Genomic DNA, 72,089 nt, shown 5'->3' on the forward strand with positions numbered 1-72,089 from the left:
ATAAAGATCCTCTTTCCCTCTCTCCACTCCACAATCCACCCTCTTCTATTTTTCCAATATTAAGTATTCAGCATTTCAATTTCAAATCTATTCCAGTAAGCTTGCTTCTCCCTTAGGATTTTTTTCCTCCCCCTGAGCAACTCTCTAAGTGTTTGCTGATAACATCTTAGGGCCAGATTATTTTTCACTGGGCCCATTGTAAGAAGTAACCAGCTTATTCCAATACTGCAGAACACATTTCAGACTATACAATTGTAACAAATGAACAACTTGTCTTCCACAGATTCACCACAGGATCCAATTAGTTACTAAACCTTTTACTAGGGTTTTCTAATTATATTCTGCAATTATAGCGATTGGGCTGCCTGAAACAACTCAAAAAATGTTTTCATTTTGTCTCACATATATACACATATACAGTATATGCATACATATGCATATGGAAAGTTAAAACAAAATTATGATTGTAAGCAAAAGGAACAAATCTCTAGATTGAATTACACAGACATTTAAAAGGGAATCAAATAAATACCTCTACACTGTAAAAATTAAAAAAAGGAAAGAGGCATTTTACTTCTGAATATCTAGAATTCTAAATTGTTATAATTTTAAAATAAAATATAAACATTGATCTGCAAATCATTACAACAGGTGATCACTTCAGCAAAATCTATATTGCAACTTCAGCACATCTTTATTAGAACTCTTTCATTGTGGGTAAACAGCCACAAAAATAAATGCTGACTTAGAAAGTATAAATACAAATATTTAAACAAAAATTTTGCAGCATTCATAGCGCAAATTGTACCTGAACTGAAGGGCTCTGTGTGTCTATATATATTACATATGTGTGCATTATATTCACTTCTATCTAACCATATACATATATTTATTTATAATTTGCCAAGCTCTATTAACAATATACCTGAAACAAAATATATAAAAGGCATTCTATTAACGGATTTGGAAATAAACAGAGGGTAAAAAGCTATGCACAGAAAATTAAATTATATCTCTTTTTGTTGTATATCCACAGAAACTTACAGGTATCAGCTGAAAAGCCTATACTTTGTTTAAAGCTAGGGTTTATTAAATAGGCTGCTCCTTGTAAAATTTGTTCACAAAGGGAAAAATACTATTTTCATTTTTAGAGTCAGTTCAAATTAAAGGAGCAGTTTAAATTTTAGTTTGGCTGAAAAAGCCTTTGAGTTCCCTATGACTTGATTGGTCTTTAAAAAATTAGCTCTACTTAATAAAAGAGACAAAAGTATCAAGATATATATGAATTTAGCCTATTTTTTATTTCTGTGTGTTCATAGTAAACATTTTTGTAAGTGACAAACACGGGCATATGACCACAGTATCACAATCAAGAAATTTTAAGACAACATTAACAATCACTCAAATTTATGCGGCATTTGCGCAACACAGGTTACATATTTGCAAGGTTTACCTATAAGTACAATAGGTATTAACATTTCACTACATTTAGAAAAAATAAAAGTGACCTGTTAGTGACCACATACATCAAAATATACACAACACAAACTGAAGGCAATCGTTAATTTTGTCCCCTTCTGATTCAATTGAATGGGCAGTGTTGCCAACTGAAACAACTTTCTTTTTTGTTTGTTTTAATACTTAGTATACCAAGTGCATTTTCTAGAACCCAATCTTTGGTCTAAAAGTAAACAAAAGAAAAAAAAACAGTTCTTTAAAGAAAAGGACAAAACAATAAATGGCCAAAATAATTTCTTGGGCACCTTTACTACGAATGCTTTTTAAATACAAATTACAGTTTAACATTTTAAAACTCTCCCCATAATTTAGGTTGTTCTCAAGGTCTGCGTCCACCATATAGTTCCATGATAACTTATAATACTGCACACATGGAAATCTGGCGGCTCTTAGAGATAGACTTGTCAGGTTTGAATGAAATGGCAAAGCAGTCACTATTTAGATACACATTCTACTATAATTTTGACTTCCAAACCTTATATTCTACAATGTATTCTCCCCACATTGCACCTCGCTGACACTCCACACCTTGTTAGAATAATAAACAACCCTAGAGACTGAACAAACGTACAGAAATGGGAGGGGGGGGCTTAATAAAAAATACCTGGACTTATTTTTTTAATTATCATTTACAATGCAAATGTGTGTAAAACGTTCACTTACAGTCTGGTCCCAGGGATGTTAATGTATTAAAGGGTTGGAAGAAGACCCCTGATTTTGATGTGTGAAATAATCAGACAGTCCCCCGGACAGTCCCGTCGTAAAACTTGGCAAAGAGGGTCTTAAAGACTCACAGGGCAGGGTCGAGGGGGCCTGCGGAGACGTGGAGGAGGACGCGGCCCTGGCGCTCATGGACGTGCTGCTCTGCGAAGTCATTGACGGGTGCGGGACGTGGGGGAAAAAGTAACTGGTCTGGCCCGCGAGCAGGTTGACGGAGCAGGGGTTGAGGGAGTAGGTCCCGGAGCAGGGCACCGACAGGCCGCAGGGCACCGAGGCGGCGAGTGCGGCGGCCGTGAGGTGGTGCGTGGCGTACGGGATCTCCCCGTTGACCAGCCGGTCCACGCTCAGGCCGTTGGCCGTGGAGAAGGAGTGGTTGTTGCCCAGCGAGTTCTGAGTCAACACGGAGCTGTAGGGCATGGGGTGGCTGGGGTAGGCCGACGTGGTGCCGTTGTAACTCAAAGTGCTGCTGGCGCGGGGGTGGTGCAGGGACAGGAAGGGCGACATGGGCCAGTAGAGGGAGCCGGCGCGGTCCATGAAGGTGAGGCCGGTGGAGGTGAGGCGCGCCCCGCGCTTGAAGGCCAGCTTGGCCCGCGAGGTGGTGGAGCGGCGCCGCAGCTTGCCCGTGGTGCCACCGATGAACACGTCGTCGCTCGACGGGTCCAGCATCCAGTAGTTGCCCTTGCCCGGGTCGTCGTAGTGGCGCGGCACCTTCACGAAGCACTTGTTGAGGGACAGATTGTGGCGGATGGAGTTCTGCCAGCCCTGTTTGTTCTCGCGGTAGTAGGGGAAGTTCTTCATGATGAACTCGTAGATGCCATTGAGCGTGAGCCGCTTCTCGGGGCTCTGCCGGATGGCCATCATGATGAGAGCGTTGTAGCTGAACGGCGGCTTCTCGTACTTGCCGTTCTTCTTCTCGCCCTCCTTGCCCCCCTCCCCGTCCTTGCCGCCCTCGCCCGCCCCCTTCTTCTCCTCCCCCCCAGCGCCGGCGCCCTTCTCCTTCTCGTCCGGCCCGACGGGCGCCAGCTCCCCGGGCCCGCCGCCTGGCTCGCCCTTGCCGCCCAGCCCGTCCGCTTTGGCCCCGTCCAGGGCGGCGGCCGGTGGTGGCGGTGGCGGCGGCGGGAGCAGCAGCTGCTGGGGGCCCTTGTCGTCGTCGGCGGCCGGGGCGCCCCGCGTCTGGGGGGGCTGCGGTGCCGGGGGCGGCGGCGGCGGCGGCTGCTGCTGCTGCGGCGGCGGCGGCGGTTGCGGGGCGGGCGGCGGCGGGTGGTGGTGATGGTGGTGGTGGTGGTGGTGGTGCTGGGGGTGGTGGCTGTTGTGGTGGCCGTGGCTTGCGTGGTGGTTGTCGTTCTGGACCGCCTCGGGCACCAGGCTGTTGATGCTGAACGAGGACTTGGGGATCATTTTCACCTCTTTCCTATCTCCCATGTCCAGCATCACCCAGTCGTCGGGGGGAAACGGCGGCGGCGGCGCGGGAGCGGGACAGCGGCGCGGCGGGCGGCGGCGACCGGTGGGTGCCGAACGGGGCGCGGGGGGCGCGGGCGGCAGCGGCGGCACTGAGCGCTCCGGCAGCAGCGCAGTTGGACCGCAGGCTCGGGCGCTGGCAAGTCATGTAGCAAAAGCAGCAACCACCCCTCAGGAATTAGAAAAAAAAAAAAAAAAAAAAAAAGGAAAAGAAAAAAAGAAAGAAAGAAAAAAGAAACAACCACCGCCCCGGGGGTGAAGCTCCCTCGCTCCCAACTGTACTTCTTGGTCTCCCCCCCCACCCCCCGCTCCCCCCCCCGCTGCTTCCTCCTCCTCCTCCTCCTCTCGCAGCAGCAGTCACAGCAGCAGCAGCAGCAGCCCAAAGGGGGGGAGAGCCGGGCGGCGGGCGGGCGCGTCCCGGAGCGGCCGCGGCGAGGCTGGGGAGACAGCGATCGAGGCGGCTATAGCCACAATTAATTTTCCGAGCTACAGGCGCACACTAGGGCTGTAAAAAAATTTTTGGTTTAACCTTTCCTACCGCTGGGCCAATCAGAGCCGGCGGCGTGCGGGAGCGTCTCTCTCGCCGTCGACCAATCGGAGGGGCCGGGCCCACCCACCCCCGCCCCGCCCTCCGGCTGCCGCCCCCTCGGGCGCTCGCCTCCCCCTCTCCGCGGGCCTCGGACCCCGCGGCCGCGCGGAGCCGCGTAGGGATACGCCGGCGGGAGCACGCGGTGCCGCAGCCCTTCCCTGCGCCCCCGCCACCCCCTCCACCCAGCCGGCTCCGCTCCACCGAAATTCCTCTCCTAGGGCCAATAGCTCACATTTCCGGCTTCCTCCTCATTGTACTGGGTCATTTTCGTTTGAGCGTCAATATTTGTCCTTAGTGATTAAAGTTTGTATCCAATTTTATTTTTGAAAGCGGGGGTGGTGGTGGTGGTAGGGGGAAGAGTGGGAGTGCAGGGAGAGGATGCGAGAGGGCAGGAAATGGAGGAGGTAGAGGCGAGGCACTACTTTTCCTAGTCGGCCCTGCAGGCCCCTGTCTGGCATTTCTGAGCCAGTAGGAAAATTGTGCCCTTTGTAGGTAATAGTCTAGCGCAGCTTTGGATAAGGGGGGAGAGAAGGCCCACCGCTGGCGTGTGTGCGGGGGGTGTCCTTTACTTCGGGGAGAAGGGTGTGGGAGAGCTTTGGGAGCGATGAGATGAGGAGGAGGAAGTGGGCAGAGGAGCGCGGGGCCAAACAGGGGTTACTTACTCGATTCCCGAGGCCTGGGCGGCGGCGAGCTCCGGGCTCCGGCGCCGCGGGGAAGCCGGGCCTGGGGCTCCGGGTGCAGCTGCGGCGGGCCGGGGCCGCTCAGTAGTGGGCGCCTCTGATGGCCTTCCGAAATGAGAGGTGCCCAGAGAGAAAACAGTACCAAACAATCTCGAAATAAATCAGGTAACACATGCTATATACGTGTGTCTCTTCCTTTTCCTTCTCTCCTGCTCCAGACCGTCGCTCACGCTTGGGGTGACTCGATGTCGTTTTCTCCTCGCCGCTCCAGCCTCAGCTTCTAATCCGAATTGGAAGCGGGTAGCTGCGAGCGATCACCCTGGAAATATTTTCGTTTTGCTTGTTGACATTGGAGGGAAAATAAGGGTGGGCGTCTATTTCTTTCCGGTTTTTTTTTTTTTTTTTTTTTTTTTAAGCCTTCCTATTTTCACTCCCTCTTTTTTTCTTTCCGTTTCTCAAATGCTTTTATTTTGTGCGGGCCTCATTCCTGAAATAACAGTATACTGAAGCCATCTCTTGCCCACCCTGAGTGCTGTTGGAAAGCACCGGGGAGCCTTGGGAACGTGGATCCCACAGTCCCAGCTTCTTGGGCTTTGGAACTGGGAAGGTTCGGTTGAACGTTGAAGTGAATGGGGAAATTGCGAATCGGGGGCTTTAAAAGGATCCCGTGGCCAGGGGCAGGGCTAAGGCCCAGCATTTCCCAGGGATTGGAATTTAGTGGGGAGCACATTGATCAAAGGCTGTTTCATCCCACATGGGCACGAAACATACCACATTTTACGGAGGATGTAGCCCCAGAGGGAGGTGGAGGAGAAGCATAAATGAAAAGCACCTTTTCCTTCCTCTAGAAGGTAAATAATTATAAAATGTAAGCATTTCTTCATTTTGATAAACTCTCATTAAGATATCTGGCAGATTTGTATTTAAGAAAACGAAGGAAGGAAAATTGGCGCTTATGCTTGATGCTAAAGTTAAATTGTAACATAAAGAATGCGACTGATGAATACTCAGGATAATAGAGGGTTATTCCATCTTCCCCACCCCCAATCTTAAGAAAGAGAGAGAGAGAGAGAGAGAGAGAAAAGGTTGGGGCGGGGGGTGGGGGGAGGAAACTAGAGAGAATAATAGATAATTACAAATAGCTAGTGAATTTTAAATATGCATCTTTCAGGAATGCCACAAAGGAGCTTTGAATATTGGACTAACCTCAAATGTCCTTCCACTGTATGTATGTATCTTTTCCTATGTCTACATATCTTCTCATTTGAAAACAAACTATTTACATGTGGAAAAATTCAAGGGTTCCAGCAATCGGTGTTGATAGTGACATGGCCCCAAACATTGATTTCCAAGCTCTGGATTTCTTGCAGGGCCGGGTGAGCTAATGGGCTTTGCCTACCGGCTGGAGAGATCTGTGGGCCTTCCCCTTCCTACTCACTTTTCCTCCTCCCACTCTTCTCCCCTCCTCAGGCCCGTTCTTCCTACTTTTCCTCAACTCTCCTTCCTCCCTCCTCCCTCCTTCTCCCTTAGCTCCCCCCACCTCTTCCCCCCACCCTCCATTCCTCTGTCTCTCCATTCCTCCACCTACTCCTCCCAATTTCTCCCCCTACAGCCCCCCTTCTCACCACCACTTATAATGGCACACAGGGCTCCCTCTGAGGTGGACGGCCCGGTACGTTTTCGTAGTCGGTCTAGCGTGAAATGATTCGGTGTAACCGGATTCTTGGGAAAGGACAGGTTACGTAAACATTTACTGATGTGGAGTAACTATACTATTTGTACTCTGATATGCAGGAAGGAAAGTGTTGATTAACACAGAAGAAAAAAAAAACGAAATTAGCTGATTGCATGCTCATAAGTGCAAGCTGTCATTGAACTGCTTTTAAAATAGACACAGCTGGGTGTTTGTGTTGAAAAATTTCTTGTGTTTTTGCTAATACTGAAATAAGCATGATTTTGTATACCAAACATTTTCAGATCATTAAAATTTGTAATCTGTGCTGGTTTTAAACACAAAGAAAAGAAACAGAATCATTTCGATGTAAAATTTGCTGATATTATATTAACTCAATCAGGTCTGTACAAATTGTGCATTGTGCCTCCTAAAATCTGTTTGATCAATTTAATACACAAAGTGCCAAACGTGGGTATTGTTTGTTAACATTGGACATTTTATTCTAATCCAAGCTCAGCAGCAAACTAGAGGAGCTTTCCTTCAATACACCAGCTCTGACTGATGAATTTTTAATGTTTTAAGGTGTTTCTTAGGTCAAAGCTGAGCGTGCATTGTTTTGTAATCTTGTATAAAATTTTAGCAGGTGGAAATAAGTTTTTCTTCTGTTTACTTTCAAATAGCAAAAACTGGGGTTCGCTAATGAGCACTTTAATAATCTGATTTTATATGCTAGGAGCTCATATTGACTGGGAAAATGTTTTTCATTCAAATTAAGACTATGTTATATGGTTTAAGGATTGCATGAATGCAAGTCTCTCAAAATAGGATATTATAGACATAAATAGTATATAGTTTAATGTAATATTTAAAAATCTATTCTTCCTAATGACAAAAGTTATTTGTAATCTGGCAAGAAGTGAGTTTTAATTCCTTTTAATAATTTCAATTGCACTTTATGTCGAGACGGTGATATGTATATATATATATATAGCTTGTTCAACAAAACATGCACTGTTTACTCAGCGCCCCGTGTTTGTCTCAGCAATAGCTTTTTAAAAGAACTGCTACTAGCTGAAATGGAGGGGGAGGGGGGCCCTGGACAGAGTATTGTGCAAGTTGAAAGTCTCTGGATGGGGCTTTGTATATCTTACCGGCCAATTTGGGTGCAAATTGGATTTGAAGGCCTGCCTCTGTCCACCTCGGGCCTCTTCCCTAAGCACTTGAAGCCCAGTCTTCAGCCCCACTCAGTCACCGTGATTACCTTCAGAAGACAGAGGGAATCCAGTTGTCTCAGACCTGAAACAAATTCTCTATCATTCTAATTTTTTTCTCATGACGGATGTAACCTTGATCTCTTACACAGACATCTACAAATGTGTACTATTAATGAGTAAAAGCAGAAGTCAAAGTAAATGTAATTTTCTGGTATATATCACAGTAAACTTCTCTCTTGCTCTGTCTGCAGTCCCCAGCTCCCCCAAAGAGGTCAGGCCCTTTAAAGAGTGAGCAGTTCCAATGGAAGAATTGCTTAGGAAATGAATTAGATTATTCCTTCTGGAGTTTTAATTAATAACCAAGGCTCCACAGCATACTTCATCTAAGTAGGGAGCAGAACATTTCATTTTTCCATTTGGCAATGTTATTTAAGTCTTCTTTAGGGCCTCTCTCCCATTTTTGTTCAGTGATTCTCCTCTTCTTCTTGCTAGCTGCTGGTTAAATGAAGGTGGGCCCCATTTACCTAAAATCCACTCTGCTCTCCATTCCCTGGACAGGGTGTCCTTGGAGTGGCACCCAGCGCCAAGCTCTAGCTAAAGTTCTCTTTCTGCAGATGCACAGAGAATTTCTGACCTTGTGACGTTTGGGAGTGAGGAGATCCCATATGGAGGCATCCAGGTATTTCCAGAGATCCTGTGGCAGGTGAGGTCTGCCCCGGCTGGAGCCAACTCGTCTATAATATCTTCCTAACAGCAGGTAATGGTGCTAACATTTAGTGATTAGAAGTTACTCTTTAGCGTGTTGTATCCTTGTTCTGTGGGTTTTGGTTACAGGTTATACGATTAGGTTTGCAAGAACAGTAGTGAACTAAACTTCTCAGTGAGAGGTCTTCACACCAGGGAAGTGTTACTTTTCTGCAGCAGCCCTGCCTCGTCACTCATTAGGGAGCTGCAGGTTGTCAGCGGCTGCTCTCAGCGCACGCACGCGCACCCTCAACGTCCCCGGGGGCGCGCACATTCGTGCGTGTGTGTACACACACACACACAGACACACACACACACCACTAAAACTAAATTAAGAAGCCGATGATTAAGACAAGCGTCTACTAGGCCTGTCATTTCAGCATCCTTCCATCATAACATTGTGGCACCGGCAATTTTGCTTGAGAACCTCGAGTAAAAAAAATCTATGGGAGAGCCTCGTCTATGAGAGTGGAAATGTTTAGCTTGTATAAGCTAGGGAGCCACTTCAAAAGCGAGAAAGTCCAAGGCAAAGAAGAGGAGCAGGAAGAGGAAGAGGACAAGGATGAGGATAAGGCCTTGACAGAGACCTCTGGGGCTCTCCAGGCAAGTCTCTGTGATGCTGCCAGGTGTTCCAGGCTTTCTGAAGCCAAGTACATACGCAGCCAAAAGAAAAGTCCCGTGATCTTCAGCAAAATGTGCATGGGAGAAGCTTTGTCCCTACATTACCCAAGGGGGAGAGCCAGGTGTGGAAAGATCCATGATAAAATATCAACAGAGAGCCAAGGGACTTTAGTCTCTGGAAAAACTTCTCAGTCGAATACTCTCTACATGTCTTGTAAACATTTTAAACATAATGCCCACCACCCTTTTACTTGTTTCGCGTTATTTGCCATTGCCCTCCAGAGGGTGAGTGATTTGCTGAAGGACTTGAGTCCCTGATAGTGTGAGGGCAGACCTGCTCTGTTTTTAGACCTGATTCAGTTGTGAGAAATGGTCCCTCACAGCCTGGGGAAGTGCCCCTGAGAGGCCAATTCCTATTTTTCCTCTACTTGCCCAAGGAAATGGTGTAGTCAGTCTTTCAAAGGAGATAAGGGAAGCTCCACAAACAACCACAACAGAGCACAACAAAACAAAACAAAGAGTTGAAGGGGTGTTGGTGAACTAGAATGAAGGAGGCTAGAGCTCAGGTTCTTAGTTTTAACCCCCAGCTCTATCCCATAAGGGAGAAAGTGAGACTTGGCAAAAGCCATTCCACAAAACAATACTAACTTGGATTTTCCATCAGTGGGGTACCAAAAGAGGAAAAAAGAAAATAACTTTATAAATATATATCAAGTGGAAAGAAAATCTTACAGGGCTAAAAATGCTGGGCTAAGAGTTGGAGCTCCTAACTATCCCATCACTGTTGTTAATTAGTTGGAGCTTCAATGTGATTTCTAGTAGAAGCCTCAATCTTGTTCCGGAAGTGTTACAGGACCTTTTTGAGAAGGTGTGTGTGTGTGTGGTGGGGGGGTGGGGTGGGTTGGGGTGGTGAACCAAGACTTCTCTTTTGAAGCACACCTCCAAATGGTCCCCCAAATTCCAGTTGTGTGAGAAAAGATGGAAAGGTGTGACTCCCTCGCAATTTTTAGCCGATCACCTTTGAACTAGTCACCGCTCAATAGTTACATGTACACTGAAAACACTGAACATTGCCAGGTCCGTTTATGAGATTAATAAGTATCTTACAGGAAATGCTTGCACCCACTGAAGGTCTGAAAGAATGAGAGGAGAGAAAACTTCATGAGTGGAGTAAGCAAGCCAGAAAGCACGCAGAGAACCCTTCACCCCAAAGTCTCCCTTCGCATGGGGAAAGTAATATGTACTAAAAAGATCTATCTGCTTTCTTTCAAAAACCCTGCGTGGACAAACCAATGGGCAAGTTTTTACTTTGTGCGCATCTTACACCCACCTGGCCCTCAATCTCCCGTGTCGGTTCCAGTAGGTCTTCCTACCCCAACCCTCGCTCCTCCCCCGCGCCCTTTCTCCAACACCAGGCCATGGAAAATCTGTTGGAGCAGCGTTTCTCAAAAGGTCCAGATCTTCTCCCTCCCCTGCCTTTCCTCTTGAGGCTGTAACTGCGAGGGTTCCCTTCGAGGAGCTTCGCGGAGCTGGGGCTCCGAGGTCTGCCCGCCGCTGCTCCCTGCGCATACCCGCGAGCTTGCCCTGCGCTCCTTTGTTGCAGACGCTTGCCGAACGCAATCGAGCCAGAGGCCTTGATTCTAGGCGTCGTCTCTCTAGATGTCCCCCCTTAAAGTTGCCTTTTCAACCTAGGTATCTCGTTTTTTGGCACATTAGGCCGGATATATACCAAATCAATTTTGAGCTAAGAGGTCATCTGCCACGGTAAACGCGGGGATACAGAAAACACTTAAAGGTATCGACCCTGTATTGCTATAAAGCACATCTCAGCGTTAAAAGACTGGGGTGCATGCAGGTGACGTTAATTCGAATATTCAGTTACATGTAAGGGGTATTGAACCCAGTGGGGGAGAACAGTAATACCCATATTTCTCTCCTGCTCTTTGGAAGGAGTCGCCTGCGGGGAGGAGAGGAGAGGACAGACTAAACTACGCGTAGAGCGGCATCAGGAGCAAGTTACCGTTATCATGTGTAAACAAAACAACTCGACTCCTCTGTGTCAGAATCAACAACATCAAAGGTGTCTGTGGGGGGTCATTTTTATTTTTAAAACAGTCCTAGATTCTTGTTCAGCAATTTTAGTATCTTCCTTCTGGGTTTGTTCTAAGGCATGCAGGAGAGAAAAGTAACGTTCGAGAAAAAAGCTGGGTCGGCAAGTTTGGCTCCGGAGCCTATGAACTATGAATCACCGCGGTGAAGAGGTTTTCTTTTTCTTTTTCTTTTTTTTTTCTCACCCTCTTCTTTTCTCCTGGAGCGTGAACTTGTTAGATAAGAGAGATGAGGCTACAAGGAAATGGAAACGCTGAAAAAGCCCGACTCCTTTGGAGAGCAGACTGTGCGGCTGGCAGGCGGCTGCCGCGCGCCCTCCCCCAGCCGAGGAGCACCGGGGCAGCTCCGGAGCGGTCCCAACTTGGGCCTCCTCGGCCCCACCGCGGGGCCAGACATCACGCTCAGATCGCTGCCTTGGCCATCTTACCTTTTGGCCATAGAATACACACCCCGAAAGACGAGAGAACGGCCTCTATTTGAGCTGAGTGTCTGCTCTCCCGCTCGAAACACAAAACAGGGCCCGCAGCTTTTCCTAGAGGGAGTCCCAATCACAAAACAGTCGGAGAGTGGGAGACGCTAGAGAAGTCTGGAATTACAGGTGAAAGATTATTTTCCTAATTAATTAAAAATAATTCTCTTTTCCTATTTATAAGCATACACACGCTACTGATTACACGTCCCTATTTACCTGAAAAAAAATACTTGGAGTATCTTTAGTACACAATGCTCATTCTTTGTCCCCTTGAACATTTACAGCTGATAATGTGGCTGGTTGGAATCAATTAGCACTGGATTTTGCCCCAGGATTGCTCCCCAGGGCGGACAAGTGGAGCCAACTCATCTCCAGCGACTTTTTCTTCGCTCACGTGCATATCCACGCCAGGGCTTCAGAAGCGTTTCAAAATCCCCAGCCTTGGTTTCACTTGATTTCGTTGTTGTTATTGATAAATATTGGGTCATACACAAGTCACTTGTCAGAGCCTTTGGCTCCATCTCGAAGCTGCAGCTCCTAGCGGGACGTTTGAGTCTTGTCCTAGGAACTGGAAGGATTTACTGGGAAAAGAATTACACATTCTCTGCTCCTTCAGTTTTGGAGATGGTCCCTTAAATCATATCATATCGTCTGTCTGCTTGCTGTCACATTTATTTCTTGATTATTCCGATATGTGAACAATGGGAAGATGTGTGCATCTTTTCCCCCATCTTTTAAAAACAATTATTGAAATGGTTTAAAAAGGGGGGAGGGGAGAAAGTATTGATCCCAGTCCTTTCCGTATATTTGGAACCAAAAGAGCATAGGCAAATAGATAATTGTTTTAATTGTCGGGGTAGGGGGTGGGTTGGTAGGTAGGACCTTTGGGTTTTGTGTAATTGGAGTAATAAATGCAGTTTATCTTTTAGCTCCGCTGTATATATTCTTTCCCTTGATACATATTGCACATGAGCTGAACCCATGGTCTACTTGTCTTAGCATGTTTGAAGCCCCAGACACCCAACAGTATCATTACAGGAAAGAGACAAAGCCCCCAAAGACTCCAGGCAGGGAGGTGACTGCCTTTGGGGCCAATGGGGAATTTCTCTTGACGTTGAACTATTCTAGGAAGTGCACCCACTCGCTCAGACTCCCTTGCTGCGCAGAGTTCAGGTCTTCCCCGTGCTGAAGTGCGGGGAGGAGGTGTGGAAAAAAAACAGCTGATTTTTGACATTTCAAAGGGACTCTTTCTATTTATCAGTGTTACCGAAGTGTACGTTACTGGAGAAACAACAAAACAAGCATAGAGCTGCAATTTTCAAGAAAATAGGATCCCCAAATATAAAAATAAAAAAGTAGCAGATAAGATGTATAATTCAATCAAATTACACAAAATTGCTTGAAAATCTAGAACAGTAGCGATCCATTATGCCTCTGTTTTATTAGTGACAAGTACAATTACTCTAAAATAAAGAACACTGGTGAATATATAATTGGCTGTAATCATGTTAGTGTTTGAATAAAAATGACGGGAACATTTAACACTTTGACAACAAAATGTTCAGAAATAACTTATTTATTCAAACAGTTTTTATTTTCCACCAAGTGAAGGAGAAACACAGTTTGCTTAGGAAAATCAATGACTTTTCCCTGCAATAAATAAATATCCAAAAGGGGGAAAAAACAGCCCCATACCTCTGTATTATTACTGTTATTATTTTTAACCAGCAAGAAGCTTAATCTTGTGTTTGAAGTCAGCGCTTATCTAGCAGTTGTTTGGTACCGAAGTCCGCCACCTAGAGGAAGAGCTCTGCAGCCCAGAACCCCTTTTCCCGCGGTGACCTCGGGAATCAAAGTTAATATTCCTTTGCAAATTGCTTTCCAAACTAACTCCCCCTCCCTTACCTCCTCACGTCCCCTTCCGCCCCACAACATCGTCACAATATTTTCTTAGTAATTGCTCTGCACAATTGACAGAAGCGCCGCGTCTCCGGCACCGCTGTGCTCTCCCAGGAAAGCGTGAGAGCGCGTTGGGGAAGCAGGTCAGGGAATATTTGGTTCTGGAGAGACAATCCACTTTCATCCACAATGGTCTAGGGCAGCCTGACTTGGGGGCTCATAAAGTGACGGCTGATGGAGGCATCGCCACATTCCAATGCATTCCCCCTCCTCCCCCGGGCTTTCTTAGAAAAAACAACTGGGATCCCCGGGTACCTGCGGGGCTATTCCCAACCTTTCCCCAGCGCCCCCACTCCCCACCCCAAATGCGAAGATCTAAGATCCTGGCTTTATTTAATCATCTACTCAGTTATTGAGCCCAGTGGATCCTTTTCTTCTCGTAGGTGGGTTGCTTGAAGAACTGAGTTACAAAGGTATTAAAGAGGAGGCCGTGTTTGCAGGGGTCCCCCTGTGGTCAGGGAGACTGACCCAGGAGAACCCCCATGTTTTTACACTGAGCTGAGCCTCCGAGTTTCAAGAAACTTGGGCAGTGTGCGGGAGAATTTGGGGTTGTACTCGGAAGCGCCAGGAGCCTTTTTGGATTTTAGTCTTGGTGGATCCTATCGGCTCCTCACATAGAAAAGCCAAACTCACTCTTCAATCTCGAGCTCATTCTCTGAAGTGATTATTGGGGAAGGGAGATGTTAAATGAGGGAGCATGGGGCTCTGGGAAGAAATGTAACAACAGCATTCGAGCGCTCGAATTCTCCTTAACACCAGCGCTGCAGACTCTGCTTCGATCCCCCGCGCCGCCCGCCCTCCAGGAAAGTCTCCCCGCCCCACTCGTCCAAAGTTTTGTCTTTATTGCTTTAGGGCACTTAGAATATTGTTCAAGTTGAGGATTTCCTAGAAAGGCGAGGAAGGTAGAGTTGATTTAGTTTTGAAAAAAAAAAATAGTTATTAATAATAAGACTTCAATTGGGTTTCATTTCTTGTAATTTTCCTTCCTGTCCCCTCCCTCCCTCCCTCCCTCCCTCCTTCCTTCCTTCCTTCCTTCCTTCCTTCCTTCCTTCCTTCCTTCCTTCCTTCCTTCCTTCCTTCCTTCCTTCTTTCCTTCTTTCCCTCCTTCCCTGCTTTTTCCTCCCTTTTCTCTTTCCTCTCTCTCCTTCTCCCTTTCCCTATCTCTCTCATTATCTCTATGTGCGTCTAACTGTATCTCATCTACCTCCTTATATGTGAGAGAAATGAAACCTCATGAAGGTGGTGGAGGTGACCGTTTTCATTCTAACTTCCAGAACCTCCTTAATTGTCAATTCTCAGTCCCAATGCTGGAGTTTGAAAGACATCTCGGAGATGATTCTTCTCCCTCCCAGAGACGACCTCAGAACCATGGTCTAAGAAGCTGTTTTTCAGACTGTGAAATTATTTTTTAAGGCAGCTGAAATATATGTTTTTAAAGTAAGCCTCTGAAACTGATGTCCCGGTGCATGCTTCCTCTATGGATTGAGGCGCTCCCTAAATTCACTCCACCCAACCCCTAGGAGCTGAAGTCCTCAGAAATGTTTTGTTTTGTTTTATGCAAAACTAGCGCTTCCACTCTCGACTCCCAGGTCTATCATTCCTCTCCCGCATTATATTAACGGCGATGTTAGCCTTCCCCTACGTGTTTAGGTTGCTAATGCCGGTCACTTAACGCAACAAAAATGCTCATCTGTGGAGATTTTCCCAAGGCTAGCTGCAATGTTGGCTCTTTTTCCTTTTCTTTTCAGGGCACGTCCATTCCTCCCTGCCCCCTTCTTCTTTTCTTGAGATGGGGACTGGAAAAGGGGTCCAAGAACTCTAAGCGAGTGTGTGAAGTTTCCCTCCTTTCTCTTGCCTGCCAATCTATCAAGCAGGGTGGTGAATTTTTGGTTTTCTCTAGAGAGCAGGACGATGGAAGCTTCGGCGTAGACTGGTTGCCTCTGTCAGTTAACTTGTCTTCTTTTTTTCCCCCAGTCATGACTTTCCTTTCTCCTCACCTTAGTCGGTGAAAGCAGTTGGGGATTGCCCTCACAGTCCTTCTGCACCCTTCCTAGCCCCAGGCTTCTGAAGAAAACTCCACTGGCTTTCTTTTGTATTGACAGGGAAGCTGGATTGGAGATCCCCTCTGTATTGGATTGTGTGTGGGTGCTGTGTATGTTTGCTTAGTTTTAATAACTTTTTGGGGGAGACTCTCGTGAGCTTGTTGACAGTTTTCTCCTTTGGGGAGATTCTCTGGAGCACGGAATCACCTTAACTTAGATAATGATCATCTATTAGGCTTCTTACTTTTTCAACTAAATTTAGCCTGGGAAAGTCATCTGCCCTCATGATTCATATGTACCTAGTGTCCAAGGAGAAGACCATCACGGGCAATGCAAAGTGAAACTGACTTAAAGGGTAATATTACCCAGTGGGTTTTGATTTAAAAAGATGAGTATCATCATTGTTCACAGCTGGAACACGTTTACTTCTTAAAAGCTGGTGAAGTGTAGACGTGAGAGCTGTTTTCCCGACTCTGGCTCTAGCACTCTTTTCCTATGGATCCTTACGCAAGTTACTTCATCTTTCCAGTTTTTTCTTAATCTGAAAAATAAGTGACCTGCGATCATTAATATAGAAAATATAATTCATTCATCAAATTCCCAACAACACCACCACTAAAATATAACTTTAAAAACCATAAGAATGTTTAGAAAACATCGGGGGGCGGGGGGGAGGGAGGGAAGCCGAAAGAAAATCTCATTCAAACGGCAGCAGCGACATCTAGTGACCAAAATGCTCAATAGTAGCAGTGAAGGTGTGGAATAGTTTACTGAGCAGTGGGTTTTTGGAGGAGAGAGCCCTGGAAGTTTTTCTAATAAATCTTGATTGTCTGTCTGGCAAACAACAGTCTTTTGATAATAAAATTCTAAGCTTTGATTATTGTAATACGACATAGAAAGACAAAGGTTTTTACTTCAAATCTGCACATAGGGCAATTAAAGTTGGTTATGAGTATTCTTCCAAAGCTTTAAATTCCATGTCAAAGAACTAGTTCTAAAAAGTAATTTTATTTTGAGGGGGCTTGAAATTTATTTACCTAATTTTCCAAATTATCACCAAATGTGTTTCTATACGAATACTTAACAAAATTGAAAGAAAAATTTTGATATTTTCTTTTATCTGAACTAACCACTTTGATTTGAGATAATCATCTAGTGAACATCAGGGAACATACTAAAAATAACACCATGTTTTAAGTAATCACATATATGCTCTGTCTATATTACCTTGGCTGAAAATATTTCAGAATTCAAAGAAATGGAATTCCTATGTCTATACGGATTCTGTTTCTTCTTTTTACAGCAAAGATTAAATGAACTATCTGGGCACAGGAAAATCTTAGTAATGGCAGACTGCAGAAACCCAAACTTTTCAGAATAACAATTTTAGCATTTGCTTGGCATTTAACATGTTAGAGAGAGACAGAGAGTAGAACTCTTCTCATTGCCTGTGACTGTAAGCTGGCCATGTGTGTGGGTGTAGTTTGTGCATGCACTTGCTGAACGGTGTGTTTAATTTCCTAATAGCAAAGCAGCTAATGACTACTGGAATATGGAGTCATGTTTTGTAACTTTAAGGGAAATGAATTTTGTTTATTCTATTTTATTTTTCACCAATATTTCCTAGATTTTACTATAAAATTAGGTCACTGGCATGCTATCTAGCTAGTTCTAGAATAGTAAGATAAATATACAAGTTGTTAACACTTGGGGGAATTTGAGCTAGTCACAACACTTCTCCTAAACCTTAGTTTTCTTATGCACAAAATCAGAAAGTTGAATCTGCTATCTCCGATAATTCAAAAGATTTTTAAGTCAATAAATCATCAACCTTCATTTAAGAAGACTCGCTTCTGGTGTCTTCATTGTTATTTGCAACTCTTCCGTATCACTCCTGAGTTCTCTAGTTAGGCATCTCATCAGAAATGAGAATTGATGAGCCAGCCCTCCATCTTCTCTATCTTCCTGTCTTGTTGATCTTCCCCTTTTTCTGCTTTTAAAAATAACAAAAATCTCAGACACTCTAGTCACCATTTACTAACTCATTGGCATGCACTCAGCTCTCCCTTGCTATCCATCCAGAAAAATCATAATGTGAGATAGGACCAAACTAAACACAAAGCTGAGGCAGCTGTATTCAAGTTTTCTAACATGTTCCCATATCCTCATGGTGATGATTAATTATTATTATTATTATTGTTTTTAGGAACCAGAGCCAAATTATTCTGGCTGCAAATTGCCCACATTTTTCTCTGCTTCTGTGTCCCTGTGAATAAATTTCTTCAGGAGGATGCAATAAAATGTCTCTGAATTCAGTCTGACTAGGAACATCATTACACCCTTTTAGCAGTAAGAGTGTTCACAGAAGGCAAATATCACTCCGTGTTGCAAATATGCTCAGCATTTAATATAGACCTCAGGGAAGCTGAAGACACACATACCCACGCACACACACATACATGCATGTGTGTGTGTTTGTGTGTATATATATACACACATATATGTATATGTGTATGTATATAGAGAATCATATCTACATTGACCTGGGTTGATAGAAAAAAACAAGTTCATTACAGGGAAAATTCTAAATATATCAAAGGTTTCTTTCTTAGATGTCTTTTTGTTGTTCCCTAGAAAACTTCTTACTCTTCCTACTACTTGGACTTGTATTTAAAATTCATTGTGCCGTATAAAGTTCACAAGGCATGTTTTCTTCTGTAGATTTTTCACAGACCTCATAAACACAGGTATTATTCCATTTTAGAAGTGAGGAGGCTGACCCAGAGAGACTAAATTACTTGCTTAAGATCACACCACTAGGAAGACACAGAAAAGGAGTGTGAATCCCAGCTTTGGACAGGCTGCAACTTGCATTTGGTCATTTTTAGGGTTGGAGTCTTCACACTGGGAAACAAGGGGACTGGCTGAGGCTGTTCATTAAACTTCACCAGGATTCCACCGCATGTATTTGAGAAATCTCAACTTTTAAAGAATTTTGGGATGCTACTCCTTGTTCATGTATGATTTTCCCCTCTTAACACTAACAATTTTATATTCTTTCTACAGGAAGGATAATCTTTGAAAAACGGGTCGTATTCTAAACATCTTTGTTAATTATCTTGGAAACTAAGATTTTAGAGTTGGAGGGAATCTAAGACATTTTGTGATTCAGCAGCTCTGGAGTAAGATGATTGTCTAAATCAATGGCTCCTGAGAACTGTGTGAAATGGGAGTCCAGATTATTCTGAGTTCCTGGTGTGGCTTACTACCCATCTCCCTGGATTTTTGGCTTTATGCATTAATACGTTTGGTTACTCCATTCTTGCTGGCCACCCTGTGGACTAGTTTTCCAAGCGGCTGCATTTTCGGCAGCACACTGTGGACCTACCAAGCACTTTGCTCTCAGCTGAGAGCTGTTAAGCCTTCCTGGATCTATTTTCTCTCAAGTAGCTCTCTGCTGCCCTCAACTGGTGTTCAGCCACCAGAGCTAGCTAGCCTTCAGCATTTACGCGAATCCACTGTACCTTGGCTTCAAGTGAGATGTGGGAGCATCATTAACCACACTGTTTATGGCTTTTATAGCATGGAAAAATAGAACTCAGGCCCATTTACGTCCACTTATGCCCCAGCTTCTCACTTTCTCCACGTTTGCAGATGGGCCATGAAGGAGAATGTCTGATTTTCACATATCTGTGCTAGAGTATTTGGAAGGGCTTACATGAAAATGTAAACTATTTCCTTAATTATCAAATTGAGATACTCTTCAGCTGATAGACCAAATTTTTGAACATGTTGTAGTTAGTCTTAAGAAATATGAAACATGTTGTCTTTGATGTAAACAAGATATATGAATCATATGAAATCCATGAATTACTTGTAAACTTTCTCATTTATTCAACAAATACATATTGGACATATACTGTATGCTAGACATTATTATTGGTGCTGAGGATATAGCATTGGATAATGGAGGCAAAAACCTCTTCTGCTTTTACTAAGCTAACTTCCCAGTTAAGGAAAATAGACATTAAACAAGTAAATAAGTAAAATACATTTTAAGGGAATGTAACATTCCCGTATCTATTTCCTACCCCAAGTACTCTAGGGATTCCATGTTTTTAAGAACATTTTTAGCAAAGTTAAAGAGGCCTAACTAGAGTTTATACAGGGACCATGCATGCTATATATATTGGATGTGTTATTTACTGATGAATTCATAAATTTATTGTGAATATAGTGTAGACATATAAAAGTGTTTGATGCAAATGAGTGTTTGAAACTTTCAACTGAAGAGACGTTTTGTCTTTTGATTCTATACCAATCTCTTCTGTTGAATTACCTTGTGGTTGGAATATCACTTTGTCACCCCCTATAATAGCTGCCGCTAAAGTCCTTGCTATTGCTGCCATTGATGATGGTCTCTGGTTATTCTCTCTACTTTTCTCTTTGTTTTTATCCTGTTCTCTTACTATGTCTTTTGCTTCTTCCGCAGATAAACTCTGATAGATACCACTGACCAAATAGAATAAGTTTTCGCTTTCTTATGTGGTGGAAGTACCAATCATAACTAGGGAGGTTTAATCAACTGGTTTTCTTTTCACTACCAGGTCTATTTGAAATGGGTGTTTGTCCTAGGTAAAATGCAGCTGATTTGGAAGAAGCCAAAATATTAATCAAATAATAAACAAGTGGTGGTGGCAATTACAGACACACAGCTTCTAAGTAATATGTTTGTATTTAAAGAAATAAAATAGTTCAAATTCTGAAAAAAAAAAAAACTATGATATAAAACTGATTTTGGGTTGCTGGGTGAGAAGCTTCATCCTTCCCGTGAATAATTTTTCTGTGTGGAACTTTCCAGTTTAGTTTTTATGATGCAGATGTCTTCTGCTGGGCAGACATGGCACCTTCTCACTGAGCCCTGTAGATCAGCACAGGGTTAAGAATATGACACACTTATCCTTATATGAGTTAGAAATGTTTATATTTATTAACACATTTCTTGAAATATCTTCAGTTTTTGTTTACTTCTGATTTTGCATATCACAGACTTTCTGTAAAAATTTTCTAGTATATTATCAAGAAGATAATAAATATAAATCATCTATTAAAGTAAAGCTTATATTCTAAATAATTTGGATCATCCTGTGGGTATATTTTGTGTTCAACCTTTTGTTCATTATTTTTATACTGTGAGCATTTCCACATAACTATTTTTAAAACCTGTAGTTACAAATATCTATATTAACTTATGGATAACGACAACAATTTAACCACTGTCCATTAACCACTGCTTCACATTTAGGTGGTTTCTAATTTTTCGTTATTAAAATGACTTGAGATATATATCTTTGCACATAAACTTTTTCTCCAACTTTGATTATTTCTTTATAATAGATTTTTTAAGGGAAGGGTTTTTTTTGTTTTGTTTTGTTTTTTGTTTTTTTGTTTTTTTTTGGTGGGGAAGGATCACACAGTATGAATTTGTAATTAGCAGTTACTGTATATTGGTGAATTGTATTTCTTTAAAATTGCATTACTGTGGCCAGGCGCAGTGGCTCGTGCCTGTAATCCCAGCACTTTGGGAGGCCGAGGCAGGTGGATCATCTGGGGTCAAGAGTTCAAGACCAGCCTGGCCAATGCGGCAAAACCCCAACCCTACTAAAAATACAAAAATTAGCCGGGTGTGGGGGTCCATGCCTGTAATCCCAGCTACTCAGGAGGCTGAGGCAGGAGGATCTCTTGAACCCAGGAGGCAGAGGGTGCAATGACATAGTGCCACTGCACTCCAGCCTGGGCAAAAGAACGAGACTCCGTCAAAAACAACAACAACAACAACAGGAACAAAGATTGTATTAGTGTATATTTGCAGTGATCTATAAAAGTGACTGTTTTGGCCGGGCACGGTGGCTCACGCCTGTAATCCCAGCACTTTGAGAGGCCAAGGTGGGTAGATCACGAGGTCAGGAGATCGAGACCATCCTGGCTAACACGGTGAAACCCTGTCTCTACTAAAAATAGAAAAAATTAGCCGGGAGTGGTGGAACGCGCCTGTAGTCCCAGCTACTCGGTAGGCTTAGGCAGGAGAATCGCTTGAAGCTGGGAGGCGGAGGTTGCAGCGAGCCAAGATTGTGCCACTACACTCTAGCCTGGGCGACAGAGCAAGACTTTGTTTCAAAAACAACAAACAAACAAACAAACAAACAAACAAACAAAATCTGTCTTAATGAACCCTGACCAAATTAAAAAAATTTTCTTTGCCAGTTTAAAAGGAAAAATATATCTATAACTAGCTTTAATGTACTTTTCTTTATGTACCAGCAAGATTGAAAGAAATTTCTACAAGTATTTATTACATTTTGAATTTCATCTTTTATGATGTTTCTGTTGTCTTTTGTCCATTGTTTATTTGAATTTTTGTGCTATTGTTATTCATTTTAGGGGCTTTTCTAGATAAAATATTAACTCTTTGTCATCTGGCTCAAATATCTTTTATAGTTTTTGTTGATCTTTTTAGCCTGTTTACAATATTTAGTTACACACAAATGTAAGTCTTATGCATATTCAGATATTGAAAATGTAATGAAGTTGAAACCTAAAACCTGGGTTTGAATCTATCACTTTTTGTCTATATGAACTTGAGTAAATTATTAAACATCTGTACTCTATTTTTATTCGATATAAGATGGGGTTAATAATGCTAATTCTCTCAATGTTTTCTGAGGATAAAATGAGTTAAATTTGTATACTTTGAAGGGTACCAGGCAAATGGTAAGCTCAAAATTAAGATTGAACATGTTTATTATTGTTTAGAGTATTCAAATTTATAAACGCAAAAGGATTTTTATTACTTTAATATCAGTATTTTACATATGTAAAATAAATTAAATATTAAGTAAAGTTTTATTAACTAAATATCAAATATAGCTAAGAATTTTGGATACCTAGTTTTATAAATTACATATAAATGATTAACTTGAGTGTTCTGAGGGAAAATATTATTATGTCTTTTATTCATGTACTTAATACTAGTTTCACTCATTCATTTAAGAGATATTTTTTGACCTTTTACTACATGCCATAAACTGTAGTTGAATAGGATAGTGAACAAATGGATGAAAATCTTTGCTTTTCTGTAATTGATGGAGAAACCGTAATGAAATAAATTAGTATCATGAAAAATATAGTAGAGAAGAATAAAGGAGATAAGAAGTGCAAAAAAATAAAAAATAAAAAGTACTTGCAATTGCAATTTCAAATATGTTAGCCAGGGGAGATCACTGAGTATATTAGTTTTCTATTGCTGCCTAACAAATTACTACACATTTAAGGCTTAAAAGAACAAAAATTTATTTATTTTTCTAGTTTCTGTGGGTCAGGTCAAGAGTCTAGACACAAACTACCTGGGCCCTGTGCTCAAAGACTTACAAAACTGAAATCAAGGTGTTGACTGTGCTCTGGTTCTCATCTGGAACTCAGGGTCATCTCCAAGGTTATTCAGGTGGTTGATGGAATTTAGATTCTTGTGGTTGTAGGATTGTGGTCTCTGTTTTCTTGCTGCTTCTCCACTAAGGTCACTCTCAGCTCCTATAGGACTGATCCATCCATCATAATCTGAATAAGCACCCTTTTGATTAGCTAAAGAAAGGAGTGTTGGTGATCAATTGCATCAAATGTTGCTGATAGGCCAAAATGAGAAGAGAAAATTGACTGGATTTAGTAATATGAAGGTCATCGGTAACCATGAGGAGAACAGATTTGTTAGAATGGTGGAGATGAAAGCCTCTTGGGTGATGGTTAAAAATGAATGGGAAGAAAAATTTGAGATAGAGTATAGAAAGTTTATTGAGCAGATTTGCTGAAAGGGAAGCAAGAGAAGAAACATTAGCTAGAGAGGAGGTGGAGCCAAGAGAGGGTTTTTTAATGGGAGAAAAGTATGTTTAATTGCTGATGGAAATGACACAGTAGAGAGGTAAAAGTAAAATCTGATGTCATAGGAGAGAAGGGGGAGAATTGCTGGAGGCACATCCTTGAGTAGGGAAGTGAGATGGGATCAAGTGCCCAAGTTGGAAGGGGTTGGACTTAGATAGCCATCTTTCATTCCAGCGGGGACAACAAAGTACATGGATTCAGTAGGTTGTGGGTATTCTCTTCTGATTACTTCAGTTTTCTCAATGGACTAAGAAGCAAGGTCAGCTAAAACTGAGCATGATAATGGAAGTGCTTGAAATATGAGTAGGAGAGATTAGGCATGAAAACACCATCAAGAAGAGTGGGAGAGTAAAAGACCAGGCAAATGTAATATGATTGCCAGGCAGTGTTATGGACATACATGAAATGCACAGTCATGAATGTAAATGAAACGAGTTTACATGCTATATGTTTTCTTAAGTCATGTTAGTTGTAGGGCCTCCACAACTAGCAAGACAGAAAATAATACATAACCAGGGTTGTGATTCAGAGAAATGACTCTGAGCAAGACAGGTAAGGGAATTGGGGATGTGAAAAGGAGTAATTGCAATGATTGGTCATGGAATTTAAGTTGGTAAAAAGGGGGAAAAAAGGGAGAGAAGGGGGAGAGAAAAGTGAAAAGCATAAATTGAAGACCTACCAAGCACTATGGTAAATTATTAGAATAAATTAATACAAGCTTTTCTTTAAAACTGGCTTTCTGATAACTCTAAGGCTGTACTGTATAAAGTAGGGAGGTCAAGTGATCCTGAGCTTTAGCTCCTCATGAGCTGCAGGTAACTCCCATCACAATGACTTATTCTGACAAACTCAAAGCACTTTCATAGCTCCTATCCTTTGGTACACTTATGAAGGAGGCAAGGGCAGGAACTAATATGTTTGCTTTATATATAAATGTAGCATCTTTGTTTTATATCTAGATATGCAGAGGTAAGCGTAAAGAAAGGATCCCTGTACATAGTTTTTAATTTAATTTAATTTAATTTAATTTAATTTAATTTAATTTAATTTTTGAGATGGAGTTTCACTCTGTCGCCAGGCTGGAGTGCAGTGGCGTGATCTCAGATCACTGCAACCTCCACCTCCTGGGTTCAAGCGATTCTCCAGCCTCAGTCTCCTGAGTAGCTGGGACTCCAGGCATGCGCCACCATGCCCAGCTAATTTTTGTATTTTTAGTAGAGACAGGGATTCACCATGTTGGCCAGGATGGTCTTGATCTCTTGACCTCGTGATCCGCCCACCTCAGCCTCCCAAAGTGCTGGGATTACAGGTGTGAGCCATTGCGCCCTGCTGACACAGTTTTATAATATACAAAGTTGAAATTATTGCTAACTCAAATCACTGTTTCTCTGTGTGACTACTTTCAGCTTCCTTAGTTCCAGTGCTCAGCAACTCATGCTGCCCTGTGGTTGTTCCACATTCCCCACTGCAGTCTTCTCAAGATTTTAGGCAGCAGCCACGCACTGTAGTTTTCTCATTTCCCAGGCTTCCTTCATTGAAAACTTCCTGTGAGTTTCTCAGTTCTATTGAGTAACCCATTAACCACTTTGGTAAACGAATTCCAACTTGACCTAAGTTCTTAATCTTGTTATCTGTCTTAGAGTGGTGTTTTTCAGTATGCTCTTCCCTCAACCCACAGTAAGAAACACAGGTTGTATCAAGACCTAGGTCTCAAATACATGTATGTACATACACACAACCCACAGTGAGAAACACAGGTTACATCATGACTTAGGTCACACATACATGTATCTACATACACACATATACAGTTGAAACAAAAATTTTCCAAAATATGCTTAATTACATGTGATACACTCTGATGGTTTCTATTCTATTATATTCTATTTAAAAAATTACTGGTTGGGACTCACTAAGCTATTTACCAGCTACTAATGGTTGATGGACTGCAGTTTGACAATAAAAGGGGCTTTTGATGCTTATAATGCAGGTAGGCGATAATCATGGCTCATAACAGATTTAAGTATTTTACAAAATAACTCCTAATTGAGACTGATAGGATACGTATATTTTAGTGACTGAAAAGAGCTGGGAACTAGCAGTTACTAGAAAGACTATAGAACTTCAAAAGACCCAAATCCTATAGTTCATTCTAATACTTAATAACTTTGACATTGGTTTCCTATTCTGCCCTCTCTCATGTTCCATCTGTCTAAAATGGAGTTAAAAACACCTGCTAGGTGTAACTCTGAAATTTATTCTCAAGAGCAAGAGAAATGTAAGTAATGGAGGTTTATAAATAGCAAATGTAAGACTCTCTAATTTTATTTCTGGATTGGGTTTATGTTGGAACTCTGAAAGTCAGACAAACCCTCCAAAGATAAGAATATTCCCTGTCACCAACTGCTTTGATTGATCTTAAGTTTCCATATATTATTCAAATATGTTGAATTATTTGAATATTATGTTGTTTCTTATGTATTCAAATAAAATTTATCAGAAGAATCTTTTAAACTTAAAAAATTATCTACTTGATATGATATGTGTCTAAAGTTTTTACGCACTTTAATAAAAAATGAGTCATGGGTTTTTATTAGGTTTTGGGATAAATCCACACACCAGCCTGGAAGGCATAGTTCTAATACAGCTGCTGTACATTTTCTTCACAGCTTATTTGTAATGTCATTAGTCATTGTTAGGTCTGTTAGTCAGAAGTTTCACGTCTATAATGAGACTCACTTGTGGTCATCATTTTTAGTAATTATTTAAAAAAATGTTGACGTACAATTTTGTGTGTTGAAATTCAGTTCTATTCACAGATTTCTCCTTCTGTTCTTCTGCAAATCAACATGGATAATCTCAAAATAACAGTGCCTCCCTACACTCTAAGCATTTTGGATGCGTCATCATATTAATATTGTGCCCTTTTACTATTTCCACTAATTAATTTTGCTCTTTAACTTTTACTGATCGATGTGGACCAAATTTTAATTGCAACATTGCTATGAAATAATACCAAAATAAATCTGATAGTGTCATGCTGTGAGCTAGTGAGGGATATTAACATTTTTGAACATGATAAGTTGATTTCAAACCAGATGGACTTGTAACCAACTTCAGAATAATGTTCAAAATCTAGTTGTGAAGAATTTTGAATATTACATTAACGGTTCAAGTTTGGGGTGTCTGGTAAAATCCTGGTGGCTTGGAAACATGTAACTTTACATTATCTCTATCCCATTATACTCTTATTAGAAAGTTAAAATATGCAATGATGTAAAGAAGGAATTCAGTAGTGTATATGATACATGTCTATTAATTCCCACAATGGATTTAAATATTAACTTTAATATAAATAGTGCAATATGGTTGATTATTTACTCATTAACTAAACATTTCATTATTATCTACTCTGTACCAGATACTATACCAGGTGATGAAGATAGAGGGATGAATAAAATTTAGTTCCTACTCCAGTGGGACTTAGAGTCTGGTGGAGGAGATGAACACATAGTCATATGGATAGCATAAAATCAGTGCCACACTGGAGGTATGTACTGGGTTCTGTGGAAGTATAGAAGAAAGCCACTTGAGTGTTCAGATTGCTTTATGGAAGAACTGTCATTTAATCTGTGTCTTCAAAAATTATCTTAAAAATTTATTGATGTAATACATGAAAACGTAATAATAATCAAATAATTTAGAAGAGCTTATGATAAAAATAACAGAACCATTTCTCTTCAACAACTATTTGGATTCCTGGCTGTGAACTCTTTTAAATACCTTTTTTTCTTTTCTTTTCTTTTTTTTTTTTTTTTTTTTTTGAGACAGGGTCTCACTCTGTCATCCAGGTTGGAGTGCAGTGGTGCGATCACAGCTCACTGCAGCTTCGACCTCATGGCTCAATTGATCTTCCCACCTCAACCTCCTGATTAGCTGGGACCACAGGTGCAGTGCACCATACCTGGCTGATTAAAAAAAATTGTAGAGATAGGGTTTCGCCATGTTGCCCAGGCTAGACTTTTAAATACTTCGTTTGCATTTCTTTTTGTGATTCCTTCATGATACTAATTATATTATATTTATTTTGAGTCGTTTAGAGTTATTTATCATTTCATTACTTCCACAGGTTACTTTTGTGATAATAGTAATAAACTAACACATTATGAGATATTATCATCCCCACTCTTTCCTCCACCTTTTATTTTACCTCCCTTAGTTCCCACCATTTATTAGCTAACATATTTTTATTAAGACTATTATAATTTGTCCTTTGAAATTAAACAGCAATCAAATCTTTCACCCTTTCTCCATGAATTAAGTCTGGAAATTTACATTTTTATGACTATGCTGGGTCATGCATTGTGCTATGACAGAATACATTCTCTTTTCTCACTATCAATTACTTAAAACCGTGCCAGAGATTTAATTTCTTTCCATTTGTATCATAGCCTTTTATACAACTTTCTTCCTTTATTTTCTTTAGGTTAGCCATCAACTTTTCTTTCTTTCTCTCTGTCTTTCTTGGCTTCACTATATTAGCACATTATTGTTTTAAAGAGGTAACGTGTCTTCATTGCGTTTTTCACACATTCTCCCTGTGATTCTCAAATGGAGGTCTTTTCTTACACGCCTTCCTCCTGACACCATCCATCCTTCTACTGTAATACGAATCAGTCACTCTTTAGAACTGCCGTACAGGAATATCCTTCATTGCTTTCCTGGGTGCCACCCACCCTTTTAGAATCCTGTCTCTCCTCTTCTTTCTTTTCTTTATTATCTTACTCCTTTTTTTTTTTTTTTCTTGTGAACCCTTTCTTTAAAGGGTATGTGGTAAATATATATCATATTAGCAAATGCTTTTATTCTGGTGTGTGTGTGTGTGTGTGTGTATGCGTGTGTATCTGTATGTATGTGATTGAACTGGGTATATAATTTTTGAGTCAAAAATATTTTCTCAAAAACTGTAAGGTTTTGGTCTATTTTCTTAGCATTCAATGTTGGTGATAAATTTAAACTAATCTTTTCTTTTATTTATTTTTATTTTTTCCCTAGAACCTGGGTCTCACTCTGTCCCCTAGGCTGGAATGCAGTGGTGATGTGATCATGGCCCACTGCAGCCTCGAACTCCTGGACCCGAGTGATCCTCCTATCTCAGTCTCCCAAGTAGCTGGAACTACAGGTGTGAGCCCACCTGGCTAACTCATTTGTTTTTAGATAACCTGTTTTTAATCTTGGAAGCTTTTATGATTATCTCTGGGTATAGGTCTTTACTATAATCATTCCACTTGGCATTTTTCACTTTAAATACTCTTATCTTTCAACTTGGAAGAATTTGATGCTATCAGTTCTCTGTTGATTTCTTCTTCTCCATTTTCTGTATTCACGTTGTTTTTGGATTTCTATTACTCAAATGTGGGGCCTCCATACCACTTCTATAGGTCTTTCATCTGTTCTCTCATGCTTTCTGACTCTGCATTTCTGCTTTATACCGTAGCAGAGTTCTCTACTTTATTTTCTAGATTTTTTTTAAAATTATATTTTAAGTTCTAGGGTACATGTGCATAACGTGCAGGTTTGTTACATATGTATACTTGTGCCATGTTGCTGTGCTGCACCCATCAACTCGTCAGCACCCATCAACTCGTCATTTACATCAGGTATGACTCCCAATGCAATCCCTCCCCCCTCCCCCTCCCCGTGATAGGCCCCAGTGGGTGATGTTCCCCTTCCCGAGTCCAAGTGATCTCATTGCTCAGTTCCCACTTATGAGTGAGAACATGCGGTGTTTGGTTTTCTGTTCTTGCGATAGTTTGCTGAGAATGATGGTTTCCAGCTGCATCCATGTCCCTACAAAGGACACAAACTCATCCTTTTTTATGGCTGCATAGTATTCCATGGTGTATATGTGCCACATTTTCTTAATCCAGTCTGTCACTGATGGACATTTGGGTTGATTCCAAGTCTTTGCTATTGTGAATAGTGCCACAATAAACATACGTGTGCATGTGTCTTTATAGCAGCATGATTTATAATCCTTTGGGTATATACCCAGTAATGGGATGACTGGGTCATATGGTACTGCTTTACTGTTAATTCCATTTAGTAGTTTGTTCTGCATTTTCCAGTTGTTAGAGATCTGTTATTATTCCTCATTTTTTGAAAAGTTCTTTTCTACATTCTTTTTAGTTATGTATTATATTTTTGTGCATTTATGTTTTTATTTTAGTGCTGTGTCAGGAGAGATAAGATGTATTGCTAAGACCTAGTATGAATTTGAGTCAGAACTATAAGCAGCAGCAGGTTGTTTTAGGGTTAAAGTAACGAACTAGAAACAGTGGGGCCACATTTTGCTGATTTTTTTTTTTTTTTTTGGAGTCTCAAATCTCACTCTGTCATCCAGGCTGAAGTACAGTGGTGCTAACTCGGCTCATTGCAACCTCTGCCTCCTGTGTTCAAACGATTATCCTGCTTAGCCCCCCAGAGTAGCTGGGAGTACAGGCACATGCTGCCATGCCCAGCTAATTTTTAATTTTTTGATTTTTTGATTTTTAGTAGAGATGGGGTTTCACCATGTTGTCCAGGCTGGTCTTGAACTCCTGCCCTCAAGTGATCTACCCTCCTTGGTCTCCCAAAGTGTTGGGATTACAGGCCTGAGCCACTGTGCCCAGCCTGCTGAAATAATTTCTAGGTGTCATATCATGGAGGGTGTTGTAGACACACTCTACTAAGGACACTGGACTTTATCTTACAGGCACTGAATGTTTTAATTGTGAAAATAGTATGATCTTGTAAAGAAGATATATTTAAGGACTAGAGGCCAGGAGGACAGTTAGAAGCCTGTTGAAACAATTTATGTTGGTGATAAGGATCTGATCCAAAGCAGAGAGATCAGAGAGAAGATGAGGCAGAAATAATAAAGAGATAATACAGAATAAATTTCCAAAATTGAGTAAAAATATGAAGACAGGAAATGCTAAGAACCCCAAGTAGGATAAATGCAGAGAAAACTACCTGTAGTCACATCACAATAAAACTTCCAAAAACCAAAGATGAAAAAAAGTAACCTTAAAAACAGCCAACTGATAATAAAACAATATATATTACCTTCAAAGGAGCAAATAAAGGCAAAATAAGAGTGTTATCTTTCTTCTCAAATGAATAATGAAATCCAGAAAATAATAGAGTGATAATCCTAAAAATGCTAAAATAAAATATGGCACAGCTTATAATTAAAGTCTAGTCTACGTCTACTTTTGCCTAATGTTCCATGTCCCTATTCATTAAGGCAATATTTTGTCTTAATGAAATGTTCCTGTTCATTAAGAAAATATAAGAAAATATTTTATTCTCTTGTAATTTTGTGGAGCTAATGTCCATAAAATGCATCATTTAAGTAGTTAATTTTGTAAGATGATGGGCTTGGTAGAGTAACTGAGATTTAAATCCTTGCTGTTTAATCTGTTCTAATTGGTTAAGGGTAATGCCCAATTTAGAAGCAAAAAGTGAAATTGCAGATTTGTTTTTAACTCCCTTCAGCTCTGAAGTTTAATAGTTTCAAAAGCATCTCCTTTATTATACTTACCATAAGAAAGTTGACTCAGATTAGTCGTGGAAATATTTGATAAACATAATAATACCAATATTTCACTGAAAGGAAAATAATTGTGAATAGAAAGCTGTGTGTAATAAGGGGATTATAAAGACGTAGGTTCAGAGCTTTGTTTATTTACCTAATAGGTGAGTACTTGTTGTGTTGCCTAGTAGAGCGCAGTGGCTATTCACAGGCATGACCATAGTGCACTACAGTCTCATTCCCAAATACTGGGACTACAGGCGGGCACCACCACACCCAGCTGTAGAGTGGATCTCTGAAAATCTTTACATTTTATGTAATGTTAAAAGAGTGAAAAAAAAGAAAAACAAAAAAAGTTTCTCAATGTGTGCTAGGAATTTTGTTGACACTCCACATATGTAATTTTCTTTCACCCTAAAATGAATTTATAATGTATGTGTTATTTTTTGTTATTTTACAGATGGGAAAACTGACTTAGAGATGTTAAATATCCTGGATTATTGTCAGTTTAACAAAATAATTTCAGCTATCGATGATCAAGTGGGATACATTTCAGAGGAAGAAACAGCTCCTTACATAAATTCTAGAAAAAACATGGTGGTTAACTGCCTCCATATAAAGCTGATTTTTTTTTTTTTAAATCTTTTAGGTTTAGGGGTACATATATGGAGTTGTTATACAGATAAATTGTGTATCATGGGGGTTTGGTGTGCAGATTATTTCATCACCCTGGTAATAAGCATAGGACCTGATAGGTAGTTTTCAGACCTTCTTCCTCCTCTCACCTCACCCTCAAGTAGGCACTGGTTGTTCCCTTCTTTGTGCCCATGTATACTCAATGTTTAGCTAATTCTAGCCTGTAGATTTAATCACAGATCTCCCATTAACAATGCTGTGTTGCTCCCTTCTTTGGCTATTTCAACTATCTGCTGATTTCTTTTCTTTTTACTACTATTTCATTTGCAGTGGAGCCAACCAATCCTAACAAAGTTGAATAGTAGATAAATTATACCATTTCATCTGAAGAAATACCTGTCGCATTTTTACTTTTTCTCTCACTCTATCCTCTACTAAAAACTGTTTTCAGATAAACTTCTGAAACCAATCATTTATAACCGGATATAAATTCAAATTGTTTTTACTTCTCAGAATATTATCTCAAGCTAACTTGAATTGGGTAATAAAAGACATTTTACTCTATTAAAGAAAAGCTAGGCATTTCCTGAAATATCAATTAGTTTGGAAGCAATTCACCTAGATGTCATGCGAACCCTAAAATAAAATAAAAAATCTAGACTGGTTATGTATATTTGCCTGTTGAAAAAGATCTAGATGATTTTTTAAAATGCTAAATGTTATTTTCTAATAAGTATTTTTTTAAAAAGTTGGTCACCAGACTTCCCCTAAGCAGTAAGAGATATCCAAATTTTTATATAAAGTGGAATTATGAAACCTGATTATGTACAACTGCTGTTCTACCATGTTTGGGCTACATTGGTAGGAATACCTGTTAGCTGTGCATTTTCAAAGATTGCTTATACTTGGAGATTATGAATGTTTGGCCACTCCCAGTTGGAGCCAGGCCTATATTGATCAAGGATAATGAAAGGAAATACTGATGATGGTATTTCTTTGACAGTTTCAGTTAAGAGGAAATATTAGTCTGAATTAGAGTGTAACAAAGGGAATGAGGATCCAGTAAGTTAAAGAAGATAGAACTTGATTTGTCCTTTACATAACAATCTGAATTGAGTGGTTCAATTCTGCTCCATTAAGTTATTCAGGAATTAAGGTTCTTTCCATTGATTGCAGTATTATCCTCCAGGACTGTCATCTTCTGTATGGCAGAGACAGGGTCAGCTGCCATCCCAGCTGGTGATAAGGGGAAAGATAACATGGAAGCATACACATAGTCCTAAGACTTAGGTCCATAAGGGACACCTATCACATTAAATTCCGTGGAGAAAAGAAGTCCACTATGAAAAGGAGGCTGGAATATTCCATTTAGTCTTGCATGCAGGAATAAAAGGAGAGTATCTTTTGGTAGACAACTAATACTTTCACTTCTTGGTTTGTGCTGTTTGTTGATCCTATTGAAGTTTCTTGATGATGTGCAGTCTTTTCTCTGTGAAAAGGATAAAATTGATACGGTTTCTGAATGGACCCTTAAATTGGAGGAATAATGCCACCTTTATTTTTCGGTAGACTGTGTTTTCCACCTGCCTATACTGGTGAAAAATAATAATCTTTTATTGGATAAGAGTCTCTCCATTCTTATTTTCTTCAACTTATTTGGTCTTGGGAAAATAGGACCAATATTAAAGCTCTCGTGATTTACCTACGCCTTGTGAATCTGTTTCTACTCAGTTTCACTTTGAAGGAAAAGAGTCAGATTCTACCTCTAATTCTGCAAGGAAAAATACATTCTTAGTAGATCAAAATACATTTTAATCTCCCCTTTTCCTGAATTAGGTTCAAAAAGCTTTGCTTACTAAATAGTTTATAAAGTGTCCCCTTTTGAAATAACCTGTATAGATCACTTTGACAGGGAAGTTTACTAGGGAAATTAAACGAAGCTGCCTTTATTGTTAATGAATAATTCTTAAACTACAATTTAGTATTAGATACCCTATAGTTAAAAGTAAGAGAGTAATGTTCTTTCATGTAGGATAGCGGTTATTTTCTAATTTTCTAATAGGACCAAACTTATGTTTTGATGCAATACTGGGTTTTGTAGATCCAGAAAGCCTCTTTTCACCTGTTACTATACTCACTTACTAGCTGATGTCTGTTTCTCTACTAGAAATTCTTTATCTTGGCTTAAGGCTTTACCTGGCTAAAACCCAATTATCTATGAAAAAAGTAACCTTTTAAATTTTATAATCATTTTATGTTTTGTTCTGGTTGAATTTGTTGTTGAGGTTTTTGAAAATGAGCTAGCAGAATGCTTGAGGTGGCTGTGAGAGGGTCCTCTGACTATGGAAATGAACACAAAAAGATTTTTGTTTAAAAGATGAATTTAATTTGTGAATTTTCTCTCCATTGTGGGTCACTTTGAGTTCTGGCTGACTTACGGAGGAAAAAATAGAGCTGTTTATGACCATTATAAAAATGTATTATGTGCAAAAGGTGTACATCATTCCCTGAATATTTTCGTTTTTATTTCAAATTAGAAAATTACTGTTGTTCATTTAAATAAAGGACAGCATCATCGACAAAATCATCATGAATTGAAAATAGTAAAATTTAATTTTTACAAATCTGTGCTAAACATTTTAATGGAAATATATTTTTTTCATTCATGGTAGTTTAATGAAAAAATGTAGTGGTGATAAATTCAAACAGTAAGTAAAATAGAATTTAAGTTACATGTGTTAATAAGGATATTGATCTACTGTTGATATTCTGAAGCTATTAGCAATCAAATGTTATCATTAATTTTCAGCCCTTGAGCTACTACTTAGTTTTCTACTCACCAGTTCTACCTTTTTAAAAAATTGCAAACAACGTGGCTGTATGAAGAGGGAAGAGCTTTACCCCTATTTGGACAAAAAATAGGCCCTGCTTGTAAGATTAGTTGAATGTTTAGGTCCTTGTAGGTTGTAAAGAATGAAGTTTAAAAATTTGCATTAGGGATCGGTCGCGGTGGCTCACGCCTGTAATCCCAGCACTTTGGGAGGCGGAGGTGGGATGATCACGAGGTCAAGAGATCGAAACCACCCTGGCCAAAATGGTGAAACCCCATCTCTACTAAAAATACAAAAATTAACTGGGTGTGCTGGCGCACGCCTGTTGTCCCAGCTACTCAGTAGACTGAGGCAGGAGAATCGCTTCAACTGGGGATGCAGAAGCTGCAGTGAGCCGAGATCACACCACTGCACTCCAGTCTGGGCAACAGGGTGAGACTTTATCTCTTAAAAAAAAAAATAAATAAATTGTGTTAGGTACATTTTTTTACACTTTAAATTCGATTTAATAAATTATCATGACTACCAGTAACTCTAATGCTGTGAATCCTTGAAATTTAATGTTTAGATTTAGATATAATAGATAACTATATTGTCAACTCTGTAAACGCTTGGCCATTTTACTAATGTCGCTATTTTCTAGTACTTGCATATAGTAGACAGTAAATAAATATTGAGTAGATGTCCAATAACTCTTTAATAGATTCATTTGTCATTTTAATTTGTAAGTAATTATTGATTCTTTTTCTTTAGGCTACAGGCTAAACAAGAGTCAAAGGTAAGTCAAATGAGCTGGAGAACAGAAAAGAGATTAGACAAGGGCAAGTGTGTATAAGGTGGTAAAGGAGTACCCTGAGATAAATGTAAATGGTGTGCAATAGAGGTTTAGAGGATAGAGTGCTTGTACACAGTTTGGCAATTCAGGAAGGCCTCCCGTACGTTATGGCATTTGAGGTTGAATCTTGCAGGGTTTGTGTGGCTGAGTGGTGAACTGTGAGGATATTCATGGCAGAGAGCACAGTCCGTAAAGATTAGAGCTAATTCCGGTATTTTCCATCTCTGACCCTGTATAGTTATTTTACAGCACTTGCATCACACTATGTTTTAATTATTTTGTATGTTTTTGCCTCTCATGCCATCCACTAAATTATAAACTTCTTGAGGGCTATGTGTTAGTAAGTCCTGTATTTTCTCTAAGTTTATGAGTGCTCTATATACATTAATATTTTTTAAAAATTACTTTATATCTTTCAAGTTATCAAATATTTTATAGTTTTACTAATTACATTGAATCTAGTGATTAACAAATGAAATAGCTCCTTGAATATGGTGCACAATCAAGCATTTCTAAAACAGCAGTTTAGAGCTAAGGCACTGGGGTTAGAATTGCCATCTTTAAATACTGGTTTAGCTATTGACTAACAGACCTTGACAATTTGTTAACCACAGTGGACTCAGTTTTCTTATCTATAAAAAGGGATAATATTCACATATACCTAACAGAACTCTGTGGTAGATTATAGATTGCTATAAATACTTTGCTACTCTTCCTTTTGAAAGATGGAGTCTAATATTCATCCCTTTGAGTCTGGGCTGGCATATGTGACACTCTTAACCAATAAACTATAATGGAAGTGATACTGTGAGACTTTTGAGGCTAGATCATATGAAGCTCTGAAGCTTTTGCTGATCTCTTTTTGAATGCTGCTCTTAAAAATCTTTCTGTTGGAGCCTTTAGCCGCCACAATAGAAGTGTGACTGTTCTGAGGCCGGGCGCGGTGGCTCAAGCCTGTAATCCCAGCACTTTGGGAGGCCGAGACGGGCGGATCACGAGGTCAGGAGATCGAGACCATCCTGGCTGACACGGTGAAACCCCGTCTCTACTAAAAATACAAAAACTTAGCCGGGCGAGGTGGCAGGCGCCTGTAGTCCCAGCTACTCGGGAGGCTGAGGCAGGAGAATGGCGTGAACCCGGGAGGCGGAGCTTGCAGTGAGCTGAGATCCGGCCACTGCACTCCAGCCTGGGTGACAGAGCGAGACTCCGTCTCAAAAAAAAAAAAAAAAAAAAAAGAAGTGTGACTGTTCTGAACCTTTAGCCATTATATAAGAATTTGACTACTCTGAGACTCATGAGACATGGGATCTCTTGCCGGAGATCCATGCGTGGATTCTTTGGTTAACATTACCAGCTGAGCTAAACTTTTTGGCCATTCCAGGCAAGGCATGAGACACATGTGTTAAGCTTCCTGGTATCCTTTATAACAGCCCATCCACCAGGTGAATGTGATCTACCAGCATCTAGTGATCTCATCTGACTTCATGTGTAGAATTAGTATCACCCATTCTAACCCAACTCAATTTCTTGACCCACTTTCATTAATCATAAAATAATGGTTGTTGTTTTAAGACACCAAGTTTTGGAGTAGTTTATTACATGGTAAAAAATAACTGGAACAGGCTATTAAGAAGATTAAGTCATTTACTGTATATAAAACAGCACAGTGCTGGGCACATGGTATGTAGTCTATAAAAGTTGTTGCTATTATGATATTATTATACCATAACCATAATTATAAAGTCTGCATTTGTGTGTGTCTGTGTGTGTATGTCGTGTTTGTGTTATTTGCAAGTACTGAGAAAATGAACTTGAAATGAAAGCCAGTAATATGCTGCACTTTCATATAAGAGAAGCTTTAAGTCATTTTTTTAAAGATAGGGTCTTGCTATGTTGCCTAAGCTGGGCTCAAACAATCCTCCTGCCTCAGCCTCCTGAGTAGCTGGAACTAAAGGTGCGTGGCACCATGCCTGGCTGCTTTAAGTAATCATTCTATAAATAATTCTTTTATTTATTTATTTTTCATTCATTCTTTTTTTTTCAAGATGGATTCTTGCGCTGTTGCCCAGGCTGGAGTGCAGTGGCATGATCTCAGCTCACTGCAACCTCTGCCTCCTGGGTTCAAACAGTTCTCCTGCTTCAGTCTCCCAAGTATTGGGGACTACAGGCTTGCACTACCATGTCTGTCTAATTTTTGTATTTTTAGTAGAGATGGGGTTTCACCATGTTGGCCAGGCTGATCTTGAACTCCTGACCTTGTGATCCACCCCCTCGGCCTCCCATAGTACTGGGATTACAGGCGTGAGCCAGAATTGTTATCTTTCTCTGACTAAGAATTAAATAATAAGTTTTTCTTCTTCAGGTTTTTTCTTTTTTGGTCTTAGTGCCTTCTCATGTCACTCTATATTGCCCACCTGAACAGGCCATCTGACTGGTCTTCACTACTTCCTTTGTTTCAATTACCATAAATTCTTAATGAATTCCAAATATTTACCTTTAGACCAACTTATTTTTGAATTTCAGATGTGAACATTCAACTGCTTACTGAAAATCCCCATCTTAATGTCCCACAGGCACCTCCAGACCAACAGAGTCAAAACTGAACCCCTTAGCTCCTTATCAAATTTCCTTTTTTAAATTCACTATCCATTATTTGTGTAAGTCAAAACCTAGGTTTTTACCAAGAAGTCTAGCTTAACATCACAAATCATATTGGCACATGTTCATTAAAATTTGATCTGGTCTAGGTAATTGAAAAGTTTAAGGCTTTCATAATGCAGCTTATGTATCATGATACTGAACTGTGCTTTATGAAGCAGTAATACATATAAATAATGCAGAAAATTTTATAAAGTACCTGATATTTGGCATATGCCAAGCAAACTACAAAAGTTTGGCACATCTTGGGATTTAAGCCTTTTCTGTCTATTATTTTTTCTGCTCTAGCTTATTGAAACTTGTGACTATAACCTTCCCATAGATTTTAATCTGAAGATATCAAACAACCTTATAGATTTAATTTGTCTGCATGTTTCTTAATGCTTTGAGACCCATGAAGTAATCAAGACCATTGCTTTTTCTAGTTGACACGTAGCACCTTTTGTCTCCTCTCCAGAGCATTGTCAAGAAAGACATTTTATTCTACACTAGCTATTTATGTCCAGTCCCACAAGTACTCAAAATCTTGGTATTTTAAATTACATGTAATCAGGTTGTTATACTGAATTATTTCTGCTGTCCTAATGTCATTATGCTTCATATCATTTTAATTTATATTTAGGTACAATTTTTGTTTGTAATTTTTGATGCTTTGATCTTTAATACCTGGAAATAATTTTAGCAAAAATTTATGTGGTTTACATTTGGGAAATGCTTTATCTTTCTGTTGAAAATTCACCATATATGCTAACATACTTAAACTCTGAAAAGTAAAAGCTTGTGGAAAATTACGCTTGTTTAGCTTCTTTAATCCAGCAGTTCCCATGGAACATAAAAAATGAGTAACATTTGTCATACTATTTACTATTTAGTTTGAGAGACCTACAACTTTAAAATTGATACTCAGCTTCATGAATACCTTTTCTACTTCAGGGACTGCATAAGAGAGGAAATCTTTCATTTGTAAACATTCTACTTTGTAGGTAACATAGGAGTCTTTTTTCCTTTTTTAAATGGCATCTGTCATTGCTCACCATTGCTTCAGATGATTTCCAAAATTCCTTGCTAATCAGTTTTAGGTGGGCTTGCTTTCTGAAGGTGAGTTTCTGTCTTTCCCCTGTCCCCATCCTTACATTGCCAAGTCTGTGTGTCCTATTTCTTCTGCCTTTTTGCTTTCTTCCTTTCCTTTCTGACATTCTAGATTGTGTCTTGCTGATATTTTTTCAGCTTTGTAGAATATTATTATTTTTGTGCTACCACAATGATTTTTACAAGAAAACATACATTAAGGGATAGCTGTTTACCTCATGATGCTTCAGTTGACAAAGTATTTTGCATAGATTTCCTTTAGTCTGAAATCTCTGTACTTCAGATGAGTTCCATCCCCCGACTTTTCAGAAACACATCACTTGTATTAAAATAAAGCATATCTGTAACATGCTTACAAGCATGTGCTAATGTAATGGCACTAAGAGAAGAATAGTATTTTGGCAGATACATTTTTAATTATTTGCTTTAATAAAATCAGCTAAAACTCTATCTTCCACACAGCATAGGACATGTACTTCAGTTTTTAGGTCAGCTCCTACAAGACAATTGACTGGCAAGGAAGTCAGCGCTCTTCGTTACATGGATACAACAATATCACAGAACTGTTAGAATAACTTAAACTTCTCTAATGAGCTTCAGAGCTTTAATGAGAAGATTTTCTATTCCTGTGTGATTAATATTGCTCTGTGATAGAAAGAGAACTTTTTTTTTTCTCAAAGGAGAGGTAGAGCAAGAGAGTTCAAGATAAATGATTAAGAGGAAGTTAAGAAGTGGTTAATCCCTTATAGCCCAAAGGGGCTTAATTATTGATAACTAGTAACTGCCACCAGCATAGGTAGGCCCTCCAAATAATCATTATAGCCTGGAATAAAGTAGCAAAAACTATTTTTAAATTACCAGCATTTAAACCATTTATTTTCTGAATTCAGTCTATCAAGCAATTAGCATAGACTGGCTATAAAATTATGTGAGCTTGTGAACCTATGTTATAAGTTTAGAGACTTATGATTCACAGTTGATCTTGAATATTTTTTTCTATAAAAATAGTCACAGTAAATCACTAAGTCAAAATGGGCAAACTGGTTCAATGTGTGTGTTTGTGTATGTGTGGGTACACAGCTGTGTGTGTTTGTGTGTGTAGGTGTATAGCTGTGTGTGTCCACACACATTTTGAAAATCAACAGGTTAGCAGAAACAGGATGATGAAGGAAGAATGAGGAAAAGAGACAGTTATAAAGAGTCATTGATAAGAAGCAAAACATTCTTAGGATATGTGGGTGTATATAATCAGTGGCCTTTTTGTACAAATACATCTTTTTTGACATATTAGTTTCCATCGACATCAACTGAAGCAGATTTCAGAATGTCAAGGAGAAGTAGCGAGAAGTAAAAGTGACTGTAAAAGTAATGGAAGTAAAAGCAGTGAAGATGTCAAGAAATTTGTGAAAGAAGTAAAATAGAAGTAGATGGTCATCACATTTAAATAAATGTTAGTCATGCACTTTGAACAGACACTGGTTAAAGATATTTAGGAAAATAGAATGGATTTTAAATTTTAATCGGGGAAGCTGATTGTAAAGAAGAAGGAGCAAAATCAAATACCAGAATAAAAACACTAGAGAGGGAAACTATTTCGTTATTGGCTTCAGCTATCTCCAAATGTGTGTTTAGGTTTCAACTTCAGCAGGAGACATCAAATTTATTCAGAAGAGCTAAATTGATGATGTCATAATACAGCTATGCTTTTTGAAGCACATTGGGAAAGACATTCTCCTGTGTGTAGTCTTTTCACTCCCACTGGGCCACATAAGAATGGGCGTGGAACCCTTCCTTACCAGTAGGTAAGGGGGCCCACACAGGAAGTACGGGGCTTATGGCCTTATGTGGGAATATGTTTTGCTGTTTCAGACTCAATGTGTAGTTCTTTGTTCTGCTTAAGTGGGTGTTTCAATAGTCCTCAGGCATGTCCTCTCTCCACAATTTTTTTTCAGATACCATAGAGGAGAGGTCGAGTTCCCTCCACTGCAGCACCAAGTGGAGTATATAAAGCCACACTGCTGTGGCATAGTCCACTAGCTGTGAGAGACAGATGCATTACAAGGGGATGGATTTAGTGCACTCTTTCCTCTCTTACTGTGAGTAGATGCTGCACTTCTTGAGCCTGGTGTGTGTGTGTTGTCTTTTCTCAGTGACCTTGAATCATACATTTTTTTCCCCCCTAGGTGGCATTTACCTGCCTTTTAACAATATTCTGTCCTGCAGCACAGCCTGAACACCCAGTAAATGATGAAACAAAACTTCTTCCCAAGCCTCAATGAGGATTGTGCCATGGTTTAGAGGTAGGAGAATTTCAAGCCATTAATCGTCTATCAATACTAAATACCACCGAGAATGGCTTCTTCAGGTCTATCGGCTTAATGCTGCTTCTGTGTTATTCTTAGGCCAAAGAACAATGGTCAACCCAGCAATAAACTCAGTTTGGCTGATTTCGGCCTTTAGTCTAACCTTCTCAGTTGGACCACACAGACATTCTTCCCTTCAATTTCAGGGTCTTTCCTTCAGGAATTCTGTCAGGAATAAGCAGCAAGTTTCCTACTGCTCTGGGTCCTCCTTAGACTCCTCTTATTTCATGTTCAGAGGAATGAACTCCACATCCTGTCTTAAACTCCACTTTCCTTCTATTATTTTTTTCACATTTGACATTGATACTCATTAAAACTAGAATCTGAATTGTTACCACCAATGATATTGTTTACCTCTTTTTTTGCACCAGAGAGCTTAATATTTAAAATGTTCTGTGAGATATGGGAATGGTATACTGTCTTTCTAGTGTGGCAAAAGAAGAGAGAGCAACAAATTATTGTGTTCATATTAAGATTATTTGAATATAAATATTTTGCCAAATTTGTATTTAAGTGTCCATGCTATTTTTAATAATTGGATTGATATAAATAGATCTTAAGAAATAGCAAAAGAAAGAAACCCATTTTGTCAAATTGGAGTCAGGGAGGCATGGAAATTCTCTTCATTTTAAGTGCTCCTAAATTCCGGCTTACTCTGTGGTTGAATTTATATCAATAAAGAGAATTGGAGATTAAGGCAATTAATCAGAAATTTTAGTTAAAAAAGGAATACAAAAAAAAAGTAAAGTTTCCTATAGAATTCTAGGGTTTGACATTCACACAGTTATTTCATTAGGTAGAATGGTAAGTCTTTGCTCTTATGAAAAGATTGTTCCCTAATTGTCATTGAGCATAAGGTAAAATGAAGATAGATTATACAAATATCCTTATTGATTAAAAGTTTAAAATTGCCAGTGTCCCAAGAAATATGCCTGAATTCAAGGTTATCTTATTGTAAAGAATATCTTATTGCAGTTTGTTTTTTTTTTCCTTATTGTAAATAAAGGGTCAACCAACAACTAATAACTCACAACTGCATCTTTTCTTGTTAGAACATGTCGCCCAGCACTTTTTGATTAGATGTTCTCAGATAATAGCTGGGGCAGATTGACCAAAGGAGAGCAATTTTTTTTTAATCAGGATAACATAATAATTCAATCACAAACTTTAGATAGGGCTATGGATATCACCAATTTTCTTTTTTTGTCTATTAATAGTGCTGTATCTTTAGTGGAATTGAAGACATGACCTTCTGCAGGTTTCAATACAACTTTATAAAAGGCCATAGCAATGCCTTTAAAATCAAATCTATTAACTGTTCTACAGAGAAGCCAGTTTTCTAGTAACTTGGCCATAACTTAAAGACAGGGACCCTGAAAACATCAAGCATTTGCCTGAAATATGAATTACCTCCCTGACTAAATTCAGTAATCTTGGCTCTTCTTCTCTGCATGTAAGTCATTTTGTGTACATCAGTTTCTTCACCTATGCAAGAAGAGAGTTGTCCAGCATGTCCTGAGGTTCTTTCAGTTCTAAGTTCTTTGTATAATTTGATTGGAGCCCAAGAGATGTCCTAAATCTGACTGGCATGCAGTAAATGTTTGTTGATTATGAAAAAATATTTGAGTTCCAAATGGGTTGTAAAATATCTCGTGTGGACATACTGTAGCAACTTAATACTTATAATTTTGGGAGCAGAATAAATGTAATTAAATCACAAATGCAAATGAATTCTCTGTTTATTTAAGTCAAAGAGAAATAGTTGTCTAAAAACAATCTGACCCATATACTGGTTGAAAATAGTAAACATTAGTTTTTTATGAAGTGCAAAGTAAGTGGTTCACATATATTAAATGTAATGAAGGCCGGGCACGGTGGCTCAAGCCTGTAATCCCAGTACTTTGGGAGGCCGAGGCGGGTGGATCACGAAGTCAGGAGATCGAGACCATCCTGGCTAACATGGTGAAACCCCGTCTCTACTAAAAATACAAAAAACTAGCCGGGCGTGGTGGCGGGCGCCTGTAGTCCCAGCTACTCGGAGGCTGAGGCAGGAGAATGGCGTAAACCCGGGAGGCGGAGCTTGCAGTGAGCCGAGATCGCGCCACTGCACTCCAGCCTGGGTGACACAGCGAGACTCCGTCTCAAAAAAAAAATAAATAAATAAATAAATAAATGTAATGAATGTATTAAAAAAGATTTTCACCTAGTTGAACTGCATTTACACTTCATGAATATCACTAGTGTAGTCATTATTTTAAAAACGTAGAGCTGGAGAAATAAACATTTAGACAGGTAAGAACAGACTGAAGTTTTAAATTTTATTTTTAACAGTCATTCTAAAAGAATTGTTTATCATTATATATTGGTATGACTGTTAAAAGTTGAAACAAAAACATGGAAGTATGCTTTTAATTGACCATTGTTATACAGAGAGAGTGAATTTAAAAATTTTTATGCATATGAAGTTACTAATAATTTTTTGAGCACATACAGTGTTCTACATACTTACCTATATGTATTCTTTAATCCTCATAACAGCCCCATGAACTATCTACTCTTATTATCATCATTCGATCTTGCAGGTGAGGAAACTGAGGTCTAGAAAAGTTCATTAATTTGACTAAAGGCGCACAGTTAATACATGGTAGAGCCAAGGCTTAAACCCTGGCATTCTGGTTTTATGCTTTTAACCAACTGCTTATTATTGGTATCTTATTGTGATGATTTTGGAAAACACTACTAATTTATTTGGAATGTATTAATAGTCTTTATTTATTTACAAGTTTAATAAAGAAAAAGTTAACCTTTCCATATGTTCAAACAAGATGCATAATTTTGTCATTTATCATCTGCAATTTCTATTTCTTTATGCTTTGTGAAATGAAAAGCTGTAATATCAACTTTTTGTTTGTTTCAATCATTTGTATGATTTGCTAGCCTTTGTTTTATTAAATAGAATGTATCAATGCTTTTTTTGCATTTAGTATTTAATATGTAGGGAACCCATTTCTGATGAATTGCCGTGAGTTGAGAAATACTCTGTATGTACTCCATGAAATTATAAGTAGCCAATACATGTCTCTATACATTCCTGTAGGAGGCCTTCTTTTTTTCTATTAGAATTATTTTAACTCAAAATATATTTCGTTTAGAAATGATTGAATCATCTGTTTTATTCAAGCAATTGACATTGAATCACATTAATATTACTTCATTTTTTTATTCAGAGGTTTTAAACATCTTTCCCTTTTACTGCTTTTAAAAACTTAACACTGACAATTTTTATGTCTTGAGATATAAAATATAATAAATTATCAAATCAAGAATAATAATGAAATGAAAGGAAGAAAGTTGAGGAAAAAATCAGTCAAATAGTGTACAATAGTTTCTTCTTTAATTGAGGGAAATAACTGCTTGTTTACAATATAATCTATCTATTCCAAGACCTTTTAAGAACAATTTCTGTTGCAAAGTGAGAACATTTGAAGTTCCATTTGAAAAATGCAGTACTTCTGCCCTGGTGAAGATAGATAAGCTTCCGGGATTCTTCTTATGGAAAAGATAAGCCTGCTGCTACTGCTGCTGCTGCTGCTGCTGCTGCTGCTGCAAAAAGAAAAAAAAGTCTTAAAAATATGTTAGTAGACACACATTAGCAGGAAAACAGTTCCCTAGGGCTGAAAAAGCAAGCATCTGCCATTGATTTTGTACTCAATTGAACTTCAGAGAGTCACACTGTTACATTATTAGATGAGGAATTACATGGGTTTTAGTGAATTCTTAATGAAACCAATATTTTAAAAATTAAAATATTTTGATTTGTTTAATCTTAAACTTAAGTTGTATCATGTTAGTCTCATCCAAACTCATTCAAAATGTATATGGGATTGTTTCATGAAATTTTGATTTTTTTTTTGAAAATTTTGCATTTCAGAGTTGTAAATCTAGCTTATCTGAACTCTAGAAGTCATATTGCTCAGTATTCCTGAAAGTAATGAAAAAAGTTATCTAGAAAAGTACATATCAGTTAGCATGTTTGTGAAGCAAGTGATTGAAAATTTATTATCTTCCAGAAATGGCATCAAGGTGAGCTGAATCAGCAGCTTAACCTTGTCATCGAGTATTCCAGTTCTTTCAGTCTCTCTACTCTGCTGCCTACAACAACAGTTTATAAAAGGCTGGTTTCTTTGACATGTGAGATGGCTTTGTGTTTGCCCAGTGTGTGTGTGTGTGTGGGGGGGGGGGGGGGGGCTTCTCATGTGCATAGGTGAATTAATTTGGAGTTATTTAGGAAAAGGAAGAGCAAAAAGGAAGAAAGAATACTGGGTGATCATCAATGCCCAACACAGGAAAGAGTGTAAGTAAATGAAACCTCTGTTTTTCAATGATAAATTTTGTGTGTAGCATGTTCCAGTAAAGTTTGGCTCCACTGAACTTGTATTACTTTGTAAAATATTCAAAGTCATATTGAAAAAATTTCAAATGTTCTCTATTACTTCCCTTTTGGAATTCAGTTATGACCCCTTAACATAGAGGCTCTAAATTCTTAATTATGTAGATATGAAATGGACTTTTAAATGGAATTTAATTGTATACATTTGTGAGCTTTTATTGCATTCATTTCTTATGGCAGAGATTGCTCCTTATTCTCACAATCTTTATTTGGGCCATGGCTGTTCCGCATATAGACTACTTGGCAGCCTCCCTTAGAACTAGGTGTAGCCATATGATCAAGGTCTGTTCATGGGAGTATAAATGAAAGTAATGTGTACAACTTCCAGCTAATGCTTTCAAAGGAAAGGTGTGACACTTTAGGGTTGGTAGAAAGAAACAACAATAAGGAGCCTAGATACCTGGTAATTTTTAAACAGAAGACCTACTGTATCAGCCTACATAATTATGTCTATCTTGTGTAAGCCATTTTAAATTTAGACTGAACTCATATCCTAATGCAGTAGATAACCAATATCAATAAATTATCTAGAAATAAACCATGATTTTCTGTTGTTTTTTGATTTTCTTTTAGATGAAGTCTTGCTCTGTTGCCCAGTCTGGAGTACAGTGGTACGATCGTAACTCACTGAAGTCTCAAACTTCTGGGCTCAACAAATCCTCCCACTTAACTTCCCAAGTAGCTGGGACGACAGGTGCATGCCACTATGCATTGCTATTTTTAAAAAAATTGTAGAGATGGGGTCTCACTACGTTGCCCAGGCTAGTCTTGAACTCCTGGCCTCAAGCAATTTTTCCATCTTGACCTCCAAAAGCACTGGGATTACAGATGTGAGACACCACCAGGCCTGATTTTTTTTTTAAACTAGAAATTGGATTACAATCCTTCTGAGTACAATATAAAATACATTGCTTGTTGTTAAATATTTTTAGGAAGGGAGTAGCATCATATGGAGCTTCCAATATTGTTATTTTGATTTTGTAGTTTTTTAATACACACAGAAGACTTAACTGTTTTGAATGAATTTACCCATTGCAAGCAATTAACATCCAATCACTTCACTTAAAATAATCAAACAATTTGTGTATATATATATACAGCATACATTTCTACTGTTTACTGTCTCAAAGCATTTTAACAAGCTATTGTGCTGGCAGAATTAATTAGATCTGAAAACTGGTATAATAAAAACAATAAAAAGCTATAAGAATGCATTAAAATAGAACACCAAAATAATAGAACCTAAGGTTTCTAAAGTTGTATTTGACTAGTCAAGTGTTCCTTAATAACTGGATGCATCAGAATACATTGTTCATTATAATATTAAAGGAATGTAATGAAATGAAAATTGAAACAATAGAGAATTCAGTATGCACAATTATTTTAAATTTAAAATCTTACCCATAATGAACATAGCTAAAACATAAAAGACAAATGATAGAGAAATTAAAAGCAATTATCAAAGGAATTCTCAGCAGAAATTTCTGATTTAAATTAAAGCCTATGATTAAAAATCTCCTGCCTCTTTGTCCTTCTCCCTTCTTCCCACAATTCCTTACTGCCTCAGCACCTTGTAACTTAAATTTCTTTTCTTTAAAGATGATCATACTATGCTTGATCCATGGCAGGAATGAACATATCAACTTCACATTTTATCAACTTCACATCTTTCTGGTTCATGTCTCTGTAAGGCCTAATGCTTAACTTGTAAAAGAACAAAGATGGAAATACTATTGAATAAGGACCATTAAAAGTGGAATTATTTTTCACCTACATAACTGTTATTTTTTTAAATATAAAAGAGGACCATTTCAGATTTTTTTTAAAATTGAGGCTTGAAATGGAGTACAGTGTATTTTGGTGGCCAGGCCTGGATTGCGATTATCTAGGTACCCTAAGTAGTAAAAAGATTATGGTGCCTAATCCTCAGATAATAAATGTGATGCATTTATTTGTCAATCAAATCTGTTTTTGAATATTTGCTCAGGCACTCTTCTAGGCATTGAAGACACAACAGTTAACACAATGACTTGTTCTTATTATTTTCACATTCCAATGATTTAAATCAGTAGTAGTGATAAAACAAATGTGGCAATTAAAAAAAAAGCCGTATTTTAGTTGATTAAATCCTTCTTGCTTTTGTGGGAAATATCAAATTTCTTCTTTTGCTTCTACATTGTGCACGTACTTAAATTTCATATTGGCTATTAAACACTGATACCACTTACTTTCCGAGTATTTTTTGTTCATCTTTCAGATGCTACTGGTAATTAGTTCTTTTTCTTTTTCTTTTCTTTTTTTTTTTTTTTGAGACGGAGTCTCGCTCAGTCGCCCAGGCTGGAGTGCAGTGGTGCGAACTCGGCTCACTGCAAGCTCCACCTCCTGGGTTCACGCCATTCTCCTGCCTCAGCCTCCTGAGTAGCTGGGGCCACAGGCGCCCTCCACCTCGCCCGGCTAATTTTTTGTATTTTTAGTAGAGACGGGTTTCACCGTGTTAGTCAGGATGGTCTCGATCTCCTGACCTCGTGATCCACCCGCCTCGGCCTCCCAAAGTGCTGGGATTACAACGCGTGAGCCACCGTGCCCGGCCAGTTATTTTTCTTTTAAAGTGGAAACTCTTCAGCTAATATCTTTGTTTTCCCTTTTTGAAGAAACTGTAACTTCATGAGATCTAAACTGAACAACTTGAACAAAACACTAGGGAAACTTGAATTGGTTTTAAAAGTTAAAACCATTAATTGTGTTTTACTGGAGGATGCTGCCAATTCCCTTGTCTGAGATTCTTTATTCTTATGTTTATATAATGCAGTGCATACTTTAGGGGGACATATCCCAGATTTTTTTCAATTTAATATCTGATATGTACAAAAGAATATATGTAATGTATGGTCAAATTATTAACCATAAGAACAAAAGAAACAACAAGAATGCAGCATATTAGCCTAAACACTACATCATTAACAATATTTTTATTTGAATTATTTAAAGAAAAAATAACCATTTTTGTCAGAGACAATTTATCAGGTTATATGACCTACCCCCAACCCTCTTTCTTTCTTTCTTTTTCTCTTTCTTTCTTTCTTTCTTTCTTTCTTTCTTTCTTTCTTTCTTTCTTTCTTTCTTTCTTTCTTTCTTTCTTTCTTTCTTTCTTTCTTTCTTTCTCTCTCTCTCTTTCTTTCTTTTTCTTTCTTTCTCTCTCTCTCTCCCCTTCCTTCCTTCCTTCCTTCCTTCCTTCCTTCCTTCCTTCCTTCCTTCCTTCCTTCCTTCCTTCCTTCCTTCCTTCCTTCCTTCCTTCCTTCCTTCCTTCTCTTTTTCTCTTTTCTTTTCTTTTCTTTTCCTTTCCTTTCTTTTATTTTCTTTCTTTTTTTCAGGATCTCACTCCGTTGCCCAAGCTGGAGTGCACTTGCATGATCATATCTCACTGCAGCTTTAACCTCCCTGGCTCAAATGATCCTCCCACCTCAGCCTCCCAAGTAGCTGGGACTGTAGTAGTGTGCGCTCTGCCTGGCTAATGTTTTAAAATTTTTGCAAAATTTCTCGCTGCGTTGCCTCCTTCTTATATTTTATCTGATGTCCATACAATATTAGACTAGGCTAGAGTGTTGCCTTAAGGAATATTTCATTTTCTACTTTTTAAAATGCTAAAAGTAAGTTTTATTCTGAAATAAGTCTGAGTGTATAGAAAAGTTGCAAGACCAGTATAAATGACGTTTAATTTAAACCACTTAAAGTGAATGATCAATGCTATGCCCCATCATTCCCAAATACTTCATTCTGTAACCCTTACAAAGACATTCTCCTACCAATACAGTAATGAAAATTAAAAAAAAAAACATTGAAACATTGCTATCATCTAATTTGTAGTTCCAATTAATTTTTTTGCCAATGTCAGTAACAAAAAGTTCGATGACAGATCCTATATTTTATTTAACTATCACTTTAAAAAATTAAATAGTTTTTAGGGTAGTTTTAGCCTCACAGCAAAATTGAACACAATGTACAGAATTCTCAAGTACCTTCATCCTCCCCCAATAATCTCCTGTGCTAGAACTGTTGAGATCCTGCAACACAGTGATGCGTTTGTTACAATCAATACCTGCATTGATACATCATTATCACTCAAAGTCCATAGTCCACCTTAAAGTTCACTCTTGGTGCTGTGAAATCTATGATATTTGCCAAATGTGTAATATCATACAGAATAGCTTCACTGCCCACAAAAATCTGTTCTCCACCTATTCCTCCTTCCCTCCCACCTAATCCCTGGCACCCACTGATCTTTTTCCTGTCTCCACAGTTTTGGCTTGTCCAGAATGTTACTTAGTTTGAATTATATAGTATGTAGCCATTTCAGAATGGCTTTTTTCCCCTTAGTAATATGTATTTAAGTATCCTCCATGTCTTTTCATGGTTTGATAGCTCATTTCTTTTTAGTGTTGAATAATATTCCATTGTCTGCATGCACTATAGTTTATATATTGATTCATCCACTAAAGGACATCTTGATTGCCTCCTAGTTTTGTCAATTATGAATGAAGCGGCTGTAATCTGTGCTCAAGATTTTGTGTATACATGCATTTCCAACTCATTTGGATAGACACAAAGGAGTGCAATTGCTGAATCATATGGTAAGAGTATGTTTAATTTTGTGAGAAACTGCCAAGCTGTCTTCCAAAGTGGCTGTATGATTTTACATTCTCACCAGCAACAAATGAGAATTCCTCTTGCTCTTTGTTCTCACCAACATTTGTGTTGTTGGTATTTTGGATTTTCACCATTCTAATAGATGTGTAGTGGTATCTCACTGGTGTTTTAATTTGCAATTCCCTAATAATGTATCATTTCATATGATTATTTTCCACCTATATCTTCTTTGGTGAGGTTTCTGTTCAGGTCTTTTGCCCATTTTTTAAAATTAGGTTTTTTGTTTTCTTACTATTGAGCTTTGGGTAACCGCCCTTTACCAAATAAGTCTTTTGCAAACATTTTCTCCCAGTCTGTGGCTTGTCTTCTCACTCTGCTGACATTGTCTTCTTCACAACAGATTCTTTTAATTTTAATGAGGTGCAGTTTATTTATTATTTCCTTCATAAAAATCACACTCTTGCTTTTGTATCTAAAAAGTTATCACCACACCCAAAGTCATCTGGATTTTCTTCTATGTTTTCTTCTAGGGTTTTATAGTTTTACATTTTACAACTTAGGTCTGTGATCCATTTGGAGTTAATTTTTGTAAAGAGTATAATGTCTGTGTTTAGATTTATTTGTTTTTGACATGTGAATGTCCAGTTTGTGCCCATACCATTTGTTTTAAACCTATCTTTTTTTCATTGTGTTACCTTTGCCTCTTTGTCAAAGATCAGTTGACTGTATTTATATGGGCCTGTTTCTGGGCTTTCTATTCTATTGTCTTGGTCTGTTTGCCTCTTTTTTTCCAATACCATACTGTCTGGATCACAATAACTATATAGTAAGTCTGGAAGTTAGGTAGTGTTAATCCTCCAGTTTTGTTCCTTTTTTTTTTTTTTGTATTGTGTTGGCTCTTCTGGAGCCTTTATTTCTCCATATAAACCTTAGAATCAGTTTGTTGATATTCACAAAATACCTTTCTGGTATTTCAATTAAGATTGCATTTAATGTACAGATAATTTTGAGAAATGGAATCTTGACAATATTGATGCTTCTATTCATAAACATGGAACATCTCTCCATTTATTTAGTTGTCTTTTGATTTCTTTCATCAGAGATTTATAGTTTCCCTTTATATAGATATTGTACAAGCTGTGTTGGATTTACTAAAGAATTTCACTTTTTGGTGCTAATATAAATGATATTGCAATTCTAATTTACAATTCTAATTTACAATTCCATTTGTTCATTGCTGATATCATATGTAATTTTTAAATCTTCTTCAAACTCAAACAGTCTCTCAGTCTTCCCTAGACTTTCATAACTTCTACATTTTGAAAATTTTATGCCAATTATTTAATAGAATGTCTCTAAATTTAGGTTTATCTGATTTTTCAATATAATTGGATGCAGGTTATGCATTTTTGATATATTAGAATGGTGCTGTGTTATTCTTATTGTACAGGTCTGTTGGGTTGAGTGGGCTGAGTTAAATCATTCCTTTTTGGCCTCTCTTAATACTGAAGTCAGATGAAAGTTGGCCTGGAGTCATCAGAAGACTTGTCTTGGCTGGATGTACAAGGTGCTCACTGACATATACAGATCTAAAGTTGAGCTCACCTGGGGCTGCCAGAGGTCTTCAACCATAGCCTCTCCACGTAACTTAAGCTCATTATATCGTGTGACTAAATTCTGAGACAGAGGAATAAAGAAGAGAGAAAGGAAGAGCAAGAGAGAGAAAGGGAGTTCCGAGTGTCCATTCCAAGAAATCGAGGTGGAAACTGCAAGGCTTCTTATACCAGAGCATTACTTCTTGTACCAGAACATTACTTCCAGTGTATTCTATCTGTAAAGCAACTTACATTTAGTTCACATCTTGATGTGAGAAATAGCATTGTGTACAGGGAAAAAGAACTTGATAGCTATTTTTGTAGACTAACTGATAAAGATGTTTCTGGGCTGAGTTAATAATGCTATGTTGGCTATTTATTTCTGATTTTCTAGTTCTTTCATTTCTTCAATATTTATTAGTTAGCATTTGTGTTAGCTGGGGTTCCCTAGGGAAGTAGAACCAATAGGATATATCTATATCTATACCTATGTCCCATACAGATACACACACACACACACAAACACACACACACATATCCAATCCCCACATGCATGTGCATTCAATCTGTTGATAGCCTGACTAGAACAATAGGCAAAGGCAAGGGGAAATTTGTATCTCTACCTGACTGCTTCAGCTGAAATATCAGTCTTTTCCTGCCCTACACTGGAACCAACATCATGAGCCCTCTGGTTCCCAGAACTGTAACACTAACTTTCCTCTTTCCTGGGTCTCCAGCTTTCAGATGATGGAATCATGAGACTTCTCAGCCCCCTTAACCATGTGAGCCAATGCCTTTTAACAAATATCCTACAAACATATATATAAATATATACATACAAATATAATATCATACAGATATATATATATTTATATGTATATATGTAATTCCATTTAAGAACATTTAAGGCTATTTACATGTAAAGAAAGGAAAAATAATATAAATACGTGTTTTCATCTGAAATAAATGTCAGACACTGTCTTTGTTTAAATAAATAGCCCTTTTAAACTTTGGGCAATGCTGCCAATTACATTAACTTACAATATCACTTCAATTGCATCACCAGAGTAAAATCTTAGAGTATTATTTTTATCTAATAAATTAATAACATTCACATGGCTTTATTGTGCTGTTATTTCAACTTAAAATGTAATTCCAAAATTCATAGTTAATTTTAAGGTGGATTAATTCTAAGCCGAAGCAATCAATAAATAATCTTTGGTTATTTGAAATTTATCTTCTTAGAAATTAAAATGAGTATTGACAGAAAAAGCAGAAACACATGGTCACCACACAATAGTTTTTACTTATGTTATTCTTGGCTACGTGTAAATTGTACTTGTTCTTCATTCAAATTATGATGGTAAAATCATTCCTGTAAAAACAATATTTTAATATATGCTTTCTAAGTTTGATTAGATACATATTTTTGAATTAGGGAAATTTATTATGGCATATATATTTTTTCTTTTTTTTGAGATGGAGGTTTTGCTCTTGTTGCCCAGGCTGCAGTGCAATGGCACGACCTTGGTTCACTGCAACCTCTGCCTCCCGGGTTCAAGAAATTCTCCTGCTTAAGCCTACAGTGTAGCTGGGATTACAGCATGCACCACCACACCCGGCTAAATTTTGTATTTTTAGTAGAGATGGGGTTTCTCCATGTTGGTCAGACTGATCTCGAACTCCCGACCTCAGTTGATCCTCCCGCCTCAGTCTCCCAAAGTGCTGGGATTACACGTGTGAGCCACCGCACCTGGCCTATTATGGCATATATTAAGGAGTCCTTGGAAAGAGTAGCTCCAGCCAGCTCCAGGGTTGGCTAATAAATTGCATCTAAAATATCATCAAGGACCCAGACTCTTCCTCCCATTTAGTTCTCTCGTCTTTGGATGTAACTACATTTCTCAGATGTGTTTCTGTTAGGATGGCAGGATGGTTTCCACTGTTCTAAGTATGGTTTCCACTGTTCCAAGTGTCACATCTAGACATCACAATGCATTTTCTTTGGATTTTTTATTTAAGTCACCATTTTCAGATGTCCTGTAATTTTATCTATACTCTCATATAAAACACAACCAAAGTCTAGATATAGAATATTTTCATCAGTTCAAAGTGATTAACCTTGTTGTTAATCATTTTCCCAAAGTGTCAAGCCCTGACAACTGCTATAATTTTGTCCCTATACTTTTCTTTCCCAGAATTTCATATAATGGAATCATGTTGCATATGGTCTTTTGTTTAGTTTGTATCTTTCAAGGATTCCATTTTTACATTGTCAAACTTACCTGTATTTATGTCTCCTCTTTCATTGCTGCTGTTAGTAATTTGTCCTCTCGCTCTCTCTCTATTTTCTTCTCCCTCTTAAGAGTGGTTACGTCTTTATCAATTGTATAAACTTATTCAAAGATCATTTTTTGGTTCATTTTTCCACATTGTTTTATATATTCTACTTAACTGATTTCTGATCATGTTGATAGTATTCCCTTCTGCCTATGTTGAATTAAATTTATTCTTATTTTATTGTTTTTATAAGGAGACACTTTGATTATATATTTGAAATTCTTATTTTCTTATAAAATCATTTAACACTCTAAAAACTTTCCCTAAACATTCTCTTAACTTCATCACACAAATGTTGATATGTTGTATTTTCATTTCCATGTATTTAAAATATTTTCTTTTTCTTGTGTTTTTATGGATTATTTAAAAATGCTATTTAATTTTCAAATATTTGTGGATATTTAATGGTACACTTTTGTTATTTATCTTCGTCTTGATTTTTGTGAATTTAGAACATATTTTGTATGTTTTCAATTCTGTTAAATTTGTTGAGACTTGTTTTATAGTCCACAATATATTCTACCTTAGTAGATTTCCATGTGCACTTAGTAGAGTTCCAGTCTTCTATATCCTAGTTAATTTTCTGTCTGCTTATGTTATCTATCACTTAGAGAGGAGTATTGATGTTTTCTCGTGGATGTTTTCTATTCTTTCAGTTTTACAGTCCTCGTTAAAAAAATGTGTATCAAAGTTCTGCTTTGTGTGCATACACTGTTAAATTTGTCATTTTTTGTTGAATTAATCCCTTTATCATCATGTAATGTCTTTATTTATCCCCTAAAATATTATTTGTTCAGAAGTCTACATTTCTGGTAATATGTAGTAACTCATTTCATTTGGTAGTGTTTGCATGATATATATTTTCCATATTTTATTTATCTTTTGTATTTTTTAGTATCAATTGTGTATATATTGGCTCTGATCTTTATTATTTCTTTCCCTCCACTAATTTTGGGTTTGGTCTCTTCTTGCTTTTTTAGTTCCTTGAGGTGCATCATTAGGTTCTTTGTTTGAAATCTTTCTAGTTTTTTGATGAAGGCATTTATTGCTATAAACTTGCCTCATAGTACTCCTTTTGCTATGTCTGAGGGCTTTCAGTATGTAATGTTTCTATTTTCATTTGTGTTAAGGTATTTTAAAAATTAATGTTCTTCAATTTCTATGTATTTGTACAGTTTTGAATGTTCCTCTTGTTATTGATTGTATTAGTCCATTCTCACTGCTATAAAGAAATACTTGCGACTGGGTAGTTTATAAATAAAAGAAGTTGAATTGGTTCACCATTCCATGGTCTGTACAGGTAGCATGGCTGGGAAGGCCTTAGGAACCTTTCAGTTATGGCAGAAGGCAATGGTGAAGCAGGCACGTTTTCATATGGCTGGAGCAGGAGAGAGAGATAAGGGGAGGTGCTACACGCTTTTAAACAACCAGATCTCCTGAGAACTCATGTCACTACCATAAGAACAGCAAAGTGGAAATCCACCCAGTTGATCCAGTCACCTCCCACCAGGCCCCTTCTCCAACACTGGGGATATTACAATTTGACATGAGATTTGGGTGGGGACACAAATTCAAACCATATCATTGACATTTAGTTTTATTCCATTGTGCTCACATAAGAAAGTTGATATGATTTTGATTTTTAAAATTTTTTTGAGGTTTATTTTGTGTTTTAACATATGGTTTATCCTGGAGAATATTGCAGGCATCGATGAAAGAATGTGTATTCTATAGCTGTTGGGTGAAATGTTCTGTAATTGTCTGTTAGGTCCATTTGTTCTCTGATGTAGTTTAAATATGGTGTTTCAACTAAAGAGCTTCTGCACAGCAAAAGAAACTACCATCAGAGTAAACAGGCAACCTACAGAATGGGAGAAAATTTTTGCAATCTACTCATCTGACAAAGGGCTAATATCCAGAACCTACAAAGAACTCACACAAATTTACAAGAAAAAAGCAAACAACCCCATCAAAAAGTGGGCAAAGGATATGAACAGACACTTCTCAAAAGAAGACATTCATACAGCCAACAGACACATGAAAAAATGCTCATCATCACTCGCCATCAGAGAAATGTAAATCAAAACCACAATGAGATACCATCTCACACCAGTTAGAATGGCAATCATTAAAAAATCAGGAAACAACAAGTGCTGGAGAGGATGTGGAGAAATAGGAACACTTTTACACTGTTGGTGGGACTGTAAACTAGTTCAACGATTGTGGAAAACAGTGTGGCGATTCCTCAAGGATCTAGAACTAGAAATACCATTTGACCCAGCCATCCCATTACTGGGTATACACCCAAAGGATTATAAATCATGCTGCTATAAAGACACATGCACACGTATGTTTATTGTGGCACTATTCACAATAGCAAAGACTTGGAATCAACCCAAATGTCCGTCAGTGACAGACTGGATTAAGAAAATGTGGCATGTATGCACCATGGAATACTATGCAGCCATAAAAAAGGATGATTTTGTGTCCTTTGTAGGGACATGGATGCAGCTAGAAACCATCATTCTCAGCAAACTATCGCAAGAACAGAAAACCAAACACCACATGTTCTCACTCATAGGTGGGAATTGAGCAATGAGATCACTTGGACACAGGAAGGGGAACATCACACACCGGGACCTATTGTGGGGAGGGGACAGTGGAGAGGGATAGCATTAGGAGATATACCTAATGTAAATGACGAGTTAATGGGCACAGCACACCAACATGACACATGTATACATACGTAAGAAACCTGCACATTGTGCACTTGTACCCTAGAACTTAAAGTATAATAATAAAAAAAAGAAAAAAAATATGATGTTTCTTTGTTGATTTTCTGTCTGGATGATCTGTCCAATGCTGAGAGTGGGATGGTGAAGCCCCCAACTATTATTGTTTTGGGTCATCTTTCTCTTTAGATCTAATAATACTTGCTTTATATATTTGGGCACTCTTGTATTGGGTGCATACATATTTACAATTGTTATATTTTCTTGCTGAATTGATCTCATATTTATATAATGTCTTTGTCTCTTTTTACAGCTTTCAACTTGAACTCTGTTTTGTTTGATATAAAAATGGCTGCTTCTGCTGGTTTTCGGTTTACATTTACCTGGAAAATCATTTTCTAGTTGGGTCTCTTTCTTTTTTTGGAAGAAGAGCTACAATAATTTTATTGCATCTACATAGTATACTATAATACCATTCAGCTTTTAAAAAATGAGGAGCTGAAATGAATGTACTAAATCAATGAATGCACTTAAGGTACTGAATAAATAAAATGAATGTACTGAAATGGAATAAAATCCCCTATATATTGTTAAATTACCTAAACATTGTGGGCAATATGCATAACGTTATATCATTAGTCTTAAAAAACAAATAAATAATATGCTTATTGATATGTTTTACCTGTGTTCCCACCCAAATCTTGTCTTGTTCCCATATGCCCACATGTCATGGGAGGGAACTGGTGGGAGGTAATTAAATAATGGAAGAAGTTACCTCCATGCTGTTCTTGTGGTATTGAGTGAGTTCTTATAGGATCTAATTTTTTTTAATCCATTCAACCAGTCTACATCTTTTAAAAGGGAAATTTAATTTATTTACATTCAAATTTATTACTGGTAGATGAAGACTTACTTCTGTCATTTTATTGACTTTCTCTGGTTGTTTTATATATTATTTGTTCTTTATTTCTTCACTTATTGTTAGTTTTTGTGACGGAGTGGTTTCTGAAGTCATAAGTTTTGATTCCTTTCCTTTTCTAATTTGTGTGTTAAGTATACCAGTGAGTTTTATAATTTCATGTTTTTATTCTTATTACTTATTTATTAAAATTTTAGATTTAGGGGGTACATGTGCAGATTTGTCATATGGATATATTGCATAATGCTGAGGTTTGGGCTTCAATGAAACCTATTGCCTAAATAGAGAACATAGTACCAAATAGGTAGTTTTCCAACCCTTGCCACTCTCTCTCTTTCCCCTATGTTGGGCTCCCAGTGTCTCTTGTTGTCATCTTTATGTCCATGTGTACCCAGTATTTAGTTCCCACTTATAAATGAGAACATGCGGTGTTTGGTTTTCTGTTGCTGTGATAATTCACTTAGGATAATGGTCTTCAGCCACATCCGTGTTGCTGCAGAGGACATGATTTTGTTCACAAAATGGTTGCTTTGTATCACATGGTGTGTATGTACCAATTTTTTTCTTATCAAATCTCCCTGTATGGGCAACTAGGTTGGTTCCATGTCTTTGCTATTATGAATAGGGTTGCTTCACCGTGTTTTAAGATGGTGATTATCATCTTTTCATTTCCAGATGTAAGACTCCCTTGAGCATTTCTTGTTTGACTGGTCTAGTGGTAATGAATTCCCTTAGCTGTTTTTTTTTTTGGTTTGTTTTGTTCTTGTTTTTTGTTTTGTTTTGTTTTTGTTGTTGGTGAAGGATGTATTTCTCCTTCATTTTTTGAAGTATAGTGTTGCTGGGTATGATATTCTTGGTTGACGATAGTTGTTTCCCCCCCCCCCCAAGACTTTGACTGTATCATGTCATTCTTTCCTAACCTGTAAGGTTTCTCCTGAAAAATCTATTGTTAGTCTAATGTGAATTTCCTAATATGTGACTTAAGGCTTTTCTCTTGCTGCTTTTAAAATTTTTTCTTTGTCTTTGACTTTGACAATTTGACTATAATGTATGTTGGAGAGAACCTGTTTTAGGTTCTGGGCAGTTCTTTGAGCTCCTTTACTTCATCACTGTGCTGACACCTGGGATGTTTTCTGCTGTTATTTTATTAAACATGTTTTTCTCAACTTTTTCCTTCTCTTCACCTTCTGGAGTGCCCATAAAACAAATGTCTGCTTAATGATGTCTCATAAATTCTGTAAACCTTCTTCATTCTTTTTAATTTTTTCTTTGTCTGCATGTGTTATTTCAAATGACCAATCTTCAAGTTCAGAAATTCTTTCTTGTGCTTGATCTAATATGTTGTTGAATCTCTCAATAGATACTTTTTATTTTAAATATTAAATTCTTCAGCTCTAGGATTTCTGTTATTTTTCAAAAATGATATCTATCCCTTTGTTGAATCATTAAGTCATGAATTGTTTTCCTGATTTCATTTCCTTGTATGTATTCTCTTGTATCTCACTGAATTTTCTTAGACTGTTATTTTGAATTCTTTTTTTGGCATTTCAGATATTTCCTTATGATTGGGATCTCTTACTGGAGAATTATTGTTTTCCTTTGAAGATGACATATTTTCTTGCTTTTTCATGGTTGATGTGTATATACAGTGGGTTAGCCAATTTGAGGTCTGGCTTGTGGGCTTGGAGCCACAGGGCTGTTACTCTGACTGAGAGCACAGGCATACTGTTGTTCAGCCAGCATGGGCGTGTGCATGTCAGGAGCAGCCTTGTGGGACCACTTCTTAGGCCTGGGAGGCAGGTACATAGCTGCTTGACTGGACAAAAGTATGTGTCTAGAGGGTGAGCTGCAAGGCTGTTTCTCAGGCCCAAGACATAGACACAAGGCTGCTCAGGTGGCCTGGTGGTATGTCTCCTGGGGGCAACCGATGGGACTATATTCTATGTGGCCCCTTAAGGGGCAGAGTTTTAAGCCTAATTTGGCTGGACAGAGTTTTCCTGAGTTTCCAACATTGTGCTTACCTTATAGCCAGCAGCAAATTCTGGTTTTCCAGTCTTTTGTTGAAAATTTTGCATCTATGTTCACCAGGGATATTGGCCAACAGTTCTTTTGCATGTGTGTTTGTGTGTCCTTGTCTAGTTTTGGCATTAGGGTAATTTTGGCCTTATAAAATGAGTTTGGAAATATTTCCTTCCCTTCATTTTTTTTGGAGGAATTTGAGAAAAATTGGCATCAGTTATTCTTTAAGTTTTTGGTAGAATTCAGCTGTGAAGTCACCAGGTTCTGGGCTTGTTTTTATGAATTTATTTTTTTTATTACCAATTCAATTACCTTACACGTTTTTAGTCTCTTCAGATTTTTTATTTCTTCATAATTTAATCTTCATGGGTTGTATGTATCTAGGTATTTACCTATTTATTCTAGATTGTCCAATTCATTGGTATATAGCTATGTATAGTAGTTTCTTATGATCCTTTGTTTCTCTGTGCTATCATTTATAATATCTCTTTTTTCATGTCTGATCTTATTTATTTGAGTCGTTGCTTTTTTTCCTTATTCTAGCTGAAAGTTTGTTAATTTTATTCATCTTTTGAAAAAGCATCTCTTTGTTTTGTTTATCTTTTCCATTGTTATTCTACTTTCCATTTTATTTATCTCTGCTCTCATCCTTATTTCTGTCTATTAATTTTTGGCTTAATTTGTTCTTGTTTTTCTAGTTCCTTCAGGTGCAATGTTAGAGTGTTTATTTGAGATCTTTCTTCTTTTTTGATGGAGGTATGTTTTGCTATAAACTCCCCACTTAGAACTTCCTTTTCTGTATCTTATAGGGTGTGGTATGTTGTTTTCCCATTTTCACTTGTCTCAAGGCATACTAAAATTTCCGTTTTATTTCTTCATTGACTCATTAGTTGTTCAGGAGCACATTGTTTAATTTCCATGTATTGGTAAATTTTTCAAAGGTTTTCCTGTTATTGATTTCTTGTTTTATAGCATTGTGGTTAGAAGAGATATACTCTGCCTGTATATTTTTAAATAATTTGTCTTCTAGTTCACATTTTCTTTTTTCTGGTTGATCAATTTTGCTATTGGTGATCTCTGTTGCATTTTTTCATTTTGTTCATTGTATTTTTCACCTCTACTATGCTTAAAATTAATATTCTTTCAGTTACATTTCTCAATAAATTTCTGAATTATTTCTTTGTGTTTTCTTGACATTTGCTGAGCTTTTAAAAAACAGCTATTTTGAATTCTTTGTCAGTAATTTCACTTATTTTCATAATTTTAGGGTCAGTAACTACTGGTCCCTTATTTTTTCTGTTTGGTGACAGTAAGTTTCCCTGCTCCTTATGGTTCTTTGTGGTTGTTTGTTGATGTTTGCTATTGAAGAATTCGGTGTTTATTCCAGTTTTTGAAATTTGGCTTTGTCTGGAAATGTCTCTCAATAGTCAGCCTGCTCAGAAATTGTGAGCAGATCATCTTGTGTAGTCCCTAAGCCTGGGACTCCTGCAGCTGGTGCTGACTGGGCTAGCATCTTTCGATTTTCCATGGCTGGAACAGTGGCTGACTGGAATAAACATGGGAAAGACTCAATGAGAGCACCTAGGTTGTTCAGAGAAGCTGGCCAAGATTTGAGCTTGGAAGACCTGTAGACTATGTTTCTTACAGTGTAATACTGTTGGCTAGTTTCATTGGTATGGTGTTTCCATAGGCCAGAATGCAAGGCAAACACTGAGAACTGCACACTTGTTGCTGTAAGCCCCATCACTACTGTTTGTTTCTAATTGACCTCTGGTGGTCTAGCCTTGCCAGTACTTTCAGACATTCTCATGGAATGAGATAGGACTGAGCCTCCTGCAATGAGTTCCAGAATAATGGGCATGCTGAATGTCTGCCTCTAATTCACTTTTCCCACTGTAGAAACTGTGGGTCCTGAAAAATTCTCTGTGTTTGATGTTTTGCTGGCTGGGTGGAGCAGTGACACAGTCAAAAAAATTGTTCCATTTATTCTTTGGCTGTGGCTTTTCTTGGTTTTGTGGTCCAAGCAAGTTTCTTACCCTCCCACCTGTGTTCTGAGATATTCAGGGTGGTATTCTTGCCTATGATTGGTTGCTAGTTGAATTTCTCTGGAAGAAGGGAATAAAGTTGGAGAACTTCTGTTCCACTGTCTTCCTGACACCACTGTGCTGCTGTTTTATTCTTCACTATTTAAAACGTTTTAATTCAACCTGACAGTCTATTTCTTTTGATTGCAGTAATTATTTAAATCTTTAGTGTAACTATTAATAGGTTATGTTTAAATTTGCTATTTTTAAAGATTTTCCCCCTCGTAGTTCTTTCTATATTTCATTCTTTTTTTCTTCTTTAGTGTATCTTTAGATTAATTAATTTGTTTGTAATTTCATGTTTCTACTGTTGGCTCGTTAGTTATAACTCATCTGTAGTTTTAGTGGTAGCTCTGAAGTTCACAATATGTATCTTTATCACATTCTACCTTTAAATAATATCAAAAACTTCATGTACAGTGTAAAAATCTTACACTGGTATATTTTTATTTTCTCTTCTTTGCTACTACGCTATTTTTGTGATACATTTTACATTGACATGTATAATGAAGTTCACACTAACTTACTTCTGCTTTACAGCAGGAGTTGGCAAACCTTTTTGGTAATGGGTCATATAGCAAATATTTTAGGCTTTGCAGACTATACAGTCTCTCATTATAACTGCTCAACTCTGCTGTTGTAGCTCAAAAGCAACCACAGAAAATCTATAAATAAATGTTCAGGCCTATGTTCTAATAAAACTTTATTTACAAAAACAGGTAATTAGCTACATTAGAAAACTAGCCTTAGTTTTCTAAGTCCTGTATTACACCACAATTCCATGAATAATCTTAGTGCAGAAATGCAATGAGACAAACCTTACCTGAACAAGAGAGATTGTTAATGGTAGTCTAGATCAAAAAGAACTGTTAAAGAAAGACCCAAATTTGGTCTATGATAAAACCTGCTTGTATGCTATAATTGATAACATACATACTTTTAGTAAAATGTTAGAATTCCTAATAAAAATGTTTACACTCTTTAATGTCATTAATCTTTAGTAAGATTGGAACTTTTCTTGGGAAGCCATTTACTTAGTCAAGTGACTAAAAGTTGAGCCTAGTGACTTTTAGCTGAACATATGTATTTTTTTTGTATCTATTGTGCCATGAGGTGGCTGAGAATTGAGGCCAGCTGCCTCACTAGAAGAATCTTATAGAATTGGTTGTTTGAGATGAAGGCTCTTAGAGGGTCATTGCTATGCAACACAAAGGCTTGTACACTTTGTGCCCATTCTCATAGGTCCATCCACATGCTGCTTCTGCAATCCTCTTTGATTCTGATCTTTTAATCTTGATTTTTCTAAACCCTTAAACAACCAGATAAGCCATTTGTCACATTCCAGGAGTTCATATATATCTTTACCTCAGGTTACTTCATCTCTCTCACCAAATTGATGATCAATTTTACCCTTTAAAACTCTTCCCAGTGGGAAAATCTCTCTTCAATGTTGTATTTCAGCATCACTTTTGAGTGTGACTGTAGTGTGGGAGGAGTGTATTTTTAGTCTGCACAGTGTATTGAGCTGATTGATCCATGAATCAGGCCTGAGTTGTTTCTTCATTTGTCAGCCAGTTGTTGGAAATTTCCCATGAAGTCATAGGTGTGAGATGAGGGGGACAGTGGTAAAAAATTTGGTAAAATGGGTGTCTAGGACAACCCATTTAAATTATGTGTATCCTTTTGTCCTGCTCAGGCTAAACACTGGAAAGACAATTTCCTGTGGTGTGATGAATTGATGCTTTGCCCGCTCAACATTATGAATTGGTGGGTTTGTAATGTGCTTCTGACTTATCACCCTGGCTGCCTATTTACTTGTTATTCCACGTTAGTGCTTAATTTCTACTAAGACCCGGTACATTTCACAAGGTTCTTTTTGAACTGTGAATAATTCTTTACTGTAGAAAACATAGCCTTACACCGGAATTGTAGGGGTTTTATCTGTGACTTTCTTATTATTGCTCAGCACAGACTCCATCCAACACTCCTATTTCCACAGATATCTCTAACATCATGTGTACTACTGGCTAGACCATCAAAATTCAGGGCAGTTTATACTGCATCTTGAATTTTTGCTGAGCCCCTTCTTGCTCTTGGTCCTGCTGATAGCCTGTTTCTTTAAAATGGTAAAAGAATTGAAGTAGTATTCTCAGGTACCAAAAGTGCTGTCTCCAAAGTATAAGGAAGCCTACCAGGAGCATTGCCTCCTTCTTCGTGACAGGAAGTAAACATTTGCAATAAATTGTTCTTTATCCAACATGTTCCAGACAGCTAAACCCCTGAAGCTTACTGATGTGGCTGACCTCTTAAGTATTGGTTGGGGTTATCTTCCATCTTCTACTGCATATATGTCCAGGTCATCCAGATGTCTTGCTACTTTCTGCTTACCAGGCCTAACAATATAACATCATTAATATTGTGTACCAGAGTGAAGTTTCCCAGAATGTCTGTATGATTACTGCCTATAGTATAATAGAGAGCTAAAGAGTCAATGTAACTCTCGGGGAAAACTGATAATGTACATTGCTATCTATCCCAAATTAATTGGAATAGTTCTTGGTCCCTCTTTCTGCTGGGGATTGAAGATAATGTAGTTGATTATTAATAGTCACATATTATGTGTTAGAGGCTGAGATGATCTAGTAGAGATGTCGCATCTGGAATAGTACATTATTTCTTTATGGAATGTACCATAATTTCTTTATTTTCTGTTTATGAGACATTTGGTTTTTCTGGTTTTGGGGTGATTATAAATAGAGATGTTATAAACATTCAGGTACAGGTTTTATTGTGAACATAGGTTTTCATATCTCTAGGATGGAGATTCATAAATGGGATTGCTGGATCATAAGGTGAGTGTATGTTTCACTTGATGAGAAACTGACAAGCAACTTTCCAGTGTGGCTGTACAATTTTACATTCCCACCAGCGATGCATGAGAGTTCCAGTTCCTCTGCATTATTACCAGCACTTGGTATTGTTAATATTTTCTTCTCATTCTAATCGGTGTGTGGTTGTGGCTTTAATTTTAATTTCTCTGATAAATAATGATGTCGAATGTATTTTCCTGTGCTTATTTGCCATCTGTGTTGGTTAAAATATTTTGCCCACTTAAAAAAGTTGAGTTCTTTGTTTTTTATTTTAGAATTTTGAGAATTATTCATATATTTGCGGTACATATTCTTCATCAGATGAGTGATTTGTAAATATATTCTTCCATTCAAAGGCTTGTACTTTCATTCTCTTAACAATTTCAAAGAGCAAAATTCTTTTTTTTTCTTCTTTTTTATTTTTTTGACAGAGTCTGGAGTGCAGTGGCGTGATCATAGCTCACCGCAACCTCAAACCCTTGGGCTCAAACCCTGCCTCCACATCCTGAGGAACTGGGACTATAGGCAGGTGCCACGATGATTGAGTTTCTTGTTTATTTTTACTTTTGGAAACAGAGATCTCGTTATGTTGCCCAGGCTAGTCTTGAACTCCTGGCCTCAAGTAATCCTCCTGCCTCTACCTCCTAAAAGTGCTGGGATTGTAACATAAACCATGACACCTGACTCCAAAGCTCTTAATTTTGATGAAGTTTAATATCACTTTTTTCTTATAAGGATAATGTTTTGAATATCATATCTAAAAAATATCTGTGTAACCTAAAATCACAAGAATTTGTATCTGTTTTATAGTTTTAGGTTTTACAACTATGAACCATTTGGATTAATTTTTGTATATAGCATGAGACAGGGATTGAAGTATACAGTACTACCCACTTATCCACAGTTTTGCTTTCTGTGGTTTGCTTTCAGTTACCTGCAGTACAGTACAATAATATATTTTGAGAGAGAGAGAGGGAGAGTATAAGCATATTCACATAACTTTTATTATAGTATTTTGTTATAATTGTTCTATCTTATTAGTTATTATTAATATCTTAGTGTGCCTAATTTATAAATTAAACTTTATCTTAGGTCAGTAGGTATGGTTAAGAAAATAACATAGTGGGCCTGGCGCGGTGGCTCAAGCCTGTAACCCCAGCACTTTGGGAGGCCGAGACGGTTGGATCATGAGGTCAGGAGATCGAGACCATCCTGGCTAACACGGTGAAACCCCATCTCTACTAAAAAATACAAAAAATTAGCTGGGCGAGGTGGCGGCCGCCTGTAGTCCCAGCTACTCAGGAGGCTGAGGCAGGAGAATGGCGTAAACCCGGGAGGCGGAGCTTGCAGTGAGCTGAGATCCGGCCACTACACTCCAGCCTGGCCGACAGAGCAAGACTCCATCTCAAAAAAAAAAAAAAAAAAAAAAAAAGAGAAAAAAAAAAGAAAATAACATAGTATATATAGAGTTCAGAACTATCTGCAGTTCATATATCCACTGCGGATCTTGAAGCATTACCCCTGTGGATAACTACTATATATCATGTAGCAATATAACATATTTATATATATATACACACACACACATACACACACACACACATATATTCTATCATGTATTCTTTTACATATATCAAAACTTTGGATGTCTAAATTTTTCTGCACCATTTGTCTAAAAGGCTATCCTTTCTTATTTGTATTACCTTTAAAATTTAGTAAAAAAAAATCTATTGGTTATATATACATAGACCTGTGTCTGGACTCTCTGTTTCATTGATTTATATGCATGTCTTTTCTCCAATACTACACTGTCTTATTGCAGCTTTGTAGTACTTTTTTTTTTTTTTTTTTTCCTAGACAGAGTCTTCTTGCTTGGTCACCCAGGCTGGAGTGCAGTGGCAAGATCTTGGCTCATTGCAACCTCCACCTCCTGGGCTCAAGCGGTTCTCCTGCCTCAGCCTCCTGAGTACCTGGGACTACAGGTACATGCCACCACACCTGGCTAATTTTTTGTATTCGTAGTAGAGACAAGGTTTCACCATGTTGACCAGGCTGGTTTCAGTCTCCTGACCCCAGGTGATCTGTCTGCCTCGGCCTCCCCATCTGCCTGCCTTGGCCTCCCAAAGTGTTGGGATTACAGGCATGAGCCACTGTGCCCAGCCGCTTTGTAATATGTCTTGAAACCAGGTAGCATATGTCCCACAGCTTTGTCTTCCCTTGCCACCTTGCTTTAGATGGTTAAATACTGTTACCTTGACTCTGCTATTTCAAAATTTTATATTCCCATTGAATCTACAGAGCTCATTTCTGTAGCAGACTCCCCTATAATTGACCCTGGCTTACAAAGGACAGTTACTTATGACCTTCTCTTCTCTAGAACATTTCTTACAGCTTTAGTGAAAGAGTCTTTTGGGCCTTCCTGGGGGAACATAGTAAGCTGGAAGACTCTATGGTCTTATCTTTTACATTCACTTCTACATGTCTGCCTCTCTGAGTCATTTCTTCCTTCAGTATTCTGCCAACATAGTTTTTGCATCTTCACTTCACTTATCATTAGTCATGTTTTTTTCTTCGAAGATTTAAGGAGCTCTCCCAGCTCAGCTGTGTTTGCCCAGCCATTATATCTGAGTCATAGGAGAGTGCCAAATTATTAGTAAACTCTGTCTTTTATTCTCTCCCATTTCCCACTTTGTTCAGTATTCTTTAGATGCATTTCCAATTGTGTTTTCCCACTCAGTTGGATCCATTTTCAACTCAGTTTCTGCTAGCATTTATTAGCCAGACCCTGAAGATTTTGGGAAACAATCATTTTTTTCCCTCACAGCAGAGATTGTATTTCATCTTTGAGTCATTTGTAGACGTGTCCCTAGTTATTTCCTAGAAGCAAAATGGGAAAGTAGGGTATTCGATGAGATGAGAGAGAACAGTATTTTCAGGCATCCTCTTCAAGCAAGGGCAGGCTACATTTTCCTCAAGGCAAGAGCAATGGACACTTCTTGACTAGATATTTGAAGCCAAGGTGTTTGATTTTCAAGAGTATCCACCCAAATATTCTCACTTTGGTTCTCGGAGTCCCTTTCTTTCTATATTATTCCTTTCTGTTCTTTCCCTGTGAGTTCCCTGACTTTAGCATAAGATACTTGTTTTGGTTGTGAATTCACCCTCTTTGTAATTCTACCACTTTTATAATCAGTTCTTAGGTTGGGTTTTCAGCACAGTTAGCGTTTTGGCTATAGGAAGTGAGGATGTCTTTAAATGCTTTTATGGATGCCTTTTGACTTGTACACTGTGTCCTGAGTTGGTTAGTGGCTCCATCTGTACCTGTCACTTTCTTCTTTCTGGCTTCAATGACAGTTATAAACAGCCAATCAACTCTGCAATCCTAATAAACACAATTGCTTTCATCCTGTATTTCATCCCAATTCAATATAGATATAACTCTTAGACACCTTGTTACTACAGCTCACCATGGGTTACTACCACCTTGCTTCCTATTGGCAATAGGATCATTTTAACCATCTGGCCAGAATGATCTAATTTCCAGAATTTAATTCACAGGGTCCAGCTGTCTTTTATTATGTGTCTTAGATCAAGTTTTCCCAGAAGTAGACCAAGATATAAGAATTTGAGTATAAATAGGTTATTTGGGGGTTGATCCCAAGAAGCACTGATAGGGAAAGAAGAAGTGAGACAAGGAAGGAAAGGAAGCTAATAAAAGGTGTGATTTTGAGCCTGTTATTACTGTGGGCAATTCAGAGTTAATTTTGTTGAAAAATCTGGAAAGCAGTGCATAAAATACTGCAGGTATACTACTAGAGGAATGTGAAGCTAGGCTATTTATATTCCAACTGCTGTCTATCATTTTCTGAGTTTCAGGAGTGTTAATTTCCTGGCCCTTTTAGGCTGTGTTATAGACTATACACTACCATGTACTAGAATAGCAAACCTTGACACAAGTGAGAAACACTAACAGTATCTACCATAATTCTATTCCATAAATGGCTGTTTTTAGTATTTGTAATATGTATTAACATATCTTTTTCAAGTGGCTATGTTAATTTCCTGGCTGGTGTTTATTTTTGGATTTTTAGGTAGAAATCCTAAAATCCACAAATAATGATTATTGTAAAACTTTCACCCCTATATTATAAAAATACTTTTTATTTTCCTTCATTTCTTCATCAATTAAGTCCTCAAAGGAAACTGTTGAATAGTATTGATAATAGTGCCTCCTGCTGTTAATCCTGACTTTAGTCAGAAAGTTTCAAAATTCTATTAAGAGCAATGTTGATTTTTTTATTTTTATATACTTCTGAAATATTAAGATAATGCCACTGTATTTCTGATTTCATATGAGATTTATTTATTACTATCATTTTATGATTTAAGAAATGTTCTCATTCCTGTAGTTGTGTATGCATCTTCTCTTTCCTGTCTCTTAATCAGGTTTGACAGATGTTTGTCTCTTTTACTGATTTCTCAAAAAATCAGACCCTGGTTTTTATTTTATAGTTCTATTGCTTTATTGGCTTCTAGTAACTATAGCATATTTTAAAATTTTATTGAGTTTTTCTCCTGGTTTATTTCACTTTTCAAACATTTTGAGTTAAATCCTAAGTTAATTTCTTTGTAATTATTTGTTCTTTATTCATAGAAACGTAGCTGTCTTCTCTCTCAATTTCAAACATATTTAGTGCATGACCAACAAAGACAGTCTCTGTTCACCAAAATTTTTGTCAGTCTCTTCTAGTCTTCTGCTTGGTGAGGCCTGAACTTGGACTTTCCTCTCTGTCCTTGTAGAACCCAGTTTGGGAAAGAAACCCACTAAGCCAGTTCAGTAATTACCTATGTGGAAATGGTAATCATATGGATTTGGACATGAAAATCCTTCACTTATAGTATCTGACCACCCTCAATACCTTATCAACCTGGCCTGCCTTCAGCAGTAGTCCTATCAAGTCAGCTTAGCCAGAAACCAGTTATCCTTGATGTTTCAGCAATTTTGCATCAGCTGACCCCATCTTACTTCTTGGTTATAAATCCCCACTTGTCTTTGTCAGAGCTGGAGTTGAGTCCAATCTCTCTGCTCCACTACAAGACCCTATTGCAGTGGCCCCTACACCTATTGGCCATGACACTCTGTGAATACAGTCTGCCTTACAATCTTTAACAAGTGTCATAAATATTTTTTTTTCTTTAACATTACTATGCTACATTGTTATACAGGTAAACAGAATTCTGAGTTAAACATCATTCAGTACATGGAGGTTACTTTAGAATTCAGTTCTGAATTCAGACTTTAGGAGAACTAGCTCTTTGAGTAAAAAGTGCAAGAAGCATTTACAGAAAAAAACAAAACAATAAACCCTATCAGATTACCAGTTACCAAATGTTATTAGGTTGTTTATGATGGAAAATAAAACAATTTTATCATATGATTACCATTTCCACATACGTAATTATATATCTTCAGACATTAGCATTATAAAAGTCAGGGATATAGTTGTTCTCATAGGAAGTCAGGAATTTATAGGAAGTGCTGAAGATCCCATTCATTCTGAAGAATAGTTAGTGTACTTATTATTTTTAGTTTATCTCAAAGTATGGTGTTCATCTGCCCAGCGCACCCTCCTGTTGGCTGTGGGATGATTGCACTTTCTTTTTCTTTTTTTTTTTGAGACAGAGTCTCGCCCTGTTGCCCAGGCTGGAGTGCAGTGGCGTGATCTCGGCTCACTGCAAGCTCTGCCTCCCAGGTTCATGCCATTGTCCTGCCTCAGCCTCCCGAGTAGCTGGAACTACAGGCTCCTGCCACCACGTCCAGCTAAATTTTTTGTATTTTTAGTAGAGACGGGGTTTCACCATGTTAGCCAGGATGGTCTTGATCTCCTAACCTCGTGATCCGCCCACCTCGGCCTCCGAAAGTGCTGGGATTGCAGGCGTGAGCCACCGTGCTGGGCCTGATTACACTTTTTTATTTATAGGGACAGCAACGTAAAGTATCGGTTTTGCTGCCACAGAGAACAGGAACAAGATCAATTACATCCAAGTTAATTAAAGTCTTTAGAACAATACCTTTTATATTGTAGGCTGTCAGTGACTATTTGTTGTATACGAAGTGTAGTCTAAGAAAAGAGTTACAGTGTAACTTACCACATTTGAACCCCTACACTTATGAAACTCTTAGAACAGAAAAGCGTATTTCTGATGACAAAGTTTTTAAAAAGTAATGATGTATTTAGGGTATGGAAAATGTATTCGAGAATATGCATTTATTACAACTGAGGAAGTACAAGGCTGCTTGTCTTATTTTAAAGGTAATTATAGAAAAAAGGGGACATTCAAAAGGTATAAGAATCTCTTTCCCACATTTGCAGTATATAATTAACAGACTTCTCTACATTTATTTAGGAAGGAAAGTAATAAACCACTTGTAAATAATGGTAGTGTTGCATTCTGTATACTTAAATGTCAATTATCTGAACATAAATTTTCTCCTGTTCTTAGTTACACAAGTATGTTTTTGAGATAATTCAGAGACAGGTATTATTACCATGGTGGCAGTTCCCTTTTCTATAGCTGTAAATGTATTAATGTAAAACATGGAGGATAAATGGAGAGTTCCACCACCATTGAGAACTGCAGTGCATCGAAGTTAAATCAATATGTGGCTTTGAAAAACACAACATGGTGATAGCAGAGAAGTGAAATCTGACTG

The 72,089-nt window shown here is 38.1% G+C and overlaps 1 protein-coding gene and 1 long non-coding RNA gene across 2 annotated transcripts; one reads left to right on the forward strand and one right to left on the reverse strand.

Annotated features, from left to right (window-relative positions):
* Positions 1 to 1,278: 1,278 nt before the first annotated feature.
* Positions 1,279 to 5,743, reverse strand: FOXG1 (forkhead box G1). Its single transcript, XM_050798346.1, has one exon. It carries the CDS (start codon positions 3,667 to 3,669, stop codon positions 2,200 to 2,202), a length of 1,470 nt encoding a protein of 489 aa, XP_050654303.1. The 5' UTR covers positions 3,670 to 5,743; the 3' UTR covers positions 1,279 to 2,199.
* A 465-nt stretch (positions 5,744 to 6,208) lies between these two features.
* On the forward strand, positions 6,209 to 43,585 carry LOC126959393 (uncharacterized). The gene is made up of 7 exons (XR_007727523.1): positions 6,209 to 6,637; positions 8,469 to 8,611; positions 27,155 to 27,283; positions 28,789 to 28,915; positions 35,530 to 35,554; positions 41,311 to 41,454; positions 41,542 to 43,585. It is a non-coding gene; the product is annotated as an uncharacterized LOC126959393 (long non-coding RNA).
* Positions 43,586 to 72,089: the final 28,504 nt, after the last annotated feature.

Source organism: Macaca thibetana, chromosome 7, assembly GCF_024542745.1.
Source record: "Macaca thibetana thibetana isolate TM-01 chromosome 7, ASM2454274v1, whole genome shotgun sequence".
NCBI lineage: Eukaryota > Metazoa > Chordata > Mammalia > Primates > Cercopithecidae > Macaca > Macaca thibetana.

Bases quoted from the DNA above. Each gene is read 5' to 3' on its own strand.
- FOXG1 (XM_050798346.1), bottom strand. From the start codon at position 3,669: ATGCTGGACATGGGAGATAGGAAAGAGGTGAAAATGATCCCCAAGTCC.